The sequence below is a fragment of the Thunnus albacares genome, chromosome 1 (genome assembly GCF_914725855.1).
Source record: "Thunnus albacares chromosome 1, fThuAlb1.1, whole genome shotgun sequence".
Taxonomy (NCBI): Eukaryota; Metazoa; Chordata; class Actinopteri; order Scombriformes; family Scombridae; genus Thunnus; species Thunnus albacares.
Window position 1 is genome coordinate 923,264 of NC_058106.1, and position 60,926 is coordinate 984,189.

General features: G+C 38.9%; 1 protein-coding gene across 1 annotated transcript; it reads right to left on the minus strand.

Annotated features, from left to right (window-relative positions):
* Positions 1–2,940: 2,940 nt before the first annotated feature.
* Positions 2,941–53,011, minus strand: cers3a (ceramide synthase 3a). Its single transcript, XM_044333270.1, has 11 exons — positions 51,438–53,011; positions 49,481–49,661; positions 48,009–48,126; positions 30,331–30,449; positions 30,161–30,218; positions 29,944–29,994; positions 23,386–23,478; positions 11,420–11,548; positions 10,724–10,830; positions 9,070–9,223; positions 2,941–4,355 (listed from the first exon to the last, which is right to left on the minus strand). The coding sequence occupies exons 2-11, from the start codon at positions 49,651–49,653 to the stop codon at positions 4,146–4,148; spliced, it is 1,212 nt and encodes a 403-aa protein (XP_044189205.1). The 5' UTR covers positions 49,654–49,661; positions 51,438–53,011; the 3' UTR covers positions 2,941–4,145.
* Between the last annotated feature and the right edge of the window lie 7,915 nt (positions 53,012–60,926).

Genomic DNA, 60,926 nt, shown 5'->3' on the forward strand with positions numbered 1-60,926 from the left:
TCATATATGTGAATTATAACAATGCGTAATCATCCAGAAGAGCAGTTGTACTCCATACTATGTTTCATTATATGTATATTTCATTGCTGTAGCATAAAAATGAAACAAGCACTTCAATGTTAAACTATGTGTCAAAATTATAACTCTACCTAAAACACACTGGACTTGACAGGACTATATTTAATGTAGGCTGAAAAGAACATAAAGGATGAATACATTTCCCATAACATGGCAACAACTTCATACTACTCCATGATACTGACTCTTCCTTCACAGTGCTGAAATGTGTGCCTCCCAGGGACTGATATGACAATCACTTGCATCATCCACATACTCCAAACCTCACTCAGTATTTCCATATAATAAATAAACCTACAACCTTCTTCACTCTGTGCTTGCGTTATTGATTTTAGAGGAGAACAGTAACAAATACTTCAAATATTTCTTTAGCACAACAATCATGACATTGGGCAAGAGTAAATGTTCTTTGAAAGACTCTTATCCTCTAGTGATTGTGCTGTAACTCAAATATACAGTGTGTGCTTTAAAACCTTCAACACTTATTGTCTGTGATGTTCAGCTCAAAGATTGTATTGTTTTGCACAAAATACCAAGAATTTTGTTTAAAAATTATTTGTACCTCCATAAATTATTATTATTGCCTTGTTGACACTTGCACTCACCCACATTTCCATTGCCTTCAGGCAATCCTTGGGTCCATTCCAGAAAAGCAGTTTCAAACTCTGAGATTTAGGTTCCAGAACAGCTGATCAGAGTTTGTTTAATAAACTCTGAATATGTTCAGTCTGAGTTAAGCACGTGCATGATGAATGAAAAAAGCCATCATCAATGGAGCTCTGATGCTACGAGTCACCATGGCAGCAGGTAAATAAAAGGCAGAGCCTCTATTTTAATCCAGTGGATGTAGAGATATTAATGCATGTGTATGTGGATGGTACACATTTATCATTAAAAAAAGAGTCAGAGCAGGGAAAAGTGTCAATAAGTTAACACAATAAAGTTTTTTCTACCTTTTGTAAGGTAGAATCATAGTCACTGTTGCCTGTTGTTTATTTTTTAAGTGTATATGTATTGGAAAATGAGATTCTGTGTGTGAACCTGTTGGATCCTCTGTTGATCAGCACGTGACTATTTAAAGACACACCTGATGGCAATCAAGTACAGAATGAATCTGATGGAGCAATAAACGGAACATGTAGTTCTCGCCTCTTGTTTTTTAATGTAACCCATTAATAAAATAGAGTCAATCCCAATATCCCAGTGTGTGCTGGAATACTATTTTGATTGATTGTATTCGCCCTGCATCAGCTGACACCCAGGAGAGAGGCATTGCTGTGCACATCTTCAGGTTTTTGACAGTAAAGTTTTATTCAGTGTTGTCCATTAATTAATCATTTTACATTAATCAATTTACATTTCCTTAATAATGGTAAATGGGCTGCATTTATACAGCGCCTTTCTAGTTTTGCGACCACTCAAACCACTTTACAATACATACATACAACATTCACTCATTCACACGCTTCTAACCTGCCCATCAGGATCTAATCTAATGCACATTCACACACACACACACTCACACACTGCTGGTTCAGTCATCAGGAGCAATTTGGGGTTCAATATCTTGATCAAGGACACTTCCACATGCGGACTGGAGGAGATGGGGATCAACAGCCAATCTTCCAATTAGTGGACGACCTGCTCACACAGCAGCCACAGCGCGCAATATGATGATACAGATGGGTGACACATTAAAGGAAAAACCAACATAAAGTGTCTTAGTAAGGTGTTGAGCCACCACATGCCACAGGAACAGCTCCAATGTGCCTTAGCATTGATTCTACAAGTCTCTGGAACTCTACTGTAGGGATGGAATACCATTCTTCCTGAAGATATTCTCTCATTTGGTGTTTTGATGATGGTGGTGGAGAGCGCTGTCTAACACAGTCCAAAATCTCCCATAGGTGTTCAACAGGGTTGACATATAGTGACTGTGAAGGCCATAGCATATGATTCACATCATTTTCGTACTCATCAAACCATTCAGTGACCCCTTGTGCCCCATGGATGGGGGTTTTGTCATCCTGGAGGAGACAACTCCCATCAGGATAGAAATGTTTCATCACAGGATAATGGTGATCACTCAGAACAACTGTGAATTGATTTGCAGTGACCCTTTCCTCTAAACAGACAAGTGGACCTAAACCATGCCAGCAAAATTACCTCCACAGCATAACAGAGCCACCAGATTCCCTCACTGTAGGGGTCAAGCATTCAGACCCGTACCAGTTTCTCCTTTGTGGAGAAAGCCCATATGGCGGCCATGATGATAAAGTGGTGGAATCTTACTGTGTATCAGGCTGTAGACTACATTACATTTTAAATATATTTATTCAGCTTTAATATGATGGGGAAAAACACAGGAGGTAGCAGCTGAAAATGAAAAATAAGTTAAAGATTTAAAACATATATAGATTAAAGACATAGAGACATGATGGTAAGCTCACTATCTGATCCGATAATAATGTGTTTGGTGATTTGTACTTGAAAAGGCATTGAGATTAAAATACAGTAGATTTTAAAGTTTTAGACATCTATTTGTATCTGGGCTGAACAGCATTCAGTGATGCTGCTTGATCCTGCTCACTCAGAAATATTAACATATAATCTCCAATATTATAGGATGATGATGATGTTCCATCAGTGCAACCAATCAAAACATTAGTGATAGAGATAATTATTCATTGATCCTAAGCGTCTAAAGCTTCATACCGATTTTTTAAATTTAAACTGAGATTACACATTATGTGCTTTAAACATTTCAGTGCAGGAGTTGCTCGGTGCAGCTTGTTCCTGACAAACTGACAGCTGTCTTGTGTGCACAGAGTCACAGTGTTATAAAAGAAGGACATGCAGAGGTTTTATTCTGAACTGCAGATTTTTATTTGACAGACAGGAAACCTTCACTAATGAATGAGCTTCAATACATGTTTTGATACGGACTGAATGAATGAGGAAATCAAGTAGCGTGTCTGGCTCTGTTAGAGGGAGGAGACAGACAGAAACTCAGGGTCTGTTGAAGAAAACATGCCAGTGAGCAGGTTAGCTTCACAAAGTAAGTTACCATGGTAATTGACTCAGAGTTCAAGTTAGCTCTCTTTCAGGCACTGAAAACATAGAGTTTCCCTCATCTCAGGGTGAACAAACTCAAGTCCTGCACGTTTACTGAATCTTGTAGCACCAAAATCCAGTTTAAAGACCTTTTAATTTATGTTGTGCATAGTGCACAATTCTAATAAAACTGTGTACAAACTATTTGACAAACAGAAATCCAGGAGGTACATTGTATTATTCCAGTACAGGAGCACTGGTGGGTTTTGTAGACTTTGTGTACACTGAACATGATGGGAACTTGGAGGTGACATACGAGAAAGGACGGGGCAGGTAGAGGTACCTTAACAGGTTGGGAGTCCCCTAAAAGGCGCAACTCTGGCCAGGCATGGGCCCTGACATACTCCAAAACAGATGCAGATGATGAAAGCAGGGTGGATGGTAGATGGAGTTCTGTTTTTGCTACAGTACACTGGTTGTCTGCATGCACTTCCACATATGCAGTTGATGAATACACTCAGAGTGGTCTTCATTTGGGCAGTCATTTTTGGGCAGTGCACAGATGTCTGTGCGACCCCAGCAGACATCAGTGATGACAAGAGACAACAAAATCTACATCACATTGACCCTCACCACTAAAAGTTATTATTTGAATTTATCTGGACACAAAGACATGAAATGCATGTACATTTTTCTCATCTGATTCCAATTAACACCCCAAATGTATGTTTTAGATGAATAAAAATGTTCTATCAAACTCATTGCAGACTTACTGGAAAGATCACCACTGGAACGTCCCATTGTTTGTCAAGTTATCTATAGGAATAATTAAAAGATACAAAAAAGTACATGGCATATACCGTAGAAGTTGATTTCAAATCTCAGTTCAAAGCACTGTGAGAACAGTAATGCTTTTTGGGCTAGGTCATGTTCCAGCATCTGGAATAAATCACACATTTTGCATATTTTATTGGTCCATATTGGATGAAATGTATTTAGCACTGTTCTGTTTCTCACATCTTTGGCTCTACTGATAATACTGAGTGTGAGTTATTCTTTGACTGGTAGATGTTTTCTGGTGGAGACAAGCATCCAAAGTTCTGGTCCTCCTTCTCATCAAATGCCAACCCATTGTCAAGCTTGTGCTGTCCTTCTTCATCCTCTGTCAGGCTGCTCTCATTCTCCTCCTCGTCTTCATTGTCACTTCTCTCATCTCTGGTAAGCTGTGATGTAAGAAAGAGAGAAATAGATGTAGAAAAGCAGATATGAAGGGGAGGGTGGAAAGGAAGTGAAAATGGACAGAGAGGGAATGGGTGTTCAGCCAATACAACAAGCAACTGATGGGACCACCAGCCAAAGGCAAAGTGAACAAAACCTCTACCTGAGAGTATGTTTGAAACCTAAGCTGCAGCAGAGAACACTGAGTTGGAGTTTTGGGTTCTTGTAATTTATTTCTGTTTACTGGCACTCTCTGATGGCTTCCTCTATCAGAAATATGTTTTTTTGCACTAAGCCAAATTTGGCAATGAGCGGGGTCCAAGTATTTCAATGAATAACACCAAATATGAATCTCAGAAGGAGTGGAAGAAGAAGAAGAAGAAGAAAAAGAAGAAGAAAAGGAAGAAGCAGAATAAGAAAGAAAAAGAAAAAAAAAGAAGAAGCAAAACTCTTGATTTTCTTTATAATAATTCATAGTGGTCATCATTGTTGATGCTCTGTTGAGGTATATGAATATACTTTCAGAAACATTTGATGTAGCTTATGACCTTCAGTGAAAACATGTTTCATGACTACATTTGTATTGAATTTTTATTTTGTTGAAGATCTGAAATGTATCCCATGTCTAGTAATTTATACACAAACACTGCTTCAATGTGAGAAGTGTCAGAACTTATGCTGGAAAACGCAAAGATTCAGATCACATGTAGGATGGCAAAAGTGAGATTTGAACTCTTAACCTTTGCATTGAAAAAGGACCACCTTACCACTCAACTACTGAGCAAACCCAATCACCACTGTGTGTGCACAAGCATGAAAATATCTAGGGACATACCTAGGAGGAGTTTTTGATGGGATGAATTATGAATTGAATGTTGTGTTTACTGAGTTGAATATATACTTTTTGTGGCATTTTACACAAATTGGATATTTGAGATTTGTCACTGAAGATCAGGAATTTGAGTTTGGAAATTGCAAAAGTAGCACAGGATGTGGCATGTCAACTTTAAAGACACAAGAGCTCACAACAGATGGCCAGAAACAGGAGGATGCAGAGACCTTGGTACCAGGCTAGATATGAACAGGTGACCTTACAGTTACAGGGATTATGTGTGACCACTAGACCATCAGGACAGCACAACTGTAACTGACAGCAGTTGACACTAAACATTAACTTAGTTCTACATACAACTGGTAAAGTACTGCATTGAAGTCAATGAGAGTAAATAACTTAATGATCTGTAACACTTAACCGTGATGAAATATTTTTTGCTGGTTATCGTAGTGTCATGGTGTTTTTGTAAAATGGCGAGTTATTATAGCGGTCTCGTATGCCTTTGACTCCCAGTGTACGGCCCTGATGGTGGATGCCCTGTCTTTTGTTTTCACAATCTCAATCTACAATGGAAGTCCATGGGAATTAATACAGCTGGAGTTAAAATATTCACCAAAATTACACATTTACAGATAAATAGCAAAATTGTGGGAGTGACAGCAGTTTAGAAAAACATTTCTGGTCTAAAATTATCTGTGCTCTCCACTGTGCCTGATCACATGACACACTGGTGAGACCTGAAAAAGTCTTCAAAACCCCTGACTTTGGGCTTAAATTGCTGAAAAACTACAAAAGATATCACTAAACAGTCTGATAACTTTGAAAGTTCTTTTTGTGAACATTTTACAGTTTGAATGGCGTCTGTACGATAAGGGACTTCCGAGCAGTTGAGTGTCAAAGTGACCAAGGTTCCAACTCAGTTGGACGGTTCGTCCCATAGACTGCCATTATAAATTTTAATGTTTTAAAAAGTTATATAAAATCGCTGAAACATGTTACATTTCAGAAAAATACAAGCACACATCTGTTGAATGAGTTGCACAGATTGACGTTTGAATGGTTTTTATAGCACAAAGTGTGCAGCAGTTGAAACGCGGCAAAAAACGTATGGAAGACGGAATAAGAATAAAGACTGAGAAGAACAATGTGTGATTGCGTCCAAGCTTTCAAAAAACGTACGGAAGAATAAGAATAACTAGAAAATGCAATTGCGTGTGATTGCTGAAAGCGAATTTAGATTGCATAAGTGGAAGCTGAACACTATTGAAAAATCTAGCAAGATTAAAATCAGGAATGGGTGGAATTGAACCTACACCGTCATGTTTGTAAGACAGACATGCTATGCACTGTGCTAACATGTCACACAGAAATGTTAGGCCAGATTCTGGTATTTAGCCTGTCACTTGCATGAAATTGCCAAAACAGCAGTTCAGCTCAGCTCAGCAAGCAGATTGACATCACCTGGACTCCTTCATCTTTCAACTCTACGGAGTTCTGCCCTAAGCAGGGCTCGAACTCACAACCTTTGCATCTAAAAGGAGTTCAGAACTTACATGAGCTTAAACCACTACACTACTCAGACATGCTATAGAATAGGAAAAGATGTCTTTAACAAGCATATCAATCCACATTTTAGGTAATAGTTTTAAGGTGAGCTAGAGTGGAATTGAATTATGGTAAAGGATAAAGATGTGAAGCAACTTTGTACATGACAGCAATATTATGAGGAGCACTGCAGTGAGCAGGTATCGAACAAACAACCTTGTCATCTAAGGGGTAGCTGATCATGAGAGCAGTGTTCTAAACCACTGAGCCAACAGACATTCACAAAAAAGAAAGGAAAAAATGTCCATTTTGATGATGAAAATATATTTGTCTCAAACTAGAGCTTGAAGCCCAGAGATCTGTACATCATTAGTGAAAGCAAGACTACATGAGAATGAATGATATGTATAAAAAGTGTTTGAAGGAAGAGAGAATCTGTAATCTTCTTGAAAAGCCATCTATACATCTTGACAGGGCCAAGCCAAAGGTTTCAGCCTATTCGAGCCATCTACATGCCATATGTAGATTGGACCCATGGAATGATTTAGTTGTTTCAACAATCTCACTCTCACTACATCACGTTAAACATGTAGCTTATGTTTTTGCTGAAGTACTTGCCACATAGTCCGATAGCCAAATCACAGTTGTGATTTATTGTTTTCCTATTTGTTGCGTTTTGCACTTCACGGCCACCATAAAAAATAGCATAAAGACGCAATGAAGTGTAACACTGCTTAAGTTTAAAAAGTTATTACGACATATACATATACATAACACACACACATGCAACGTTAATGAGTAACATTACATTTCTGCATCATATAATTTTAACTTGCATGTGACACGGACATTTTGTGGGGTGAGTGAAAATTCAGAATTGAGTCATATGTTGTGCTATACAGTTTCCCAGGCATACGTCAAAACAATACACCTATGTGAGTGCCTGACCATGAATGACTGAATGACCTGGCGATCATTTACATTCACTGTTCGACTGCTAATATGTTACTTCATTAAGTTTTAATATTTTTTTCTGGTGATAAAGTAACCATTTAGATTCCAAAGCATGCTTTTGCATCCTTGTAGAACCGGATATGAGTATGAATGTATGGGTGCATGTGTGTATAGAGATGTATGTATAATTTTTATGATGCACAATCATGTATAGATATATTTCTGTTTTTATTAATTTGAATTCTGCTTCTATTCAGTTGTTAACTGTGAGCATGAATACTAATGAACTCAAACTCTAACAGCGATTCACCTATTCATTTTCTATGAGCAGGGTGGGGCAAGATGAGACTACAGACAGTGAGGGGCAGATGCATGATGTAGACAGGCAGAATTCCAATCATATGATAGTTAAGTCAGAGTGCTGCTGCACTGAAGTCTTTTTATGTTCATGCATTTCAATGGTTATGGTTTAGCTGGATAAATACTTCTTCTTTAAGGTGCTACCCTGTAGGCGTTGTCATAGCTGATGTGAGCCAAAAATATAACTACATGTCAGGGCTACAGCAGCTATAGAGATGCCACATGTAGACAACAAGAACTGTGATCGGTCAGCTTGGGCTGCTGTTTCTCTCCTACAAGTTTCTGATTGTGGATGATCACTCACTGCAATCGCCATTCTATATGAATGGATAAAGATAAACACAGTGTTTGCATAGCAGCAGTCTCCTATTCAGTAATGAGACATGGCCAAATATAAGTTACCTGAATGTAATTCCAGTTCTGTAAGTATGATGTAGCTCACAGTCACACTGTATCAGAAAGTACATGAAAGAATGTAAACATAGTTACAGTGGGGAACATAATTAAAGCACAACAAGACCTGATCATGTACGATACATGTGTTGTGGTGATGATATCAAGGTGAACTCAGACGCTGTACTATAAATCAAGGCCTACACCATAAGTATTGACTATCATAAAGCTTTAGGATGGAATCACCCATTCAGATTCATTTTTTAAAAATATTATTTTGGGGGATAATGTAGGAGACTGCTGGAATAGGTGAGGTGCCTCTTCACTTGACAATGTAGGAAAAACATTTGACAGTGTTTCAAGAACAGACTCCATTTTGTTCTATTTTAAATTCAGTGACAGAGACCAATCACAACCCAGCAAGTGATGAGTTCATCCAGTCAGGTTGTAGGTGGATTCATGTTCATGATTTGCCATATAGCCTCACTGAAATCATGTCTAATGGTGTCTCAGTGGCTTTACCAGACCACAATGAAAAGAGTGGAAACTTTGCCAAATGACTATTTTACACTAATCCAAAAATATTTGAAAATATTGATAGATGACAGATACGTCTTACTGAGCAGACTTACAGTGCCAAACATGAATTTTCTGATCATGCAGAGAATGAGGTAGGCCCAGAATATGTGCAGACAGAGGAGGACCACCAGCATCACATTGAAGAAGTAGTAGCCAAAGAAGGCGGGGTAGTGGTGAACAGGATAGACCCAGGTACAGTGGATCAGCCTGAAACACAGCCACATTACAAAAGTTGGAGTCAAAAAGTTAAACTCTCTGATCTGTGTACTGTGTAATTATATTACATTGTGTGATTTACCAGTAAACAAATTAAATGCTGTTTGAACCCAAAAGAAGGTTCTGGTTATAGGACCTTCAGTATATTCTTACTTGTATCATATGTTTTTGGATAAGAACCTGTTCAGCAAATACCTTCACATCTCATAACACTAGGTTTTTTTTAGATCCACCAAGATAAAACTAATATAGTCTAATAGCCCTACAACAAATCCTCCCTTCATGAAGGTTCTAATGTTCAGTTTCTACTGACACTGTTTTAGAGAGGCATTGATTGATTGAGGTTGTAGTTTGAGGTACTATTGAATGGTATTGTGTAATACTGAGAGAAGTAGACTACTATGAAGGAGAGAAATGACAGGAAATGAGGGAAGGAAGAGATGTGGTTAGCAAAGGTTCCTTGATGGTTGAATTTTTTCAACGATGGCAATCACAAAACTACACAGAGGAAAACAATGGAGGAACTGTTTTACAGGTACCTGGACTCTCTAGATTATACACCTCTTCAAAAACGGTTGTGGAGCAACATTAGTTTTACAAATTTGACTATCCAGTGCAGGCCAATAGCTAAGCGTTCTAAATTAATCATTTCATATTCTAACCATTTCCTCTAGTTTGAGATAAAACACCCTACTGTGTTATATGATGAGTTTAGAGTAGATGGAGAGCAGCAACATGCAGCTTGTTGGTAAAATCAGAGGTACTCCTGGTAGCTGAAATGCCACAGTGGCTCCTCTCTGACACCCATTCAAAATACAGAACACGGTCATTGCTGAGCAGCAGGCACAGTAATTGCTAACTAGCTCAATGTAAAAAAAAAAGTTCACCCAATAGTGATCAATAAAGTAACATCTCTAAGTATTACACAATACAGCATGAACACAAACTATAGCCTCAACAATGAATATAAAGCTGAATCAACACCTCTGTAGAACAGGTTCATCACAAACTACAAACATTAGAACTTTCATGATATAGATGGATCTCATAATATGACAACCAAGTGTATGTTTTATACTACACTGTATTTGGAAATGCCACCAGTGAGGTAAAAATAATGAAGTGAGCTCAATAGCAAGGATTCTCAGAGAAAACAGGCTGTGATGAACAACATTTGAGTATGCAATACAAACATTGCAATTATTGTCAATGACTGCAGTAACACTTCCTGTAGTATGTGTGCAAACAACCTAATCTGTTTGTAGGTTTGATTGTTATTCCAGTTCAACTGAGCTCATAAAAAAAGTCAAACCCAGTAAACTTCAATTTTAAATTAATTTTTTTTCTTCATACAAGCAGTCAAACTAGTATTCAGTCAAGCTGTGTAGAAGTGTTGACTGCATGATGAAGAAATTATGTGTCTTTAGAGTCTGTTTCATTTGGTGCACAAATACAGATTCACACTCAAACACATATCATTCATCAGCTTACCAAAACGGGAAGATGATCAGTCGTGTAACCATAAACACTATGGCAAACAGAACAAAAAGACTCTGGCAGGTTTTCTCCCATTTGGCATAGTTGAACAGTTTAGCAGACTAAAAGAAGAAGGAGTTGTATAGTTAGTCAACCACATTCAAAGACATAGAGAAAGCTCGAATTGAATTACCTAAATGTGTGGATGACCACCACACATTTTACATCTAATATGAATGTTCGGCACCAATGCAAAGTAGAGAGTGAGTGAGTTTTCACATTCATCTGCTGAAGGAGGAAAGTTTCTCTGTGCTCACCTTAAATTGTGTTAAAGCATGTTAATATGAGCATTATTTGTGACATCACAACTAGTTTGGAGCCAGTTGTGGTCCATTATACAACTTACTCAAGTGTGATGTAGTAACTTGAAGCTTTCAGTGCACATGCACTGAGGATGGACTTTACAGTGAAGGAGGAGACATTGTGTGTCCAGCAGCTAAACTTTTGAAATTAATATTTACATATTCAGAAATTGTGGGTTTTTCAATGAGGAGAAGGACTAATTAGCGATTTTAAGAGATTTTAACAAGGTAATGGAGTATTTTTATATGTTTTGATCTTTAAAAGTGTTTGGCACCAAATTTAATCAAGGGATTTGTCGCCCAGTAACAACATTCTATCAGGTGATTGTTTAGCGTTGCTGTGACTGACCTCCAGCAAAACATCAGAGGCATCATGGATGAGCATGACCAGCGTTCCTATACGAATGTAGTTGACACACCAGGAAAATGACAAGAGGACCAGGGTGGCCAAGTGGTGGATGATTTGCTCCTTAAAGTCCTGAAAGGAGAACAAAAAAATTACCTGAGTCAATTAATAGGGAGAACACTTTTAGGGTACATCTCAATTCCCTTTTACATCCACGTTTCCCTCACTTTCATCTTTTCCTTGTGTCTTAGTCACTCGCACTGAAGATGCCAGAGAGGAAACAAGGAGACACGTTTTTAGAGAAATGAGACATCCTTTCCTCTGAAGCATCATGTGAAGCAATGTCTGTTTCTGATGATGGTGGCAGCTGATCACAGTTGGATCAGCTGTCAGTCGGCTTTAACAGCTGTACGACTTTTGATGGAGTTTGTATGTACACGTACAGTACTGTGCAAAAGCTTTAGGCACTAAAAGTAAAGTGAAGATGCCTTCAAAGATAATGCAATGAATAGTTTTTATTTAAGTTCATATAAAGTTGAGTAAAGTTGAGTAAACAGAGGAAACCTAAATGAAATCGATATTTGATGTGAGCAGCCTTGCCTTTAAAACAGCAGCAGTTCTCCTCAGTACACCTGCACACAGTTTTTCAGGTACTTGGCTGGTCGGTTGCTCCTGCATCTTGGAGAAGTTGCCACAATTCTTTTGTGGATTTAGGCGTTTTAGCTGCTTCTGTCTCTTCATGTAATCCCAGACTCACCCTACTTGAGATCAGGGCTCTGTGGGGACCATTACATCTGTTGCAGGACTCCTTGTTCTTCTTGCTGCTGAAGATAGTTCTTTATGACTCTGGTTGGATGATTGGGGTTGTTGTCATACTGCAGAATACATTTGGGATGATCAGATCCCTGATGGTATTGCATTATGGATAAGAATCTAAACATCTAATGTGCCTAAAACTTTTCATAGTACTGTATGTGCACTGTCCTAATACTAATAAAGTGCCAGAGCAGCAATATTTTCTCTCTACATTCCCTTATACTGTTTGACAAAACCTGTACATGAATGAAAACTTGCATTTTGTATTTATTCTGTGTACAGGTCATTCCTGGTCTGTGTACCCTTCCGTCCAAAGCTGTGTTCAACTTGTTTGATAACAGGATAAACAAATATACAATGCATTATTTTGTTTTTCCGTCTTTCATGAGAATTAAAAAGAACAGAAATCCATATGCTCTTCCTGTTTTTGTCTTCAAATCAGCAGTTGAAATAGAAATTAAACCAAAACCAGAAAACAACTTATTTTTCACTTTTATTGTTATAGCTATTAGGGGTGTGCCCGAATACAAATACATTATTCGGGAAAGCACAAATAGTGGGGTTTTTTTTTGTTTGTTTGTTTTTTTTTACGAATATTTGTTTCATGCAAATATTTTAAAAATTATTAGTTTTCGGGAAGAAAAAAAAACATGTCAAATACCAGCACATAGGTCAGTTACATCGCTATCTCAGTCCCTCTCCTCTGCTCCACTGTTACATCTATCAGCAGGTCTCAACGAGGGGAGTCACATCCACCTGCTACATAAAGCACATTTCTGACTTTGGACATTACACCTGGAGTTAGGGGTGTTCCCCATACATAAAGCTGAGCTCTCTGTGTTATGGCTGTAAAAGTGTATCTGGTATGAGGCAATGAGTAAAGTTTTAGCTCAGTAGTCAGCACAGTTGTGATCTGTTATGATCTGGGAGACTCCTGTTTGAGACCCGGTGTGGGGACCTCCTTTTTAAGGTAGTTTATTCAGGAACACTTATTGTAACACTTCAATTTTCTAAAATTAACAGTGTAATAAAAAAAAAAAAAAAACAGGATTTTTAAGCCTCTTTTCACTTTTATTCAAATACAAATAATTTTGCTGCCTAAACAAATACAGATACAAATACAAATACTGGACCCTCTGCACATCCCTAATAGCTATATTATCTGCCCTTACTGCATCTCTACAAAACATTGTCATTGGCTATGCTTGCTATAGCCTAGGTAGATAGATAGATAGATCGATAGATAGATAGATAGATAGATAGATAGATAGATAGATAGATAGATAGATAGATAGATAGATAGATAGATTACGCATTTACACATCAGGCATAGCAGTGTCACTTCATTAATTATTTAAATCTCCCGACAGGCCGACAAGATCAGGATCTAATGCTAATTAATGTTCTGTGTCCTTCTACACATCCAAAAGGTCAGCTGTTACACACAGACAGTCCAGGTTCATTCAGTGAAATTGCCGTCCTGATAAATCCTGAGCTCCATCAGAGCTGTCTAAAAACTTTTATTTCAGAAGCTTAAACTGTTAAGCTTAATTCTATTTCCCCCTGGACAGGTTCCTCTCCTGTTAAATTTATAACCACAGTTTTTACAGACGTGTGTGAATGCAAAAGATGTCTCGGTGGGGGGATCACTGCAGGGGGGGTTTAATAGCCAGCACATCCAACTGAAATCACAAAAATGACAAACACAAAATAATGCATTGTATATTTGTTTATCCAAAAAATATGAGCACAACTTTGGGTGGAGGGTGCATGGACCAGTCCTGCTCTGACACTAAATGAGCCATTTCTACTGGCAGAATGTGTTTATTTTATTTATTCATTATTTGCATCTGAATTTATTGATATTCTGATTATAGATTCATTATTTAATAATCCAGATAATGATTAAAATGCTGTATAAACACTGGAAATTTCAAGGAAAATGGAAATTATGTAACTCATCAGGGGCACCTGGTGGTTGAATTAACTGGTGATATTCCCCTGCATTAGGCCGTGATGGGTGACTGTGTCGATGCCTGTACAAAATACTGTAAACATCAGTAGCATTAAGTCGCTTATAAAATGTTCGTATTGTCAGTCTTATATTTTGTCATGAATCTGATGTCAAGTCGACTTGAAAACTGTTTATACTTTCAAACAACCTATAAGTGAAACATACAGTCTGAGGTATGCATGTGTACAGCTCGAACGTAGTGTGGAGTTAGCTGCTAGCTGTTTTAGCTGTGCCAGGTTGTGAAAGTGTAATGCCCAGTTTAACTTGTGATACAACACCTGTAATGTTATCTACCATCGATCATGTTTATATTAAAGGCTACAGGCATGTATCTCTCTCATCACATTGATATACTTACACTCAGCACACTCATTCATCCATATTGTACATGACTGTTAACTCTCATTTAGCAAATAGCAACAGAAATTGGATAATGTTTACACAAATGTAGAAACCAAAATGGCTACAGGGGAGCAATAGTCTTTATAAGTTCAGTTAACATGTCACAACTTTGTGGGTTTTTGAAAGCCTGTCTGTGGATGTAACACTAACTAATGTTGTGCACCTGTCCTGATAGTGCCTGCTGATACTGTGCGCTCAATGGCCTACTATTAGTTTTCACTATGGAGATTCATGTACACTAACCTATCCATCATAATTTTGAAATGATGTTTGTCTGTTTAGATTGCTCAATGTCCACAGTACCAGTCCAAGAGAGCCAGTATTAAAGAAAAGAGGAAGTAATTGCAAATGTCAAGACATGTTCTTGTTGTCAGTCTCATATTTGTATCAAATATCTTTATTAATCTGATGTCAAGTCGATGTGAGAACTGTTTATAATTTCATATAGCCTGTATTATACAGTCTGGAGTATGTTTACACTCAGCCCGAACGTAGCATGGTGTCAGCTGTGGCAAAGCGTGGTACATCCAGATTAATTTGTGATATAACTTGTGACATCTGTATATACCATCAACCATATTTTATATTAAAGGCTACACACATTCACATTCTCTCTAATTGCAACGATATTCTTGCACTATTCAGCACATCAAGCAGGGGAATATCACCAGTTAATTCAAGCTCTGTTAATGTTTTTTCTACACCACAGCTGCCGTGTTGCCTATGTCAAGGATATGATTTTGGTGGGTCTAAATGATGCAAGGTAGAAAATGCAGCCAGTGCTTTAAGAAAATATTGTAACATAACGCGTTATATTGCATGGCTGCAATAAATAATACCACAATTCGCTCACATTTTAGATGCATTCAGGTTTTATTATTGTGAAGTGTTTATATGACTATCTCTTTTCTTTCCTCAATGTCTCCATGGCATAACATTAGTTGGGAAGGATTCAGCAGAAACCTTACAGTTGTAGCGATCAGTGGTTTGACTCCAGCATGAGTTGTTTTGTTGTTTTTATGTCATCAGACAGTGAACAATATCTTCATAGTTCAGAGGTCTAATACTTTCATATATTTTTGTCGACACTGAAATTAATGTTCCAACAAACTGTTTCTATTGTAAAGTCTCAAAAGACACAGACAAATTAATGTGATAGAGAAGCGAAATAATTGGAATGTTTATTTCCTGGTTAGTCGACATGGGGACCTCAAAAGCCACCCCTACAAAACATCTGCCTCTATCACCAGTTAATTCAACCACCAGTTAATCCATCATACCAGCACGCAAACAGTTCCATTCATACTTTTCGGGGGTCCGTGGACACATACACATTCCACATGTGCACACTAAACAGTTCTGCAGCGTCATAACTTTCCAGCATTGTCAGTATTACAAACCGCTGTGCAGTATTTTTCTGATCAGCCTTTCAATGCAATAATCTGCTACTCCAACCAGATTGCTGGATTGTATTTCATTGTCTTGCTGGCACTTAAAACAACATGCCCACACCAACACAGCCCCTTATATTGTTTTACATATCCTGTTTTTAGGGTGACTGTATAACATCTGTTCATTACAGATGAAAAATAGCCTCTTGGCTAACTCTGGTGCATTTACAGCAATGTTTATTAATGTGCACTGTCCCTGTTAAATAAACCAATACATAAAAATAAAACACACAGGACTGTTTTCAGCAAGGGCGAAATTGAAGTGGTTATGGCGTTTTAGACTTTTCTCTGACTTTTGGCTACTTAAAATAAAAATGTCCTGACAGCTCTGATGGAGCTCAGGATTCATTTATAAGGGCTGCTTTATTACAAACAATTCTGACCTCCTTATATACAGTCAATGGTGTAGATGTATAGCATAACACAGAACATTAATCACCGTCAGTTCCTGACCGATCCAGTGTTAATGAAGTTACCACTGCTGTGCCACATGTATAAATGTGTGCACGTGTGCAGCATCATATTTCTCCCCCTCCCTCCGACACTCCACGTTAAGTTCCACTTATTGTTAAAGACACCCTATCATTCCAGTTGCCGTGTGATGCTGCAGGTATTTAATAAAGTCAAAGGAAAGAATCTGACACACAGCCAGCTGTGGGCGACATACAGAACATCAGTACTTCTGCATCATCCTGGACTACATTCAGTGACACCTGAACAACATTACTGTAAGATTGAGACATTAATCTGACATGTTGCAGACTCGCCTGAGTAACATCAATAGCTGTATTTTGACATATGACATATCAGTAGACTATATTACAAATGCGAAATACTAGAGAATTAAAAGAAGCAAAATACATGAAACTCTGTGTGTGCGCACCTCTGCTAATTAAAGACACGCAATTTGAGGCTTTTGTGCTCTCTGCCTTTAATACATTCATGACCTGAACCCTTGTCATGTGCAGCACCATATTCTCACCCTCCCTCCGATGTGACGTTAAGTTTGACTCTGTTACATTAAAATACCAGTTTTGAGGACCAGAAATATGTGGGGCTTGGCTCAAACCATTTGGGGCTGAAGCAGTGGCAGCTCACAGGACCTATGGGACGTACCCAAAGCTTTGGCACCGCACTCATAGCTGCTGTGTTCATTGTTGCTGTTGACATGAACACAAACAAACCTTTGTCTTTTTAGCATGAGCGTTGCAATAAAGGGGCATTTGAGGGGATACAGTGATTCGCAACTTAAGAACAATGTGAGGAGGGTAAAAGGGGGGGGGGCAATGGCCTCTTACTTTCTATTGTTGCTATGGTGGTTGCTATGAACGCTGTTATCACTGAAATCACGTAGTTGCATGTTAAAAAAAATAATTGGTAATTGTCGGTAACCTCTGAAGGTAACTCATTTTGCTCACCATTTCCACTAAAAAAGAAAAAACAAACAAAAGGCTTAATTTTATCTACTGAACCTTCAAAGTGCTCTCTGAAACTAGGCCTGGGATGGCTTGTGTCCATGAAATAAGAAAATTAAAGCTTTGTCGTAAAGCTAAACCAAATACATCATTGGAAAGGTCTTGGCCTGGGGAGTAACATATGTCAGTATGAAGATTCTGCATGGCTCCTGCTTTGAAATACTGACCTTTGAACCTTGACCTTGTTGCTGTGAAAGAAAATTGAATAGTAGGTTATCATTTTATAAATTTTTTGTATATATGTTACAAATGTTTTCAAACTAAGGAGTCAATGTTTGTTATCAACTGAATGTGATGTAATGTCATTGTCATTTTGGGGACACATGTTGGTGAAGAAAACCTACTCCTAGGCTAGTTGAACTCTTGAACCTGTTTCTATCTGAGGGTTGCTTGCTGACCTCTGGGGTTAGCTAGAGATATCTTTGTCTTAAGCCTACTGTTTTAGAGACCATGCTTGTTTGTAAGAAGGTGTAATGGTTTGTGGAAGTGTCCATTTAGGGACCAGACTGTTTTTAGCTTTGCTTCTGGAGAGGTATAAAGCTGTCTAGTTTGAGTTCACAACCTTTAGAGAAAGGGCTGGCTTTAGGGAAAGGGCCAGCTGAACAACATGCTTTCTCTCCAAAAATACAAGATGATTGTATTTTTGTTTGTGTTTGGACATTTGTATAATTGTTACTGATGATGTGATGGATTGTACAGTGTTTACAACTGCTTCAACAAGTAACAATGTTTAATGCTTTCTTTATGTCTCTGTGTGCCTCTTTCTTGAGAGTAAATTTCCACAACATTGCATGTTTGAAGGCTTATAATCCACAACTCCAGTCCACAACTGGAGGTGCTGTCAAATATGGGTAAAATGTGGTTAAAATTAATTTTCACCTATTAACAATTAGATATTTAAAATCTGATTACACTAATGTGTTTACCATTCCCTCAAACTCCTCTGTATTTTTCCTAGAATTAGAAGTTGTAAATACTGAACTGAGAGTACACTAATATTTTTTAAAAACTACAATTCCCTAGAGCTGTGCCATGAAGCTTAATACAAATCAGCACCACAGTTGTAGTTCTACCACCTTGCAAAGCAGGGTTGTAAATAGGGTTGTAAAAAGATATAAACACTTAATTTATCAAATATCTAGTACAGGCGAACCAGTAATTACACTGCGTCTAGATGATCTATGTTAAGAAAAAGTAAAGGTGTTGATTTATTTCAGATATTTTAGCCAAAACAGGAGTCGAACGTACCCAGTCTGCCCTCAACACAATGCCCTTCCATGAGTCACATCATCCAACGTTGTGTGCATGTATATGTGTGTGTGTGTGTGTGTCTGTGTGTGTGGTCCAGGTATTCCTCATGTTGTGGGGATGTAAATCTGTTTACACAGTCATGTTGGGGGGACTCACCTCCCTTATGGGGACAAAAAGCAAGTCCCCTTAACGTAAATCATTAATTTTAAGATGAAGACTTGGTCTAAAGTTAAGATTAGTTCAGGGTTATGTTAAGGTAAGGGTAAGGGTTAGGGTTAGGCATGTGGTGGTTATGGTTAAGGTTAGGATAAGTCTCCAGGAAATTAATGTAAGTCAATGTAATGTCCTGTGAAATGATGGAAACACGACTGCATGTGTGTGTGTGTGTGTGTGTGTGTGTGTGTAATCTTAATCAGTTTGGAATAAATTCAGTGATTAAAAGTAAGTAGCAGATATAATAGTAAATCAAAGTTTTGTAGCTTAATGCAAAGCTGGCTGCCTTCATCTCCATAGTAATGGTCGATGAGGCTCATGGGTAATGTAGCCACTTAAAAAAACGTAGTTTCTCAGAATCGAAGGAGAAATAATTAAAACTGGTGGCCTTAACATTAACCTATCGTATTTCTGAGTTTTCAAGAACACGTGTTTTGTTGTGAAATGTGTAGTGGTTGGTGGAAGCAGGTAGCTCTCTGGAGAGCTAATATCTGCAGGGTGTTTCTAGTCGGATAGTTGTTGTGTTGTGTGATTATGCTGGTTATTTGTTGACGTTAGTGGGAGTGAGGCAAGGCACTTGGGAGCGTGCAAAAATGTCACTTCCATTGGATTTTCACAGAAAATCTGGCCCAGGCCCTTCACATAGAAATCAGTCCACAGGCTGTAACAGACAACTGAGAAAGTTGGGGAAGGTCTCATTGTTTACGTTACATTACTACCAGTTCACTCATTGGCAATAAAAAACGATTAATACATGTAAATTGCTGCACAATTCTACGTATAGAACCTTTAAAATAAAACCTGAACATGGTGACAATTCGGAAAATACTTCCAGGAGGGTCCTCTGGTCAGCCAATTGCAAAGCTTCAAATTCTGGATTCCAATTTCATTTCATCCTTGGGGTGTTCTAAAATCTATGTTTTTTTATTGAAAGAACAACATCAACAACAGTTACATAAAATAACACAAATAACATAACAGCTCAGATAACTTCACAATGCACAGACAATGATTCAAACAACATGCAACTATGTGGTTTCAGTGATAGCAGCGTCCATAGCAACCACCATGGCAACGATAGATCCTTCCAACACACAAATAAGCCTTGGACTTGGGATAAAACCCTCCATGCATTGTAAGGAGCTTTCTTGTCATGATATCAGTGGCCTCTATCTCCTCCTTTGGCCAGCTTATTATACCAGCGGGGTATCTGATGACTGGCAGGGCATACGTGTTGATGGCCCGTATCTTGTTCTTCCCATTCAGCCAACTTTTCAGGACCTGCCTTACTCTATGTAGGTATTTGGCTGTGGCTGACTTCCTTGCGGCCTCCTCAAGGTTCCCATTTGCCTGCGGGATCCCAAGGTATTTGTAACTGTTTTGAACATCTGCAATGCTGCCTTCTGGCAGTTCAACCCCCTCGGTCCTGATCACCTTCCCTCTCTTAGTACCATCCGACCACACTTATCTAGTCCGAATGACATACCAATGTCGTTGCTGTAGATCCTGGTGAGGTGGATCAGTGAGTCCATGTCTCGCTCATTCCTGGCATACAGCTTGATGTCATCCATGTAGAGGAGGTGACTGATGGTTGTTCCACTTCAAAACCAGTACCCCTAGCCACTCTTTGAGATGATCTGGCTGAGGGGGTTCAGGCCTATGCAGAACAGCAGCGGGGATAGTGCATCACCTTGGTATATACCGCACTTGATGGTAACTTGTGCAATTGGCTTTGAGTTGGCCTCCAGAGTCGTTTTCCACAGCCCCATTGAGTTCTTGAAGGCTCTTAGTGTCCTGTTGATGTTGTACATTTCCAAGCATTCCAGTATCCATATGTGTGGCATTGAGTCATAGGCCTTCTTGTAGTCAATCCAGGCAGTGCACAGGTTGATCTGCCTGGTCTTGCAGTCTTGGGAGACTGCTCTATCGACCAGTAACTGGTGCTTAGCACCCCTGGTATTACTACCCATTCCTTTCTGGGCCCTGCTCATGTATTGGGCCATGTGCCTATTTATCTTAGCCGCTATGATGCCTGACAAGAGCTTCCATGTTGTACAGAGGCAGGTAATTGGCCGGTAGTTGGATGGGATTGTGCCTTTCTGGGGGTCCTTCATGATCAGGACTGTCCGCCCTTGGGTTAACCATTCTGGGTGCGTCCCAATTATCAGCAGCTGGTTCATTTGTGCTGCCAGGCGTTCATGGAGTGCTGTCAGTTTCTTTAGCCAGTAGGTGTGGATCATGTCCGGGCCCGGTGCTGTCCAGCTTTTCATACCTGACACTCATTCTTGGATGTCTGCCATTGTAATGGTTACTGGATCTTGTTCTGGGAGATTGCTGTGGTCTGCCCTTAGATCCACTAGCCACTGAGCATTGGTGTTATGTGATGCCTCCTTCTCCCATATGCTCTTCCAGTATTGTTCAGTCTCAGCCCTGGGAGGATCTGTTCTTGTGTTATTACCTTGCCACTGAGAGTACACTTTGGATGGTTCAGTGGAGAACATCCTATTAATTCTCCTGGCTTCTGATTCTCCTGTGTATCTCTTCAGGCGGGTAGCCAGAGCTTTGCTTGGCAGTCTCCAGTGCCTCAGGTATAGACAGCTTGTTGTACTTCCTGGGTATTCCTTTCGTCCCCACACCTTTCTGTAGCTCTGACAGTTGACTGACTTCTCTCCGTGTTGCCTTGATCTTGGCCTCCAGCCTCCTTCTCCATGGAGGGTAATGTTCTTTGTGGCTCATGGTGTTCATCTTGTAGCCAAGCATCTCTAGGATCACTGTTGCTGTGGTGTATATTAGCTGATTGGTCTCAGTTACGGTCCTAGTAGGGATAGTACGTAGCACTGCATTCACATCCTCTAGCAGACTTTCAGAGGATACTTTGTCACTTAGCCTTGGTAATCGGCTACAGGGGTGCTGGGTGTCCAGCTTACTTATGATAGTCATTCTTAGGTCAGTTGCCCTTGTGTTAAGGTCGTAAGGGCTGGTTGGGGCTTGGTACCCAATCTCGGAGTGTGGGGAGGATGATGATATCTCCCCTCTGACCTGTCGTCCTGGCTCCCCCTTGATGTAGCATGTTCATTGTACCTCATCAATCTCTAGTTGTGATAGCAGTTGCCGTTTGCGGATGTTGGAACATTGAGCTAGTAGTTGTTTCTTTGTAAGCTTAGATGTTGGGTTTCGAAGCATCCATATATCCCACAACCTCTGCATGTAGCCCCTCTCATCGGGGTTAGTTGTATAGTAGCATTCCAACAGATCCCTATTCTCTGCTCTGCTCCATCTATGTCTTGTTCCAGTAGCCCATTTCTCATCAGGGTGTCCTGGTTCCCCAACACCTAACGCGGACCTTGTTGACAGGTAGTTGGTAGTGTATATATATATATATATATAGATAGATAGATAGATAGATAGATAGATAGATAGATAGATAGATAAGACAGTGCCTCCTTCCTGTTAAAAAGACAAACAGTGCGTCCATCCAATCAGCGATGATTCTTGTCGATGGGAGAGCATCCAATCAGCAACAAGCTTTGTCGATAGCAGGTACCTACCTTTTCTGGTAGAAGTTAATGTTGTTGCGTTGTCTGCTTTTGCGGTTGTGTTTTCTGCTTTTGCGGTTGTATTGTCTGCTTTTGTGGTTGTGTTTTGTTATTTGTTGTTGTGTTTTGTGATTTGTTGTCGTGTTTTCTCTTTTGTTCTTGTGTTTTGTTATTTGTTGTTGTGTTTTGTTATTTGTTGTTGTGTTTTTTGATTTGCTGTTGTGTTTTGTCATTTGTCATTGTGTTTTCCTATTTGTCATTGTGATTTGCACTTCAGGGTCACCGTACTTTCGTGAGAGTTACATGATGGTTTGATTGTCCTCTCATTGAAAACATTTTTTGTCAGAATTTGAGGGGAAAATATCACTGAAGCCAGAAGCCACTGGTACCAGAAGCTCAAAACAAGAATTACTAGCAACAGCAAAATAAGCTGTTTGGCATTAGCAGGGAAGATTTGGCAAATTTTTCATGGGCGCAACCCACATACTCAGCTCTGCTGCTCATCCCACAAATGCATGTTCCCTACAAATGTGGCACCATTTAAAAGGGAAATAAATAGGCTTTCCAACAGTATAAGATTTATTGCCAAGTTTATGATGACAAAGTATATGAATGTGACTATATTCACATATAATTTGAGAAACATTAAAATTCCGCACATACTCTGTCAAAACTTCACATTACTTCTACCTCTAACGACATACCTTTTTTAAATTAGAATTGTTAATACAAAAGTAAGCAGATAATTATTCATCAGGAGTGCAGGAGATTGAGCCAACTTAATTTCTGGCCTCTAACAACAACTACTCACCTTTCTCTTGACATCAAAGGCAACGCTGAAGAGAAGAGAGCCATAGAAGCTCATCTCCAAGATGTAGTACCAGTACTGAGACTCCAGCATGGACTGCACAGAAACAGAGACAGAGTCAGAGAGATGGGCATGTAACATGGAGCTACAATGACTCTCAGTCACACAGAGAAAAGGTTTTTCCCTCATGGCTGTGCTCTTTGTCCTAACTCATTTAGCTGAAAGGAAGGGACTGTAGAAGAATCTAGTGTTCACTCTGAGATGTCATATTCCACTCCATTTTTCAAAGGCAAATACAGGCTGATAATGAAGCAATGGGATCATACATACTCCCACTCAGGGCCGGCTAAAGGTATAGGCCATATAGGCAGTCGCCTAGGGCGCCACCTTGTCTTGTGGGTGCTGGTCAACCTCAAAAGAAAAATAAATTAATAATGACTCGCCCATGGGCGCCCTTCCTCATTTTCTGCCTTGAGGTAAAAAATGAACAAATACATAAAGAAAGACAGAAATACACTTTGCACCCCTGTTCCTCACAATGTTTCATCTGCCCTGCACCTGACAAAAGAGGGATAATGCATCACAGACAAAGTCTGTGACGGGATGTCAAGAGGCAGATATTCACATTTTAGTTCATAATGAAAAGGCCAAAACCTTCAGGTGCGCCTGGAAGAAAATGGAGAAAAGAGGAGGAGAAAAAGAAAGCCCAATATAGAGGTATGTCGTCTTATGTTAACATTAAAATGCCATTTTGTGTGTAACTAGCTAGCTAAGTAGCAATAAAGCTAATGCTAGATAATGATGCTATGATAGCTGCTGGACTCAGAAAACATTACAGATTGAAAGATATTAGACTGAATTGCAAGCCAGTAGCTAGTTATCTGGATAACTGCTCCTTCCTAGAATGTAAGGCATTGTGCTGAAATTTCAGTGACCAGTATCAGTGATAATGGCAAACACTATATCCATAAAAACAGATTTCTGTACTGGGTTGCACCCGCTATGTGTAAGCTGGCATGAGGGACTTCGCACCATAGCACACTGTAGTAAGCTGGATCGATACTGAAATATCATATCAATAAATTAGGTCTCTACTGCATTACTGTGTTGTAAAATAGCAGCAATTAATGAAAAAATGATGCTGTGCCGCAGAAAAACTGCTGTTTTTACCATCACCATCCGTGACATTTCATGATTTACACCTACCCCAGCAGCATGTGTGTAAATATTTCGTTGTTACTTAGAGTTATGTTGTAACTTATCTGGTGGTGCAAGCTTTTCTTTTAGTTATGGATAAATATCTACCGTCCAGATGCACTCAGGAAATAGAGCCACACTGCAAAGTTTCAAGTCAAATACCAATATGATCTATTATTAAATGGTTTCTTACATACATGCATTATCATGGTAACACTAGCACAATAAAATACATTTAATCATAAATATAATTTCTATAGTAAGTAAGGGAATATTGCTAACTTAAATACTAATCAATATTAGACTGCAACCATCTATATTTATTCAAGTTGTCTACAGGACACAGTAAAGGTAGAATAATTTATTCCCATCAAAAATAATTTAAATCTGGATTCCTGACCTTTTTTCACTCATGTAATTGAACAGTACTGGTCAACCGTTATCTATAATTTATGCTTTAGATCATGTGTTGTAATTTATGAATCATTGTGTGTCCTTACTAAAGGATTACTAACTATATTTGCATGTATGTTTAAATTTGCCTGCAGGTATAGGAACAACAGACACAACATACACTGTTACTATTCTACAGCCTACAGACACCATCAACTGGAACATATCTTGAGGTATGAGAGTCCATCAAGACAGCACCTATAGATCCTGCTGACTGGCCAGCCCTGTCTGATATGAGTTAGTCAGCAGAGGGTCATATCAGGTACAATAAGACTCTGTATTTCCAAAATGACAGGATGGGAGAAGTTCCCAACACCACCACTTTCACAGAAAATTAGTGGATGGACAGAAAATCAAGAGCATCTGGGTGGTATATTCCAAGCAAAAAAATGTCTTTACTGCTTCTGCTGCAATCAATAATGGACTTAATGACTGGAAAAATTGCAGTGAAATACTCAAAACCCATGAAAATAGAAAACACTCTATACACATGACATCATGGAAGGAGTAATCTATGGAGTGTAATCTATGAATAATCAAGTGCCATAGTCTTGGATGTTACTAACAGGTGGTTGGTAGTATTTAACAATTTATTCATTTTTGATACAGGATTCGTTTGTTTGAGAAGTAATTTTAATTCATAAAAAAGTAAGTATTTTGGTCTTGAAACCATGGTGGTGTCTGATTTTGTTGTCCATATTTTTACTGTAGAATGAGTGGGTGGTGACGAGGCAGCACTGGTGGGGTAACGTGGTTGGGGGGAGGGGACACCAAATCCTAATCTTACCTAGGGCACCAAAATGGCGAGAGCCAGTCCTGCTCCCACTACAGTGCTGAATGACATCATGAGAGTCAATTTTACAAAGAACTGCAGCCAGAATATCAGACAGATTTATATTCCTTCCATTCATAAAAATTTGAGCACAGCTCTGTTTCTAAATAAAGACACAAGTGTTGTTTCATTTGCAGTCAAAGTAACAATTTACAGGTTTTATGGAGAAGAGAGGCTATAAAATGTGTGCCATTGTATCATAGTTAAATGACCAGGGGACACACTGTTTATAAATGATGAATAAAATAATCAACCCTGCCCCGAATACTCTATGGTTTGATTGTACTGTAAAAGAAATACACAGAATTTTTGGTTGATAGTTCCATTTGTCATCTTACCTGATGCAAGTGATATGAGTGCAGACACTGACATTAATAAGTGTTTTCAGTACAAAGAGCATTCACAGTGGAGAAGTGACAACGTAAAGTATATCAGAAAGTGACAATAGCTCAAAATTGAGTTTAACTGTCATTTTTGTAGGCTAAGATTTCTTGTTAGTCCAAAAAGGTAAACTACATTAGTTTATTGTATAGCAGTGTCATGATGATGTTATGATGAGCTTTGTGAGCATAGTATTCATCATATTATCACAGTACATGCTGATGAGGAAAGTCATGTCAAAATACTAAATACTTACTCTATATACTATACAGTACATACTACATGTCACAGTATACTGTTTTTGCAGCAAGTATATAACAAATGAAGCCTACTACATGCCTAATACTAAATGAGAATGACAAAACCTTCTGTGATGGACGTCATATAATCTGCGACCTCAGACAACAGACTGATTTAAAAATGAGAGGAACTGCTTCCCCATCATCTGACAATTTTTTTCAGCTGTTCCCTTGTCTGATTTTCTTCTTTTATAAGATTCCAGCAGGATGTACGCTATGAGGCATGCAATGCTGCCCTTCACATGTGCAGTTCTTCCTTCGTCTGTGTCTGTTTTCTGTGTGCTGTATTGTGGGACAGTAATGTCCATGCACTGCATACTCAAAAAACAATCATATTGGTGTGTAGTATGGATTTGGGACACAGCATGGGATTACTATCTTTCCCACATACTGTTCATGGCCACCTGTCATCACATGACTGAACTTCCTGACTGAAGGCCGCATGGCACTGAACCAGCCTCATTCACTAAATAAAGACTGTGATTTTTGGTTCAACATGTAGTTGCAGAAGAGTGAGAGGATCAAAGAAACACACTGCTACCTGTAGTATTCCTATAATATTCGTATAATATTTGTTGGGACGGGCAGTAGTGTGTTTGGTTATGATCAATAATTTTTGATTTATGAAATCAAGATATTGTTAACCTTAATCAATACTTCAGGGACCAACAGTTGGGTCTGTGAGGAACACAGTTGATTATTTGCAATAATTATCAATTATCGAAGATAATTATCTAATTATAACAATTAATAGAATTATTAATATGAATTGGGGAATATGGGGCACCACCCGGAAACCGGGACCAATAACCAAACAAGGTAGTCTCAAAAAGGGAGTTCAGATAAAATGTTAATATCTGAGAGACATCAACATTCAAGGGTGAACAAAGAAGGGTTGAATTCGAGCTCTGACTCCTTCAATCAGCCACTTTTCATAATATGTTACACACAATAATGACAAAAGAACTTGTCTTTAAAGATATTACAGTGTTTATTAAACTTAGCAAGGTCAACAAAGTTAATGAATGCTCTGTTCAATAAACTACTATTCTAAAATCTAATTCTACCAAGCAAAACACAAACAGCTATGTACAGGGTTGAGCACATGCAGAGGAATGCGTGTGTGTGTGTGTGTGTGTATGTGTGCGACAAGATGGCAACGGGGCCTGACGTGATGACGTCGTCGGTCTGTGACGCGGACGTGACTGTGGGAGGAAGTCACATCACACGAGAACCGAATGGCGAAAGTACAGTGGTGTCTTGGATAGACCAAAGCAAGATGGCGCCGCCTGGTGGTCGGCATCTTGCTTTGGCATTTCGGCAAAAAGATGTCGGTGCGTGTATGTGTGTGTTAGTCACAAGAGAAAGGGAAGAAAGAGGGAAAGCAATCATGAGGGGAAGAGAAGGAGTTCCTTTGTCCACAGACAGCATGCGTGCGGACGGCATTCTGTTATGCACGTTGTCTGGTTTCTGATCAACAAAGCAACTTACTTCCTCACGCACGGTGGCACAAACACAGCAGTAGTCCCAAGCGGGACAAACACAAAACAGTCTAGTGTGATGAACACAACTAAACAGGCAGCAAACTTAAAATACTGCTCAGAGTAAAGCAGAGAAAAATGGACTTGGCGGTCCGTCAACTCACACAACAAGAACAACAGCAATAAAACTAAAAGCTAAATGCTAAGCAACAGCACTGATGCTGAAAAAAACACACAACTAACACTGCCTCTGCCCAGACTAATGCCTCTTACTTGGTCGCTTCAGAAAGCGAGCAGGGTATGTGTGTAGTCCGTCTTTCTGTCCGGCCCTGTCCTTGGCTCGGATGCAGACGGTGGCCGTTCTCGCACGGTCGGCGAAAATCATGGCAGCTGGCTCTCAGTGGCGTGGCGGAGAGAACAGCAGAGTCGACTCGATGAAGAAGAGCGGGGCAGAGAGGTTCCACATCTTCCTGAAGAAACTCCGTTTCTTCCTTCTCGAGGGAATTTGGGGACACTGGTTGCAGCAGCGGTCTCTCTCGGATCCAGGAATGTGTTCGGGTGAACACAGGCGAAGTCTCCTCTTGTCCGGCGAGGGGAAAGACTTCGATGGGGGGAAAACACATGCGTGGGCTACCCCCTTTCGTCAAGCTGACTCACAGAGGAACAGAAGTTACCCCTAGCTCAGCGACATGGGAAAGGTGTGTTTTTCAGGGTGTGCTCAGTTTTTAAAGGGGCGGTGATGTCATAGCTGCGTCATAAGGACGCTCTGCTGTGCAGGAGCATCTCCGCCAATGAGAGTCTGTATGTTGACTGTTCCCTGCTGAGGTGTGAAAATTGCAAAGCATCCTTGGAAATGGAGTTTGCAATGGACTCCCATTGTCTGTAAGCAGCATTTTGGCGCTATTCCTTTGTCTCGGGGGAAACAAAGGAAAAAGCACCTTGTGGTCAGGCCTCACAGGTTACATGTAGGCCTTCTCTGTGTGACCTTGTGGTTTGAGGCCCAACATATTTCTATGATCATTCAGTAGTGTCTGTGCTGGTAAAAGTGCACCCCCAGACCAAGCCACCTCTGTAACAAAATATTTCAAGGGAGACATGACTACAGATACAGTTTTTGCTACAGGTGATACAGATGTGTAACCATGGAGTGGAGCAGGTAATGTGACTGAGGAAATTACACTGATCACACTGTGCTCAGCTACTACAGTTACATCATTCCAGGTAAAGTTTATATTGTCAAAACTCCTGTGTGTTTTGAAAAGTAAGCATTATAAAAATGCTTAATGTCCACACACAGTAAACGAATAGGCCTACAAAAAATATGTATTTAACATAATAGCCGTTCTATTAAATCAAAATTATAATCGCAATTACAATACCAAGAATTAGGCTAGGCCTATATGATAATCCTGCAGTCCTAGGGTTAGGGTTAACCCTCCCATTGGGCCATCCCCCCTGTTAAAAATGAGCAAATCATCTACTGCTTGCGCCTACTGACTCCAAATAAAAATCTAGTTACCATGGCATGATATTGTGCTTGTACTCTAACCTGCTCAGACCACAGCTGCAAACAACAATATCTGGCAGAGTCACACACACAAAATCTGTTAAATTGTGTTTTTTTTCACGCTGATATCTAACTTTCATCTGGTACAGATTGGTGACATTGACATTGGTGCCATGGTGACATTTGGGCACAGTCTGTCTAAGATGCAGGCAAGGAACTTGAATCCTTTTGGGCTGTTGTTGGGTGTTTTTTTTAGGTTCCTAGCGTATTCATTTAAGTAGAACAAGGTGGAAGATTTCAACATAGAGCCAAACAGTTACTTGCTAAATCAGAATAAGAGGAAAAAGCTCAGCAGAAAAGAATTGTGTTTGAATTTATGATGAATGAATGTGATAATTATTATATACACACCTGCTTTGGAAAACCTGTCCATACTTCCCGAGTGTCATAAAACCACTCTTTCTGCAATAACATGGAGAGAAAATCTTATCTTATTTGTACAGCTTATTTGAAATGTAGACAAGTAAAGCTTTTATTTAAGATATACTGTAGAGCTCCACCCACAAGGCTGCTATAGGCTTTAATGTAACCACAGCTGCCTCAAGTTCCAATCATAGCAGCTACTCACATCGTAAAGTGCTACTATTCCTCCAATGAATGCCAACAAGTAGAACATAAATCTCCAGCTGTAGGAAACAGAGGGGAAACATGTATAGGCTATGAGTATCTGAGGTTATTATTGCATAATTGCATTGCATTATTATCTCTCTCTCACACACACACACACACAGTTGTGACCTGGCCTCTCTGAACTTCTTCAGGACTCCAGGACGGTCCTGACTGCGTCTTCTTCTGAACCAGCGCTCAACTTTTCTCACTGACAAACTGCTCTTCTTAGACAGCCCATCAATGTCTGCCTGGAAGGGAGGGAGCACACACACACATAAACACACAAGCAAACAAGTAGAGGGATTAAAATGTGTAAAATTTAAATGTATGTTTATCTTTCAGCAGAGGGAACATCCCAGTGTTTCTGGTATGCCTCCCTCTGTGAAGAAATAGACTGCTGGTGGTTGTGCTTTGTTAAAAAAATTTGTTCTGAATCAATGAATACGATCAGCAATGATTTATGTAAATGAACTAGTGTCACCAGGATGTTGTATATGAGAAAGGGTGATGTGTTGCTGTTGAGTTTTTAAAATCATTTTTCCAAAGCTTTGAGTACCACAAATAAAATGTCATTCCCCTCCACTGTACAGGGAATTGGAAAATTTGTCAAGCAGACATCAGCTAAATGTTTTCCCAGATTGTGAAACTAGGAGAAACTATGGCACATAGACAAAATATGGTTTTCAGATATGTTTTTAAAAAATCTTGACAGAGTCCTCCACCTAAACCTGTAGTGGGGAGTTTGGTGAGAAAAGATCCTACCTCCAAAATATTTATTGTAAAATCTAGGATCAGTTAAATAACCATCATCAAGTCAGTGTTAAGGACATGATGGAGTAAACTCAGGTGAAATATGACCAGACTTCTTAGATATAGTAACAAATCTGGCTGCTGCATTTTGGACCAAATTAACAGCTCTTGCTTAGGCAAATTCCTGACAGTATGGCTCTGAGAAATTCTTGGATTCATGTTTGGATCAACAAGCAACATTTCAGCCTTCTTGGTATTCAATATTCAATTATAAGTAGTTTTGTTCTGATATTGTTTGAAGATGCATGAGAAACACAAAACAAAAGTGGACAAAGTACTGATCCCTGTGAGACACCACAAACACCACCTTGGTTGTAAACCAAGCAAGCACCAGCCCCCTGAAACCAATAAGGCCCTCAAGACCTCTAAGAGTTAAAGTTGGTCATATCTACATACATACACATCTGCAACATAACTTGTGATTTTTTTTATTGGTTGTGGGTGAGGGGGAGCAATTTTGCATATACAAATTCATAATTTATAAGAGAGAGGAAGAGGTGACTTTCTGTCAATTTGATGGATGAGTTGACCTTTTGACCTTCCGGTATGTCCTTCCTACCCCGCCCCCAAACCAATCATAAAGCGCCACGTCATTGAAGTCTTGCCCCAACTATGTACCAATCAGAAACCGCTGCATTATTGAAGTCTGCACTTCCTATGCACCAATCAGGAAGAAAGTGGGTGGGTTTTAAAAAGATTAATAAGAGGAGAGAGTTTAACTGCATTTATCACTGAACATTTTTGATTGCATCAAAAAACAAAAAACAAAAAACCTCAACATGGCAAAGGGAACATCTGAATCCTTTGCTCCTGATACGAGTAATGAAGAAATAGTGGAACTACATAACAAACTTGAGATGATCAAGAAAGCTCCCATAGCTACGATGATCAGCGAGACGCCTGTGACGAGTTATCACGAATCTTGGCCTGTTCCCAAGAAACGTATTATACATTTGTGTCGAATCCAGACGCCTGCGGCTACCCCTCTTCAGAGGGAATGGAAATTAGATGCGGGTGGCGCATGGGGTTATGCGTTCAACTATAGCGCAAATGAAGTGTGTTTTTACCAGTTGGACGAAGGGGAGAGTTTAGGACCTCTTACTGTCAAAGCAATGCTCAACTCGACGGATTGGACTGTGTTTAATAAGACAGGGAAGCCAGGGCGGCTGGGTGACTGTCCGAAGGAAGCATAGCCCTAAGCAGAAGCCCACGGTTCACCACCAACCAGTTCATGTTTCTAACAGGTTCTCCCCACTCAGCGACACACCCGCTGAGAAATAAACTCTGATTATTGGCAGCTCCATAGTCAGAAACGTGAAGTTAGCGACACCAGCAGCCATAGTTAAATGTATTCCTGGGGCCAGAGCGGGCGACATTGAGTCAAATTTAAAACTGCTGGCTAAGAATAAGCGTAAATATGGTACGATCGTCATCCATGTCGGCGGCAACGACTCCCGATTACGCCAATCAGAAGTCACCAAAATTAATGTTGAGTCGGTGTGTACATTTGCTAAAACAATGTCGGACTCCGTAATTTTCTCTGGACCGCTGCCTAATCTGACCAGTGATGACATGTATAGCCGCATGTCACAATTCAACCGCTGGTTGTCGAGGTGGTGTCCAGCAAACGATGTGGGCTTCATAGATAATTGGCAGACTTTCTGGGGAAGACCTGGTCTGATTAGGAGAGACGGCATACATCCCACTTTGGATGGAGCTGCTCTGATATCCAGAAATATGGCCAAGTTTATTAGTAAACCAAAACCATGACAACCCAGAGTTGAGACCAGGAGGCAGAGCTGCAGTCCTACATGCTTCTCTGCGCTTCCATTAGAGCAGTTACCCACCCAAAACCACATAGAGACTGTGTCTGTCCCCCAACCACATAAATCAATTAAATCCAAAGTATATAAAAGAAGAGTCATTCATGAAAATCTAGTAAAAATTAAAACCACTGCTGCAATAGTACAACAAAATAAGATAATTAAATGTGGACTCTTGAACGTTAGATCTCTTTCATCTAAAGCAGTTTTAGTAAACGATTTAATTTCAGATCATCGTATTGATTTATTTTGTCTCACTGAAACCTGGCTGTGTCATGAAGAATATGTCAGCCTTAATGAATCCACTCCCCCCAGTCATATTAATACTCATATTCCTCGAGACACTGGCCGAGGAGGAGGAGTTGCAGCCATTTTCAACTCAAGCCTAATCATCAACCCTAGACCTAAATTTAATTATAACTCATTCGAAAGCCTTGTTCTTAGTCTCTCCCAGCCAACCTGGAAAACTTTACAGCCAGTTCTATTTGTTATAGTGTATCGTCCTCCTGGCCCGTACTCTGAATTCCTATCTGAATTCTCAGAGTTTTTGTCGTATTTAGTCCTTAGTACAGATAAAGTAATTATAGTAGGTGATTTTAATATTCATGTGGACGTTGATAGTGACAGTCTAAGCACTGCATTTCTCTCATTATTAGACTCAATTGGCTTCTCTCAGTGTGTAAATAATCCCACTCACAATCTTAACCACACCCTAGACCTTGTTCTAACTTATGGGATGGAAATTGAACATTTAATAATTTTTCCACAAAATCCTATTTTATCAGATCATTTTTTAATAACTTTTGAATTCCTATTACTGGATTACACACCATTAGATAAAAATGTCCTCACTAGATGTCTATCTGATAGTGTTGTAGATAAATTTAAGGAAGCAATTCCGTCAATACTGAATTCACTGCCATGTCTCAATACTACAGAGGACTCTTATGTTAACTTTAGTCCCTCCCAAATTGATAATCTTATTGTTAGTGCTGCAGGCTCACTAAGACAAACACTTGACTCCATCGCCCCCTTAAAAAAGAAGATAATAAAACGTAAGAGGTTAGCTCCATGGTATAACTCCCAAACCCGCAAATTAAAGCAAACATCGCGAAAATTGGAAAGGATTTGGCGTTCCACCAAAGTAGAAGATTCTCGCTTAGTCTGGCAAGATAGTCTTAAAACATATAGGAAGGCCCTCTGTAATGCCAGAGCCGCCTATTACTCAGCATTAATAGAAGAGAATAAAAACTGCCCTAGGTTCCTTTTCAGCACTTTGGCCAGGCTGACAAAGAGTCATAACTCTACTGATCCATGTATTCCTATAGCTCTCAGTAGTAACGACTTTATGAGCTTCTTAAATGATAAAATTCTAACTATTAGAGACAAAATTAACCATCTCCTGGCCTCAACAGGCACCGTTCTCTCCCCAAACACAGGAACCTTGGTAACGGCAGTAAATCCTGACATATATTTGGACTGTTTTTCTCCAGTAAACTTGTCTGAACTAACTTCAATGATTTGTTCAGCTAAACCATCAACCTGTCTCTTAGATCCCATCCCAACTAGGCTGCTTAAGGAAGCCTTACCCTTAGTGAGCACTTCTTTACTAGATATGATCAATCTGTCTTTAGTAACAGGCTATGTACCACAGTCCTTTAAAGTAGCTGTAATTAAACCCCTTCTTAAGAAGCCTACTCTTGATTCAGGTGTTTTAGCCAATTATAGACCTATATCTAACCTTCCATTTCTATCCAAGATCCTTGAGAAAGCAGTCTCTAATCAGTTATGTGACTTTCTACATAACAATAGTTTATTTGAGGATTTTCAGTCAGGATTTAGAGCGCATCATAGCACAGAGACAGCACTGGTGAAAGTCACAAATGACCTCCTAACTGCATCAGACAAAGGATTTGTCTCTATACTTGTCCTGTTAGATCTTAGTGCTGCATTTGACACAATTGACCATAAAATCCTTTTGCAGAGACTGGAACATTTAATTGGCATTAAAGGAACTGCATTAACCTGGTTTAAGTCCTATTTATCAGACCGATTTCAGTTTGTACATGTGAATGATGAATCCGCCGTGAAGGCAAAAGTTAGACACGGAGTTCCACAAGGTTCTGTACTTGGACCAATTCTATTCACCTTATATATGCTTCCTTTAGGTAATATTATTAGGAAACACTCCATAAATTTTCATTGTTACGCAGACGATACCCAATTATATTTATCAATGAAGCCAGATGAACCCAATCAGTTAAAGAAACTCCAAACATGCCTTAACGACATAAAGACCTGGATGACCTGCAATTTTCTACTACTAAATTCAGATAAAACTGAAGTTATTGTGCTTGGCCCTAAACACCTTAGAAACACATTATCTAATGATAAAGCTGCTCTGGATGGCATTACCCTGGCCTCCAGCACCACCGTAAGGAATCTGGGAGTTATCTTTGATCAGGATATGTCCTTTAACTCCCACATAAATCAAATTTCAAGGACTGCCTTTTTTCACTTACGTAATATCACAAAAATCAGGCACATCCTGTCCCTAAAAGATGCAGAAAAACTAGTTCACGCATTTGTTACTTCTAGGCTGGATTATTGCAATTCATTATTATCAGGCTGCCCTAACAAGTCTCTAAAGACTCTCCAGCTGGTCCAGAACGCAGCTGCACGTGTATTGACTAAAACTAGAAAAAGAGACCACATTTCTCCCATTTTAGCTTCACTACATTGGCTTCCTGTAAAATCTAGAATAGAATTTAAAATCCTTCTCCTAACTTACAAAGCCCTTAATGGTCAGGCACCATCATATCTTGAAGAGCTCATAATACCGTATTATCCCACTAGAACACTGCGCTCCCAGTATGCAGGCTTACTGGTGGTCCCTACAGTCTTTAAAAGTAGAATGGGAGGCAGAGCCTTCAGCTATCAGGCTCCTCTTCTATGGAACCATCTACCGGATTCAGTCCGGGGTGCAGACACCCTCTCTATGTTTAAGAGTGGGCTTAAAACTTTCCTTTTTGATAAAGCTTATAGTTAGGGCCGACCAGGCTCGCCTTGGATCAGCCCTTAGTTATGCTGCTATAGGCCTAGACTACTGGGGGACTTCCCATGATGCACTGAGCTCCTCTCTCCTCCTCCTCCTCTCCATCTGTATGCATTCATGTAACATCAATGCATGTCACTAACTTTGCTTCTTCCCCGGAGTTTTTTGTGCTTTCTCATCTCACAGAAAAACCTGACTCCCGGGCCGAACCTTCGCTTGTTTGTTGTCATTGTTTTTCCTCTATCCCCCCTCCCCCTTTCCCTCTCTCTTTCTCTCTCTCAACCCAACCGGTCAAAGCAGATGGCCACCCACCAAGAGCCGGGGTCTGCTTGAGGTTTCTACCCGTTAAAGGGGAGTTTTTCCTTACCGCTGTCGCCAAGTGCTTGCTCATGGGGGAATTGTTGGGTCTCTGTAAATTAAAGAGTACGGTCTTGACCTGCTCTATGTGAAAAGTGCCTTGAGATGACTTCTGTTGTGATATGGCGCTATATAAATAAAGATTGATTGATTGATTGATTGATATGGTGGCTTCAGATAATCTCAAAGCAACCCACGTACATGTGAACGAGGAGGAGGAGGAGAAAGATGGAGTGAAAGAGGAGGAGAATCTGTTTGCAAATCGTCAGCTGTCATTGACTGACGGACCCAAGGACGAATTTGTCTTGGGAGTATTTCAATTCTGAATGTGGGGTATTCAAACAATCACTACGCCTTCCTCTCACGGTTTGGTTGAAAATGATGGACGAAAATGCGGTAAGGATTAAAGACCTCTTTGCCATCAGTCAGACCTCAAGAGACATTTTGCTTCTGAAAAAAACTCTCTTTGCTAGACGGTTCATCCTCTTCCATAAACCCTGCCCTCCTCTAACCCGGCCCATTTAAAAGACTTGATTGAATAGACTGAGACCAGGCTCTGAGAAACAATGTCTCTCACTCTTACACCACCATCTTCACCGATCCCTTGGACTGTGCAACCTGCTCGTCCATCTTCAGCGCCGCCATCACTGACATTACCGCCGTTGTCACCAGTCCCTCCGGCTGGGTGTCCTGAACATCCTTCTTCTTCAGCACCACCCAACTCACTGTCACTGATCTTCTCACCAGGTTCACTATCTTCACCGGGTTCTTCTTCAGCATCATCTGAGCCACCCGACTCACCAACTTCTTCTTCTTCAGGATCTTCATCAGATGGCTCTCCACGTAGAGGTGATGATGAAGCAGACAGGGTGCTGACCACCATATTTCTGAAGACGGTGAAAACTGTGGTGGTTCGTCTGTTGGGTACTGCCGTGACGGATGACGGATGACGGATGTCAAATCAATCATCCGAGTCAGAGGCAGCATGAATGTCTGGAGGAACTTCCCGAGTATTTCTACATGACTCACTTTGAAGAGTTGAACAAAAGACTCTGGACGGATTGATTCATTCCTGCCATCCAGCAAGCCCTTGAAGTACAATGTATTCACGTGTTTGACAGCAGAGTCAAGGGCATTTCCGAGGCCTTTCTTTACGAACTCAGATACACGAAACACATGTCACACAAAATCGCCAAGCTCTTCTTTAAGCTGACTAGAGGAGAGATCAGAAAAATAAGGGCTTTGCACGTAGTGGAGGATTTTTGGAATGATAACTAATGCAGATGGGTAATTACTTGGGAAAAATGGCCACGCATATAGAGGAACATGTTGCCATCGGTCAGTTAATTGATGTTTTGGATCAGGTTATCAAAAACAAAACGAGTGATGTGATCAGAGATGTTAAAGGTGTTAAACTGGAATACATGTTGGATGTAGTACGACACATTAGCGCAAGGACTGTACATGTACCGTGGCAATTGATGGTGCAAAACACAATGCATGCCATGAAGGAATGTTCAGTGTCATTTTATGAAATCATGCGAGAGATGAATCCCTCAAGTGTCTGATCTGGTTACTCTGTACACTTTGTTTGTAACCATCTCATCCTGGTAGCTTAGGTGGAGTTGAATGACTCCGTAGAGCCATGGAGGATGAAACGGGGAAAAAAGTAAAGACTGACAGAGTTAAAGATTTTTTATCTGAGCAAGATGCCCATACTCTGCATAAACCAGCCAGATTACATTTTCCTAGAAATAGAGTTTTTGTACCACGACCTCTATACCAATTTCAGGCAGACCTTTGTGACATGCAAGCCTTAGCCGATCATAACGACTGATTAAATTATCTATTAACTGTTATAGATGTATTTTCAAAAAAGGCCTACGTACGTCCGCTAAAGAAGAAAACAGGCTCTGAGGTGACTAAGGTGTTTGATTCTGTTTTACAAGACAGTCAGACTCCTGAAAAGTTACAAACGGATGCGGGAAAAGAATTCTTTGACAAGACTTTTGAGGCATTGATGAAGAAACGAGGTATTAAACATTTCGCAACAGCCAGCGATCTGAAAGCCTCGGTGATTGAAAGAATTAACCATACGTTGAAAACTAGAATGTGGAGGTATTTTACAGTTAAAAACACCCATAGGTATGTAGATGTCTTGCAGGACTTGGTTCAAAGCTATAATAACAGCTATCATAAAAGTATAAAAATGACGCCTAGGCAGGTGATGACTGAGAACACCCTCCAAGTTTTTCAAAACTTGTACGGTTCACTTCCCATACAGTACCAAGAAAAGTTAAAGATGAATTTTAAACAGGGAGATCTTATGAGAATCTCCAAACTGAGAGGAGTGTTTGATAAAAAATATGAACAGAGTTACACCGACGAGATGTTTACGGTGTCAGAATGCATACCGCGACTACCCCCTGTGTACAGGTACATTTTACGAAGCAGAGTTGCAAAAAGTAAAAATAGCTCGAGATAAGAGTTATCAAGTGGAAAAAATTTTGGACAAGTGGGTCGTGAGAAGGTCATTGGTATGTTGGAAAAACTGGCCTGAGAAATTCAACAGCTGGGTTAAGGCTAGTGACCTGAAAAATGTATAAAACACCATAAGTGACTCTCAGGACATCATTACATCATGGATCAAACCTCAGGCGAGGGGTTTTATGTCATCCTACCCTCCAATGCTAGTATCGATGTATTTAAAAATAATACAAGTTCCAGTTATCATGTGGATTTAGCGCAACATATTGATTTAGAGAGTCCGTGGGAGGTGGCCTTGACGGAGATTTCATACCCTCATACCTGGTTTAACCTCCCTATAGAGTCAGGGTACTATGAATGGAGGAAAAAAAACCCAACACCCTGACACCGAGAGCGAAATCCACTGTCAAAAGATTAGAGGGGGCTATTACGCCGATGTGAATCAGTTCCAGAAGGAGTTGAATGCCTTTCAAAGAAAAATAGGTTCCGATGTTTACATAAATTTCAGCCATATTCACAGAAAATTTGAATTTCAAGCGGGAGTTCAATATCATTTGCGTTTTTTCCCGCCCATGACTTATATGATGGGGATGAAGCCAGGGGAATGGTTCAAGTTTGACGATAGGATGGCTCCCTACCCGCGGATATAAAGGCGGGGATTTATCAACTTTACTGTTATAGCGATGTGGTATGTCATCAGTTGGTAGGTGACGCTTACGCTCCACTCTTGAGAACCGTCGGAATACAAAGGACATACGGTGACATAGTCACACCGTCTTTCAACCCTGCCTACTACCTGCCTGTGGCGAAGAAACACATTGAAAACATTCATATCGAGATTAAAACAGATTAAAACGACCCGTAAACCCGTAAATTTTACATTTGGCAAGTGTATTGTAAAACTCCATTTTAGACGAAAACCTAAACTCGAAAACCTCCTCCCTGAAAAAATGATAAACCACGATCCTCACCGTTTTGTGAGCTATAATGAAAACCAAGCGGGGGGCGCACTCTGTTTTTTACGGCTCGCCCGTCATGTACGGGAGAGGGATATGCTCTATATTTTCAAAATTATTTTGTTTTGTTTCACCTATGATGAAAAGAGATTTTGCCATCACTAAACCTCATCTTAAATCAGCCGCTAAAAACACTCAGAGGTGATTAGCCACGCCGTTGGTAAAATAACGGGTCAACAGGAACAGGGGTCTCAAGAAGGATCCGGGGGTATTATGATTATGGCTAGAAGAGCGAGGAAGAGACCTCCCGGGCAGCACGTTTCAGAGGGATCTAAAAAACGTCAGCGCACTGAAAAGATAAAATCAGTCAGTAGAAACAATCCTAAAGGAAGGAAGTCTACCCATGCTGCAAGGTCCGGAGATATCTTTTAACACTTCGTTGTTAGAAGCAAACAAAGATGGCTCTTTTACATCACAAATCGGCTGAATGCAGTATGGCGGAGCAGGATTTATTTTCGGCCCCTTTGACACAGCTGTCTATCGAAGAAAAGCTGTACACAGAAGTTTTACCTTTATTGGCCATTACTGACAATGGTCCGATTGTCCGTTTTTTATTCCCAGCGACGGTGAAAAATATTTGGATTTGAACGACACCTTGCTACACCTCCAAGTAAAAATTACCAACGCTGACGGCACGGACCTGGCCAACGACATCCCCATAGGTCTCGTCAATCATCCTCTGAATACAATTTTTGGTCAATGCGACGTTATTCTAGGAGATAGATTGATATTGCAATCCAGCGCCACTCACCCCTACAGAGCTATGATTGAGACCCTGCTCAATTTTTCAGAAGATTCATTAAAAAGTCAGTTCAGCGCCGGGTTATTTTACAAAGACACGGCCAGCTCTATGGACTCTGTGGTAACAAATAACGGCCCAAACAGAGGGTTAGTTCAGAGAGCACGGTTCTCCGCCAATTCTAGAGAGGTTCATCTGTTGGGCCCTCTTCACGCTGACATATTTTTCAGCGAGAGGCTTCTTTTGAACTCTGTGGATTTGAGAATTAAATTGAGCCGGGCTAACGACGCTTTCAGTCTCATGTGTGCCCCAAACAGTAATTTCCGATTAAAAACACAGGGAGCCTCTCCGTTTATCAAGAAAGCTACCGTTTCCCCCGCCGTGCGTTTAGGTCATGCCGTGGCCTTACTGAAGGGTAACGCTCTTTACCCCTTATCCCGCGTTAATGTGAAAACTTACTCCATCCCTGAAAATTCACGAATATGTAACCAAGAGAATCTCTTCTTGGAAACGATACCTAAATACATTGTTTTAGGTATGGTGAACCACGAAGCCTTTACGGGGAGAAGAGATCTGTCCCCCTTCAATTTTATCCATAACGATGTGGAATACCTGGCTTTGTGTCAGGATGGCAGACAGGTTCCTGCCAAAGTTTTCCAGCCACAATTTAACCAGGGGGTATCCTTCAGAGAATTTTATAATATGTTTACAGCTACAGGGAGACACCTGAAAGATTTACCTCTGAGTATCAACAGAGAGGAATTTGAACAGGAATACTCCTTGTTTGCGTTCAATCTCAACGCCGGCGAAGACGCTGACGCCTTGTCCCTCATTTCCAACGGAAGTTTAAGACTGGAGATGAGATTTAGAGTACCCCTACCTCATACGACCACCATTATTGTTTACGCTTGTTACGAATTTATTTTAGAGATCAACTCAAAATGACAAGTGTTGGTGGATTATTACTGAGAAAATGAATAATCACAAATTGGAAGGTCTCATGCGTCATTTATTGGGTGATGCATTTTGTGGTGTGTGGGCCTCTGACCAGTTACCTTTACTGACGTCATCATGATGATGTGATTAAAAATGAAAAATATCAATGTTGTATAAGGAATCAAAGAGCTGATTCTTTCCACCACACCGTCTGTTCTTTAGAAATGTTCAAAGATTGTTACCACTTTTAATAACGTGTGTGAAAGAGAAAAAAAGACGGACTAAAGACCATATCGTTGTACGAATCTTTTATTATTTCATTAAATTCATTCAAATTCAATCCAGCGTGGGGATAAAATGATTTTTTTCCGTTTTCTTTTCATTGCCTTTGCCGGCGTGACTTCCTCTTCAACTTCATCTTTTCCTTCATACAATCCCTCAGTTTTAAGCCGACGATATTCCTCTTGAGCTTGGGGGTTAGTCACTGAAGTTAGAGGGATGTTGAGTTCTGATAGAGTATTTAAAAAACCTGTTCAACCCTTAGGAGGTAGGGTCTGTGATTTTTTTTTTATAAGAAGCGGATAGATTTTTAAACAAGTCAATCATGTGTGATCCTTTTACCGCTTTTCCCTTATAAATAAACTCTCCCTTCGACATCCACCCGTCCTCGCTTTTGGCTAATTTATTCATGATATACTGAGCATTTTTACGATCGCGAGGAGGAAGGTTTTGTAACTCATCATATGCCATTTCATCCTGGCTGCTTCTTCTTCTTTCCTCTTCTTGTTCTTCATTTTGAGCCAAGGTTCTATTTCTGTCGTCAGAGTCTTTAGCAACAGTCAGAGCTACCTTCTCCCCTTGTTTGATCAGGGTTAGGTATCTTTGCAGCAGAGTGTTGTATTTTTTTTTTTTTTCATAAGGATTCAACCCCGGTTTGTTTAATATAGCCTTCATTTTCACATCTAAATCATTTTCCGCCGTACATCTCACAGATGGAGTCTGAGCGACCAAAACTGTCTGACTCATACGATTAAACTGTTGAGGTGTCACCAGGCGTCAACATCTTTTGACTAGCCCTCTGTGCCATTTCTTTTTTAGTTTTTATTAATGAGTCCTCCTATAAGTTGTCCGACGATAGGAACAACCGCTGAAAGCGGTAGTGGTAGAAGAAACCCTCCAGATTGTTTCATCAGAGCCTTGTGTTTGCTTTTTAGGCTGGTTTTTTTATCCGTCAACAATTTGATAATTTTCTTTTGTCTTTTGAGTTTGTTATATTAACTTGCTAACAGGGGTATATTGCCCCTTAAAACATTCAGAGAGAGTTCGCACAGAGACTGAAGAAAGTCTGAGGAGCAATGACTAAGAATATCTTTACGTCTCCGAGGTGTAGCATAATACAAAGCTTGCAATAAAGGAGCGTTTCTTTTTATCCGTGCTGACATGTCGAATTAGGTAGATCTTGATATGGGTAGATAGACGACCGGCCACTGAGCAGGTAACAATCCCGACCTCAGTCTGTATTGCTCTGGACAAGTAGGGGTGAGGTTGATGATTAAATATCCATGAGGATCTTTAGTAGCATCTTCAAAACTTTCTTCAAACTTTTCTGAGAAGGAAAAATTTGTTGAGCTAAGATATTAATCTGCAACTTGTCTCGCAGGTTTTTAAACTCCAGGTAATTGCTGTTCAAACTGATGGTCCAACTATGTGAAACACATTTTGCGTCAACATCATGAAACTCATGTTCTTGTGATGCCTGTATTGTGTGAAAATCCTGACTACTTCAGGATGGTCGGAGGCTTGAAAAATGACATTGTCCAAGATAATCAAATGATTCTGATCAGGAGGAAACAGGCTTTCATCTTCGAAAGAATCAGGTAGTCCTTCAATAAATTTAATATTTTTTATTCTTCTTTTGCAGTTCAGCATACATGGGTTGAAACAAAGTATAAATCCATACAATATTTTCAGGTATCCGAGACAAAACATCTTGACAATTTTCCAACACATTTTTTACAAAAAAAGTTTTTCCACAACCACTCGGACCCACAATCTGACATGAGAAAGGTAGTTGCAATCTAGGATCAAAATCAATTTCTTCTGCAACACCCAAGTGTGACATTTTTTTTTTTTTTTTTTTTTAATATCCAAAAGGCAAGGTTTGACCTGTGGGAAGCAACCGTCAAACACCACTCGCAACTTCTTTTGAAATTATGAGTTTTTCAGAAGAAAACACTTTTTATCACGCACAATGTTGTGCTGAGGGGTTTCAATGAAACCCTCTGCAGTGAGGTTTTGCACATATCCCTCCACCAGCTCTTTGATGCTATCAAAGTTTATCTGTTCGCAACATTCGCGAGTCTGAGTAATGCCTTTCACACGCAGCACCACTCGTTTGTTTGTAGGCTGATAGGCATAACTTTTAGGACCCACAGCCGCAAAGTCCTGTATGCTATCGTCACCCAATTCGTCTGTCAAATCCCCCAAGTAATTACCCAATTTGAGTCGAGGTTCTCCCTCTTTTGTGACATATATCAAACTGTCTGTGTTGTAGTAGAGAACCCGCTCTTGCATTTGCTTCAAATAGCTGTACAATTTTAGACGGCCATAGGCTGTGGTGAATGCTGCGATGAAGACATTATCGACCTTGTTTGGGGGTGCGATATAGCGATCACCGTGACTCCATTGAATGAGAGCCGTTGTGTCATTGAGGAATGAAAAGTAAAATATGAAAGTTAAAAAGGTAAATGTATTTCATTTAAGTTACAGTCTATGTTGGTTAAAAATACAATTTACATTATTTAGAAAAAAACAGAGGATAACTTAGTTGTGGAAACTGTGGTCCTGAGACTGAATGTATCCATACTGAGAAAATGTGTGAATTTGGTTGTACTGTACATAATTAAGACTCAGTGCAAACGAGTGAAAACAAGAGAAGTGTGCGGGTTTCTTCATCCCTCTTCCCTCACTATTTTCCCTGTTTTAAGGGCACAACATAAGCACACAAAAAAGAAGAGACAGAACCTTAAATATAGCAGCTCAACACGGTTCAATAACCCAACTTAAAGTTTTTCTGCAGTCTGAAAAAAGTTAGATCTCGAAAGGTAACTTCAAACAACAAAAACAAAACAAGACAAAAAACAAAACAATTAAAAACAAAACAAAACAATCAAAACAAACAAAAACAAAACAATCAAGACAAAACAATCAGAACAGGACAAACAAAACAATATAAATCAAAAACAACTTACATATCCTGTACTCTGTATTTCATGTTTGTTCAATATGTTGTTTTTAAACGTTCGTTTAAACTTACTAAATGTTTTACATGTTTTCAGTTCTTACTACAGCTGTTCCATAAATTAACTCATTTGACTGTAATACAATGATATTTTACATTAGTCCTCACTAATTGTTTTTTGAACATGCAAATTCCCCTCAAGTTTTGTTGATCTTCTCTCATTTGAAACGACTTTTGGATACTTTCAGGTAATAACTGAATTTTAACTTTGTACGATTTATATACCGTTTTAAAGTCGACCAAATCTTAAATTCTCAAATCTCAAATTTTACAGTATTGCAGTTTGATATTTTAGCTTTGATATAATTTATATGTGGCTTCCAACATAATTTATTATCTATTATCACTCCAAGAAATTTAATTTCAGACACTCATTTATCATGAGTTTCCTGCTTGACTTAGTTGAATGCTTCCCAAAGATTATAAATTTAGTTTTACTTAAATTCGGCGTCAGTTTGTTAGAATCAAACCAACTGTTCAGCATTTCCAATTATTTTCCCACTGTATCCAAAAGTTGTTCCAAATTCTTACCACAACAAAATACATTTGTATCATCTGCAAATAATATAGTTTTTAATATTTTAGAAACTTCACTTATATTATTTATGTTCAAAATAAACAACAATGGTCCCAACACTAAACCCTTTATTTGCACATACTGATACCTATTCTCCTGGTAACTGCTTAACCAAGAGAGTGCTACCCCTCTGATTCCATATCTTTGTAATTTCTTCAATACTAAGTCATGGTCAACAGTATCAAATGTGTTTTTAGGATCCAATATTCTTTATCCACTGCATATTCTTTATTTTCTATTACAGTTGATATTTCCTCCACAAATTCTATGAGTGCAAATTAAATTGTCCTACTAGGTCTAAACCCATATTGCTGTTCACAAAGTCTATTATGTTTTGTGATAAATTTATCTTACCTTTTTATAGAATGTTTTTTCCAGTATTTTACAGAACTATGCAAGTAAAGAAACAGGTCTGTATTTAGAGAGTACATGTCTGTCTCCAGCCTTATATATAGGTATGACTTCAGCTGTTTTCATTTTGCATGGAAATACAGTGTTTGGAGAGACTGATTACAAATTTGTGTAAGAAGTTTCACTACAAACTCAATAATATTTTTAACCATAGACATATCAATTCCATTCCAGTCTGTAGACTTCTTATTCTTAAATGTTTTAACAATATCAATAATCAATAGTTTTACTTTCCACATCATCTCTAGTACCAGTCTTTGCAATCTCCTTAGCCAAACCAGGACCAACATTGACAAAGAAGTCATTAGATTAATCTGCAAATAAATCCATATTGTTAATAGTTGTATTTTTCTTTGTCAGGAAATAGGTTGGGTATCTTGTTTTTCCAATTCCATTTTTAATAATGTCAATCAATACTTTCCATGTATTTTTTAATATTATTTCTGTTGTCCTCCAGTAATTTACTGTAATAATCCCTTTTGTTGCTTCTCATACAGCCCATTCTCACTCTCATTCTCCCAACTTGCCATACTGGTAACATACTGAGGCTTGGTCAGGACCCCATGGCGTCACTTCTTACTGCACTGGGCACCCCTTTAGCGTCATTGTTCAATGTGCAGGGTAGTCTGATACACTTCTGTTGAACTCCAACAACATCTGAAATAGATGCCATGAGACTGATGACGTCTATACAAGATGACAAATTTCAGCCTGGTCGCCAGAATAAAACGTTGGCATTGTACATTTCTGCAAACCACAGATACATTGAATATCTACATTTCAACACCTGTAATACGTAGCATCAACATTTCTGAAGTGACGTACTTCACATGACATCTATATAAGGTGACTTTCTCATTAGGAGGTGGAGGGGTTGGTGGATGGCTTGCAACGTTGTTGACAGAAAGTTGGAAATCTGAGAGCTGGTTTGAGACGACCTTGCCATTTTTATTTTATTTTTTATTTTAACCCAAACCATGAGCTTTCCCCAACCCTAACCAAAGTCTGCCTAAACCTAACAAGACCTTAACTACAGTGTTGTCACACATAAAATATAATTATTTTTTGACAGTGACTGCCGTGATACTGCATGTTGAAAAATGATGCTAAAGGGGTATCCAGTACATTAAAAAGTGATGCCATGGGGTCCTGACCAAGCTTCGGTATGTGACTAGCTGGGAATGTCTCATAATACTTGTCAGTTTGTTTTTATATGTTTTGTATGTGTGTTCTGCTTTGTTCTTTTCCTTAAACATTCTTTTTATAATGATTTTGTCTTCTTGCATTCCCTTAGTCAGCCACGCTTTTTCAGCAAATTTCTGTTTTACTACTTTGGTTACTAGAGGATACATTTTTGTAGAGAGTGGTTGTTATAGACAAAAATGTCTCAGAGGCTTCATTTACATCTTCCACACAGACTTTATTCCAGTCTTGTTTCATTAGGTCTTCAAAAGAGTTAATTGCACCTTGTGTTTTGTGTCTAATTGGGTTTTAAGTTTAAATGTCCTTGTTGGTACTAATACAGCTCTGAATGACTGCAAAGACCGGCATATGGTCACTTGTGTCATTTATAAGTGGTTCACTTACTACTTTCTTATCAATAACGTTGGTAAATATATTGTCAATCAGTGTAGTACTATGTGTTGTTATTCTTGGCCGTGTAATGGAGTGATATAGATTCATACTGTACATTGAGTTAATTAACTCTGTAGTTGTATTGTGTTCAGTCTGTTCAATCTACAGTAGGAGACAAATGATTCAGCTTGTTTTCATGGTTTTGGCTGTCAGTTATGAACATTTTCACTACCCCAGAGTCCAGTAGCACAAGCAGCATCAGATAATCCAACAGGTTTAAAACAAATCAAAAACACTTTAATACAGTTATCCTAACCACTTATAAAGGAGTGAAACCCAAAGATAATGCACCTGATATTCTTCCACAGCAATGGAAAACTGGTCTGAGCTCATGTTTGAACCAGTAATTAGTTCTGGAAATCTGTCTGATAGCTCATTTGGTTCCCCTGACATATATGTGGTAAAACTGTGTCTAGCAGAGATGTCAGGTCTGCAGGTGTCCGCAGTAAAGCAGAGTACATTATATATAATGTTACCAATAAGTGATAGGTATTCTGGGAAAAACTATAAAAATTAGGTTGTAAAACAACTGACATTTTGAACTGAGATATGAACAGTGTAGTTTCATTTTGCCATGTAGTTAACAGTAATGTGTTAGTGGTACAGATATTCAAACTGTCACGAGTCATAGGACTGATATTTGAGTGGGACTTTGCTTACCTGAGCAGGATATCTGCACTTAGCAGTGTAGTACAGTTCCAGGATGGGGTGGGTTTCTGCTTTCAGATGGACTCTTTGCTTGATCCCAGCAGAGACTGCAAGTGGTGTTGCTATCCAACTGGCACACACACAAAGGCTTCAGTTCTAACTGGATACATACTCTACCTAACCATGAGGAGGACTTCAGGACACAGTATATTAAAGAATGAGATGCAGTTTGATTGATAAACAATAAATAATAGAACTATTTTCTATTTATTTATTTTTCACTATTATTATTGTTATTAGTAGTAGTGATAGTGGTAAGCAGCAGTCTAGTGGGTTTTACAGTAAAGGACCATAACAGCCATTTTCTGTGTTGTACCATAAAACCCTTCTACTTTTTGTCACAACATCATTTTTCAAACCATAAGACAGAGTCTTAGAAATCTAGGATATTTCTGTTGTTCCAGGCATCCATGGATTCATTGTATATCTGGTGCAGACTTTCAAATTAATCTGCACTTAAGATGCATCACTTGGCAAAGATAATCACTTTAACAATAATGAATTTAGACTTGAAGTAACTTAAAGTGTAAAGTTTTGAGAGTCTGTTAAATGTTCACACCATACAGAATGAATGGAAACCCAAGCCTGCCAGGAACTGATGGAAAACATACATCAAAAATATAAACCTGCATAACTTGCATTCAAAAATGTAAAATATACAAGAATTCTAGAGGGAGTGTTGAACTGAAATTCTTGAAAATAATCAAGATACTGTGGTAGTATTATGCTTCTAACTAAATGTATTTGCTAATGCTGTTGTACATAATGTAACTTTTAGGCGACAGGGTTGACAGCACCCATAGATATGAAACTGAAATCCATCTTCTCATCTTATTTCACAGTAGAAACAAACCTATTTACCAAAAATGCTACACTCTTCTTTTGATTGAAATTCTTTGATAATTTATGGTAATTTATGTTGTATTTAAGAACTGGGGCTGGAGATATTCCACATTTTTGTCATTTTCAGCAAATCCCTTGAAAAGACCAAAACCAACATGTTAGTCCATCTCAAAATATTTGGTGTTCTAGTGAATTTTCCTGGCAGCAGGACAGTGTGTGTGGGATTGAGTCAAAATAAACTACAGTGTGTCTGTGTTCATGGTAAAGAAGGAACATGTCACCCAGTGCAACAGTGTGGTTCATTTATGTGTTTTAATAGTTGGTGAACAACAATGGGTCTCTATGACACAAAGGAATAAGCTATATCAGGCTTTGAATACACACACAATACTTGTTAGTTGATCAATTCATTGTTGGTTTGAGTCTAAACATGGGACTTCCTTGTAATAAGGAAAGTACAGAATATCACCAGATGTATCCTTTAAATGGTAATATACTGTCCAATTCTACAACAGAGTGAGTGATATACTATTGGTACAGTATAACCATGGGGAGAGTAGTGCACAGCATGAGGATCTTACCTTTCAAACAGGTATCTGATGAGCAAGAAGGCAAAGGCGCAGGGGATGGTGACATAGAGATGTGAGGCTTTGGCATAGACACGGCCCTCCCTGTCCTCCAGGTCTATCCATGTCAGATTCACTGGCAGCCAGATTCTGTCCCACCAGAACCACTCATACAACATGTCAAACATCCTCCACCCTAACAGAGCCACCAGGTCACAGAAACACAAGGGAGTATGTTACAGTAGATTAACTACCAATGGAAATGCAGCTAATATCTTGGACAGGACAAATTGTCCAGAAACAAGGAGGTAATGAACTGATATCCAAGGCATAAGCCCTTTAACACCAAATGTGTCAACAAGGTTAACGTCCATCAGGAAATTCTGCAATCTTTGGACACCTCATCCATTTCCCTCATCCACGATTCTCTCTTTTCTTTTTCTTTTCTTTTAATAATTATAAATTATTACACCATACTGAGAAATTACTATCCGAATGTTTAACTATGAGTTAGTTTTATGAGATAGATGGAGATAAGATAAGATTTTACAAAGAAGCTACAACAAAAAACAAGCAAGCAGCCAGCGATCACAGTTGCTACAGTTACTGTAGTGTACATAAAGTTCTATTTCCAAAACAAATATTGACTCAGTGATCCCTCCCTTATTGTCAAGACCACTTCCACGCCTAGTTTAACAACCCTTTCTCTCACACAAAGACAGAGAGACCAACAGACAGAGAAAGAGAAGTGGAGAGAGGGAAAAGAAAAAAATGGACAATAAAATCCTGGGTTGCAGCCTAGCAACACATCACAGTACAAAGCAGTTAAAAATGGAGTCAATATGTGGTGTGTGTGTGTTCAGTTTGGAAGTAAAGTAACATAGAGGTACTGGGCTGACACAAGCTGATAAGAAATCTAGTTCTTTTCAGCAGTAGCTCATCCTGATGGAAGGATTTTTGTGGCCACATTACAGTATAAGCATTTCTACTCCAAACCAAAAAAACCTGTTCAGCCCGCATGTTGGACAGACAACACTCTGTCTGACTCAAAACATCAACAGTGAGATGTGTTGGGCACAGAAGTGGACCTTTAAGTAAACATACATAGCAATGACTCAAAAGTTTAAAATATTCAATTGCAAGTAGAAGTATTGCATGAATAAGTTTACTTGAAAGTAAAAAAAACATTACTTTATAAATGTAAATGAAATTGACTTTTTGATCTGCAAAGTAACTACAGCCATCAGCTGTCATATGTCCAACATGAAGGACACTTAGTGGATAGTTTTTCATTGAAGTAAAGTAAGCAATGACAAATAAAACCTCAGAATCATCAGTCATCAATAAAAAAGCTCAGATAGGTTTCTCATGACCTCGGGCTTTACATATACACCTTAAAAACACAGTTCTTGACTTGTGCCTTAACTGTTTGGTTAGTGCTTTGAGTGACATTAACAAAGATTTGGCTCTAGTCAAAGTACTTGTCATTCCACCTTTACATAGTTGCTGGCCCTACAAAGCTTACCTAACAATACAGGTCCTTCAAACTTTCAAACCGAGATGGTAAACTGTTCTCAAACATCTGAAATGCACAACTAATTTTAAAACCAAACCTTTTGATTTCTTGGGTAGACCACACATTGTGGATCTCACTGGATCTTTGTGTTGATCTTTCCCTGAGAACAGGGACTTCATTCATCCCACTCAGCCATGACAAAGCTCACAGAGACTGAGAGCAAACTTCACTAACTGCTAACTGTAGCATCTTTTTGGATTAAAGACGACCCCCCCCCCCCCCCCCCCCCCCCCCCCCCCCCCCCTTTGGCAGTCTTTGACCTCTATCATCAACACTGGAGATAAATTTACACCCGAACGGAAAGCTAAAAACTCTCACTCTGTCACTCATTCAAGCTAAAAACAAGGTGAGGGCTCATTAATCACACTCCAAGGTCACAGGAAAACACAGGCTTACCTTCACTGTCAGTGCCCCCAGATAGAGCAGATAAGGACTGTTTCCACCTTGGCTGCCTGCTGTTTGCTGTGGGAAATGGTGAATGAAACACAGATGGTAAAATCCTCTATTCCCCTGCTACGACAGGCAGCCAGCCACACTCTCTTTGTTTGACATTCTTTAGGGTCACACCCAGAACAGCCACTATTACCTGAGAAGGGTTTTTTCTCCCCTCCAGGAAGTAGAGGTAGGCTAGCTGATTGCCACAACACACAAGCTTTTTACTCCCTGCCCTCAAGGGATCTAATAACCTTGTTTGTACTGTGTTCCTGATAAAGTACAAAAGCAAGTTCTCCCATAAAACAAACCTTCCAGCAAATGAAGAGGCAAGAGGGAAATGATGTTAACTGTTGAATGTCATTTGATAGGCTTTTACAAGAACACAATTTAGGCACAGTATATAGGCAAATTGGTGGATAAACTATGAACTCCAGAAAAAAAACCTTTTCAAACATTACATTTTCTTTATAAACTGTTATTTGTACTAACAGTTACTGGTGGGTGTTATTACCTGCTGGACATTTCTGCCTGTTGCACTTCCAAGGAGTGATATCATAACTGTGATAAATTTCTTCTGTTTTCTGCACTTTCTGCAACTGATCCTTCAGATCCTTAAACAACCCTGTCTCCTAGAAATTAAGTTCATACACTACTAGACTGTTTTCCTAACTGTCATGCATTAATCCTAATCACTGCCTGGATTATGATCAAAGGTTTTTTCGAATTAATTAAGTGCTACATTTATATATTGCACTGATGTCGCAGGGAGGAGGTTGGGGTGGACATTGGACATACAAGAAGCAGGACTGTAGCACTAGAGAATGTGATGCACATCCTGAGTCCTGCATATGTTTAGGTTTAGACAGCAAAAGAACTTTGGTTCAGGTTAGTGAAAGATTGTGGTTTGCCTACATGTTAATGAACATGTTGTGCTTCAAGCCACTGCAGACTTTTTTATGTATTAAACCAAGACCATCTTTCGTTAGCCTTCACCAAGTGCTGCCAGAGTCTAAACACAACCATAAAAAGTTTAATAATTTTGTTGCTACTACAAGCTGATATTGTACTTCAAGATGTAAGGAATTTATTGTATCAAAGTATGTGCCTTAACTTTTGTAGACAGCTGAAGGACATCTGTACAATGAATCTTGTTAGAGACACCTGGTAGTAGAATTGACTGTGTCAAATTTGTTTGGAGGTCATCAAGAGTTTTGCATTGTTCATTGGTAAGGCTATGTGCTTTATTATTTTATGACATTGTTACTTTATTACTTTATTACCCTCTCTCTGTCAAATTCCTACTAGGACATACTGTATTTAAGCTGAGACTGTTTGGTTGTCCAGGAGAACAGCTGTGTGCCCTTCTCCATGCTGGCATGTAAGAGTAAAGAGAAAGATTCATCACTGTGTTTTTAATTCTTCAGAGAACTTCAATTCCCAAGAAATTCTCCTACAAAGATCAAATATTTTGGCAGAAAGAACAAAAATTAAATGTTGTCGCACATTTCAGGCATACGTTCAGTATCAACACTTTTGTAACTTCCCAAATATGCTAATTAACTACACTTTCTCATTATGTTGAGAGAAAACGTCAGCCAGCATTATGTTTCTATCAAAATGTTTTTTCTGCAGCAATTCTCCTAGAAATTATGTTCATATACGACTAATATATGAGCATAATTTCTAGGAGCAACACATCATCTGACTCTTCATTTGTCTCTTAAACTAATTTTTACTCATGAACTGACATTTTCAATTCCTTTTAGTGCTTAAACCTTGTGATAATTTAACTGCTTTCAGAGCTTATACTTAAGCTAACACTTCAACTACTTTCACTGCTTACACTTCAAATAACACTATTTTACAGTTAAACTGACACCAAATCCTTTCAGGACTTCAATTCAACAACACAACATTTCAATTTCTTTCAGTTCTTAAACATCAACTCCTTTTGGCCCCCTCAGTTTGACTCATTTTAGTGCTTGAATTTCAACTCACTCTGTATTCAGCACTTTCACTTCAGCAACTTCATACTTCAGGTTCAATGCATCGCTTAGACATAAATTGTCCCTTCCGCCTTCATTCAACCCTTAAACTTCAACGCTTCCATTTTAACTGTTACTTTTTTTTCCCCTGTGCTTCAACTTCAGGTACAACTTGACCTCATTTCATATCTTCAGCTTTTACTGCAGTAAACAGACATTCCAAAAGCTACAACCATGAATTAGAAATTTTCTGTGGCAAACACACAAATATTTTAAATATAAAAATGTGCCTTTAGTTTACAATATGTGATTTACAATCATGTAATTTCCTTCAGGCTAATACCTTTTACTGTGATATTAACTATGATTTTAACTCCTCTAGACTGATATCAGCTTTAAACAGTGCAACAAGTAGGTATGTTGGCTTAAAGTAGGTTTAGAGCCAGCTTTATCCCTGTGTGGTTTAGGTTGGGTGTTTATACTGACAGCAAACAAAGTGAAGGTACTCAATGTCAAGCTAAAACCAATTTAGCCCTTTAATGACACTCCCAACTAATGATTAACATGGCAGCAAGATGGATAAGTACAGAACCATGGAAGCCCTTTAAATCTTTCAAACATGAAAGTTGTGTTAAAAACTTTTTTTTTTCTTTTTTTGCATATCCTCTGTTGTAGTTATTATTCATATATCCAAATGTAATGCAACACACACAGAATATATATAGATTGATGACAAATTAAATTAAAGACCCACATAAAGTGTATTTATAAAGTGTTGTTCCACCACTGGCAGTAGGGTCTAAGAATGGAGATGTTGCTAAATCAGTCCATCTCCCCATCTTTCACCTTGGCTCAGAGCTGCATGATCTTGAAAACGGACACATTGCCAAGAAACAGGTATGAATATTCATCACCCACAGAGGATAGATTTGACTTAAATTCATCCTACTTCACCAGGAATTGATACTATGTAGATCATAACGTTTTTCTGTCTTGGGATTTCCTCTTTTCAATGAAACAGCAATAAAATGGGTTCTATCCTATCTGACAGGTAGATATCAAAAGGTGGATGTTCATGGGGTGCGTTCTAGTCTTAAATCCGTGACTTGCCATGTCTTCCAGAGATGTCCAAGAGACAATTTTCTTTTCATGAAATATTAATTATTAAAAAATGTTGCATTACTGTACAGAATATATGATGAGTGACAAGTTTCAGGATAATTCAATGAAGCTATTTGTTGGGTCTTGGCTGCATGTTTTGCTATCATAATGATTATCAAAGATAATCATTGATATCAACAGAAACTATCAATAAGAATTAATAAGAGGGAACCACCCTGGGGTAAGGGTAAAAGATGGCCAATTGATTAATTCAGTCTCATAACATTTACTAGCTTAGTAAATGTTATGAGATGATGAAAGCATTCACACTAATAAACTAGAAAATGCAATTTCTGTAGAAATTATATTTGATTGCTGAAAGCGGATTCAGATTGCATAACTGGAAGCTGAACACTATTGAAAAATCTAGCAAGATTAAAATCAGCAATGGATGGAATTGAACCTACACCCACATGTTTGTAAGACAGACATCCTATGCACCAAGCTAACATATCACACAGCAATGCCAGGCCAGATTCTGGTGTTTACTCTGTTAATTGCATGAAATTTATCAGTAGCAGTCTGATTAAGCAGATTGACATTACCTGGACTCCTTCATCCTTCAACTCTACTGAGTACTTAACTCTTTACACAATAAAGAGTTAGAAGAATCACACACATTGCAATTCTGCAATTTCTAAAGAAATTGCGTGTGGGAGCTGCAAACCACCAGACGCAGTTGCTGCTGCTGCCATTATATAAAATCATTATATAAAATCATTGGAATAAGTTAGAGATGAGAAAAGTAATAACACACATCTCCTTATGAGGATGTATATTTTGACATTGAAATGAAGTTGATACAACAAATCGTGTAGGACTAGTTAGACTACAAAAAAAATGGCGAAATAATGATAAATAAATAAATAAATAAATTAGAAATGCATTTCCTGCTGAAAATGCGTGTGAATGCTGAAACTGAAAGGAATCGCAAAGCATTTCTGAAAATACTAAACACTTGTTCAGGATCCCCATCTGTACAAATACAATGTAATTACCATGGCATGTTACATTTAAGAGATTTGGTAGTTAATAAGTAGTATGGCGGTGTTTTATTTATGACCACAAGGTGGGGCTATTGGTGCCATGATTCAGTATGTCGTGCAGATTCTCATGGAAAACCTGTGTACCGAGTTTCATTTCATTAAAGAGAATTGCTGAAATATCATGTTATGAGGTTACTTTAGTGCCCCCTTTGAGCAGAACCTTATGAAATGTTACACACTTCTGTAAGGTCACCTTGTGTACAACATCCCTAAATTTGGTTGCAATCTGATTCAGTATTGAGGAGTTATTGACCATTAAGTGCATTAGGCCACGCCTTCAAAACTTTGCTAACCAATAACAGACAAACCGTAAGTGATATCTGTAAACAAATGACAAAGTCCTCTAAATATGGTATGTACCAAGTTTGGTAAAGATTACATGAAATATGTGCCAAAAGAAGCAAAACATTATCAAAAAAAAACCAAAATGGCGGAAAAATGTTATGGGCGCAAATGGGCAGGGCCTATATCAATCTAATCAGAATCATCCAAGGAATATCCTGACCAAATATTTTTTTTGATAGGTCTTATTGTTCATGAGTTATTAGCCAAAACATAAAACATTTAATAACTGACCACATGGTGGCGCTATTGGTACAATGTTTTAATATGTTAAGCATTTCCAGATGGGACACCTATACATCAAATATGAGCAGTTTAGCACTTTTAGTTTTTGAAATATTAGCTTTTAAACATTCCTCCCATAGACTTTCCATTATATATTTTAATATTAAAAAAATATATATAAAATCAATGGATTATGATAGAAAGCTGAAAAGTAATAGCACACCTGTCCCTTAAGAGCTGAACATTTTGATATCTGAATGGTTTCTGTCTCTCAAAGTATAGAGGAGTTGAAAGCTTTCAAAAAACGTACAGAAGAATAAGAATAACTAGAAAATGCAATTTCTGTAGAAATTGCGTGTGATTGCTGAAAGTGAATTTAGATTGCATAACCGGAAGCTGAACACTATTGAAAAATCTAGCAAGATTAAAATCAGCAATGGGTGGAATTGAACCTACACCCTCATGTTCGTAAGACAGACATACTATGCACAGAGCTAACATATCACACACTAATATCAGGCCAGATTCTGGTATTTAGCCTGTCACTTGCATGAAATTGACAAAAAAGAAGTTAAGCTCAGCTCATTAAGCAGATTGACATCACCTGGACTCCTTCATCCTTCAACTCTACTGAGCTCTGCCCTAAGCAGGGCTCGAACTCACAACCTTTGCATCTAAAAGCAGTGAAGAAGTAACATGAGCTTAAACCACTGAACTACCCAGACAGGATCTGTAGGATTTGAAAAGATGTATTTAACATGAATAGCAATCCACATTTTAGGTAATACTGTTAATATAAGCTAAAGGGGAATTGACTTACAGTACATGATAAAGATGGAAAGCAACTGTCATCTAAATTGAAACTTATCAGAGAAGTGTTCTAAACCACTGAGCCAACAGACATCCACAAAAATGAGAGGAAACAATCTCCATTTTGATGAGGAGAATGTATTTGTCTCAAACTAGAGCTTGAAGCCCAGAGATTTGTACCTTAGTGAAAGCAAGACTAGTTTAACATGAGAATGAATGATATGTGTAAAAAGTGTTTGAAGGAAGAGAGAATCAGTAAGTTTAAGGAACTGCAGTGAGAGAAGACACACATCCTGCAGACTGTATTGCAGTCAATCAGAACATGACAGGGACTCTCTATCAATTAAGGTTCAGATCTCAAAAACTATAAGTCCTATGTGAAATGTACTTACATTTTAAGAGAGGGGAGGCTTATGGCAACATACTGAGACAAGATATGTGCTTGAGGAGTTAAAATTGTGGGAGTGACAGCAGTTTAGAAAAACATTTCTGGTATAAAATTATCTGTGCTCTCCACTGTGCCTGATCACATGACACACTGGTGAGACCTGAAAAAAAAAATCTGAAACACCCCTGACTTTGGGCTTAAATTGCTGAAAAACTACAAAAGATATCACTAAACAAGCTGATAAAGTCATAAATTTGAAAGTTCAGTTTTGTGAATGTTTTACAGTTTGAATGGCGTCGTACGATAAGGGACATCCGAGCAGTTGAGTGTCAAAGTGACCAAGTTTCCAACTCAGTCGGACAGTTCGTCCCATAGACTGCCATTATAAATTTTAATGTTTTAAGAAATTATATAAAATTGCTGAAACATGTTACATTTCAGAAAAATAAAAGCACATATCTGCTGAATGGGTTGCACAGATTGACAGTTGAATGGTTTTTATAGCACAAAGTATGCAGCAGTTGAAACGCGGCAAAATACGTACGGAGGACAGAAGAACAATGTGTGATTGCTGGAAGCAATCACACAATAATAAAGATTTGGATAACAAAAGTGTGACTTCTTTCGGCACTGATGTAGAACTGTGGCAGTTAATCCCTAAGGCTGTAACTCCTCATTATGTAAGAATTGCCTTCAGCCACCCTGCCAGCAAATTCCTCGAAGAGAGTTACTTTCGTTACACTGTCCCCATCACTAACAGCAATTAGTAGTTGTTTTTTTTTGATAACCTCAGCTTTGCAGTCATTGTCAAAACTCCAAGATGTAACTCTTTCCTGAGGGCTTGTGGCCAACTGTGTACAATTAAAGGTCTAAAGATGAAAATTGGATAATGGTACTATCAACTGTTAGTTGTGTTAGCTCAGTGGTTAACAATGCTGCTTTATGAACAGTAGATGGTTAGTTCAATCCCCTAATGGACAACTTTTATCTTGGTAGACAAAGACGACCCTGACAACAGCATTGTTGTAATTGGAGTTTGAATTCATGTCTTGTTGATTCACAATCATAAGTTGAAGTCCTTGCAGTGCAAGAGGATGTGGTTTTTCAACTTCATAACCAATAATCATCATATTCAAATTCAAAATTCTAATTCAAAACAATTTTATTAATCCCACTCGGGGGATTGGTTATTAGCACTTAGTTACAAGCTTGTTGTACACAGAAAAACACAAAAACATACAACAACATACATGTGTGTATGTGTGTGTGTGTGTGTGTGTGTACTGTATAAACATACCTGGTTTCTACATACTGCAGTTTAGATTAGTCCAAGGCTAAGTATAGAAATGAGCTAAATGGGTGATAGTTAAGCAAAGAATATGAAACATACATCAGGGAAAATAAAACAAAGACATGAAACAAGAGTTAAATTGTCATAAAATACAAAGCAAACATAGGTGTTTGGATCCTATGAGGTCAGGATCAATAAATGTTAACATCACCTCTTCTTCAGAGAAGCAATAATTTTGTCCATGGGTTGGCAGTATATTCTGTCATGTTGCTGCTTGTTGTAACTGTCCATTGTTGAATGGAAACAACATTATAACCAGAACACAGTGCCTTAATTAAGATGTGAAGGGCTGTTGTCATATGACGTTTTACATTCTCAGTGGCTGTAGAACTGCAGTTTCCGATTATCTGTTCAGTATTTCATGTGTTGGCAGCATCACAGTAATGTTATGGAGGAGCCCTAAAAAGAAAAACAATAAGAAACTTTAAATATGACATTCTTATAGACATTCTTACAGTTATAATTTGAAATAACTTGGTTAGTAAAACACAGATCTAATTATCTTTACAACTAATTTAGGGAGGAACTCCTCTGCATCAAGGAGGCAGTGTCACCCTGAATATCACGACTGTTCTGTGACAATTTGTTTCCCGCAGCAGTGTGGCTGATCACTTGTGAAAGGGTCAATAGTAATTGCTATTGTGTGCAGCAGTTGATGTACAAACAGTGATGTGGAAGCAGCAAGATGGAGCTGGTAATGACAGAAGAAAAGAGTATATTGTTGCAATAAATTGAAGATGATTCAACAAATCAGCTTTATAATGTATATAATACATAACAGTCAAATACCTTAAACACCACTGAATGGCAGAAATCAATTTTCTGTACAGCGGCACTTCACAGAAACTTTTGGAAGGCTGCAAACACCCATGAAGTTCATTCAGTTATCTGTTGTAGGTTTCTGAGCAGCCCTCCAGTGTGAAATGGGGAGACTACAGTAGGAAATACCTGATGTAAGAAATGAATTACAATTAGACAATGTGACAGACAATAAAATAATCAATACCTGAAGAATTATTGCTCAATCAGTAATGAACATTAATATGTACTGCCAACATACCACAATTTAAATTAAAAATAAAATAACTTAATACCTCATGTTCTTTTGTGAGAAAACGTCGGCACTGACAGAGGGAAAACATGTCTCGTGTGACCTGAGAGGTGTAACATCTGGTCCATGGCAGCATGATGTCTCGGTTATAAACAGATCCAGTGTCTGATGACCAGACAGCCTTGAAAAAAGATTGGAACTAGCAGAAGTTAGAACATGCTTATGTGTGCTCCAGGAAGTCATGGTTCAGACAGTTAAACTGGTGTTGCAGTATTTGGTCTGTGACTGTTATGAAGTGCTCCAGTACTGCACAGTGCTGTATTAGGGGAGGTAAAGACTGGCAGGTATTGACACAGAGGACATAGGAGAACTGCATGTCACATTCCCGGACAACTAACCTAACAAAAAGTCAAGTTAAACTCAATTATATTCTTGGGCAAGGACATCTACCCTGCCGGGGAGGGTAGTAAAGAACTAGATGGGATTAAAAGTATCGGTTATCACCTGGTAGGTATCAATATAACAAAATGCATGTGTTACATTCAGAATACATACTTTCCTCTAAATACCAGCAGCTGTACACAAATACTGTATAAAATGTGAAACAGTTTTGGCCTATACATTTATCAATCCTGACCCACCCCGATTTTCCTGCCAAAAAGGTTAAAGCTCAATAACAATATTGTTACCCAAAATGACAGAAACCCTAACATAATTCAATATCCAGATAAGCTATCAGGTATCAGCTATCAGGTAGGTACATTGCAAAATAGTTGTAATGTACTTATCTTATAAAACAGTTGACCTGTTGGAGAATACCACTCAGAATTCATAATTATAAAAACTGATATATTGGCACCATACCATAACCAATATATTGCTGTGGTTGAGAGATAAAAATGTTGTCCTGCAGTGTGTTGTTTTTTCATCAACAAAACACTTGTGCAGATCAGTTTAACTTTAGCATAGTAAAACAGTCACATCAAGTTTTAAGGTTTAGTGGTGAGGATCCTCCGGTCCACCCTCCCTCCCATCCCAGCCTCAGAGAGACTAGGTCAGCCGGATGAGGTGCTCATGCCTGGCTGCACAGA

Bases quoted from the DNA above. Each gene is read 5' to 3' on its own strand.
- cers3a (XM_044333270.1), bottom strand. From the start codon at position 49,653: ATGTTTGACATGTTGTATGAGTGGTTCTGGTGGGACAGAATCTGGCTG. The intron at 30,219-30,330 runs GTCACAACTGTG...TGTTTCCTACAG, and splicing joins AAGAAGTTCAGAGAGGCCAG to CTGGAGATTTATGTTCTACT. The intron at 23,479-29,943 runs GTGTGTATATAA...GTTTCTGTGCAG, and splicing joins GGACAGGTTTTCCAAAGCAG to TCCATGCTGGAGTCTCAGTA.